This window comes from Eleutherodactylus coqui, chromosome 2 (assembly GCF_035609145.1).
Source record: "Eleutherodactylus coqui strain aEleCoq1 chromosome 2, aEleCoq1.hap1, whole genome shotgun sequence".
Classification (NCBI taxonomy): Eukaryota; Metazoa; Chordata; class Amphibia; order Anura; family Eleutherodactylidae; genus Eleutherodactylus; species Eleutherodactylus coqui.
In genome coordinates, this window is record NC_089838.1 from 70,285,162 (window position 1) to 70,357,250 (window position 72,089).

General features: G+C 43.6%; 2 protein-coding genes and 1 long non-coding RNA gene across 3 annotated transcripts in view; all 3 read right to left on the reverse strand.

The window, feature by feature from the left end:
* LOC136611464 (colipase-like) overlaps positions 1-9,952 on the reverse strand; it is a 17,567-nt gene extending 7,615 nt beyond the window's left edge. Inside the window, exons 1-2 of the mRNA XM_066591103.1 lie at positions 9,815-9,952; positions 5,155-5,277 (exon numbers count right to left, since the gene is read on the reverse strand). Of these exons, the coding sequence (XP_066447200.1) occupies positions 5,155-5,277; positions 9,815-9,904 (213 nt within the window). The 5' untranslated portion in view covers positions 9,905-9,952. The remainder of the gene's footprint in view (positions 1-5,154; positions 5,278-9,814) is intronic.
* A 19,224-nt stretch (positions 9,953-29,176) lies between these two features.
* LOC136610574 (uncharacterized) lies at positions 29,177-34,333 on the reverse strand. Its single transcript, XR_010790108.1, has 2 exons — positions 34,216-34,333; positions 29,177-29,314 (listed from the first exon to the last, which is right to left on the reverse strand). It is a non-coding gene; the product is annotated as an uncharacterized lncRNA (long non-coding RNA).
* Positions 34,334-45,902: 11,569 nt separating this feature from the next.
* LOC136609989 (kinesin-like protein KIF3A) lies at positions 45,903-54,377 on the reverse strand. Its single transcript, XM_066589263.1, has 6 exons — positions 54,338-54,377; positions 53,218-53,309; positions 50,836-50,889; positions 50,686-50,754; positions 47,597-47,721; positions 45,903-46,158 (listed from the first exon to the last, which is right to left on the reverse strand). The coding sequence occupies exons 1-6, from the start codon at positions 54,375-54,377 to the stop codon at positions 46,110-46,112; spliced, it is 429 nt and encodes a 142-aa protein (XP_066445360.1). The 3' UTR covers positions 45,903-46,109.
* Between the last annotated feature and the right edge of the window lie 17,712 nt (positions 54,378-72,089).

Here is a 72,089-nt window from a genome sequence, read left to right on the forward strand (position 1 = left end):
TACTCGCCTCAGTGAGGGCCTTCAGTTCCGCTTCTTGCACTGAGACATGCGTAGGCAGAGCTTCTGTTTTTAGGACATCTTGTTGTGTGACCTCTGCATATCCGGTTTGGAGTCATCAATCCTCACCCTGATATCATCTACAAAAAGAAAACTCAAAATATGCATTATTAACAGTGGGTTCCAATAACAGTTTTTATCAGAATCTTGTTGCAAAGAATTTAAAAATAGCTGATCTGCAATACCTAGATCACCTATGCCTCCCCCTCCACCTCCCCCATTTGAACCGGGATACCCGATTGAAAGAAGAGTAGCCGGGTTCAAGGTAGTACAACATTGGAAAGAAATATTAGGGGAGGCATGAAAAGAGCACATTGTAGCCGGATCTGACAGGCCAGAGATAAGTGCTTGGGTTGCACTTGCATGAGTATGCTCTGGACGTCATGGGGGGTGTGGACCACTAGGGGGTAGTCCAATACCAACTCAGAAGATTTGTCAACCATTGTCTGTACTGCTGCCACCGCACAAACACATAAGGGAGCCCCTCAAGTCACTGGCTCCAACCTCATGGAGTAGTATCCAAGTGGCCGTGGTTGTCCTCCGTGCTTTTGTGTCAATACTGTCGTCACATGGCCAGAAAGTTCAGTACAGTCTAACAATTTAAACCAAGTCTCACACTTAGCCCTTTCACCCCTTTTTTTTGCGAAACTTAGGGGTGTGTATCCTGGTTTCCGATATACCATCATAGGGGGTACATTCAATTTCCCTAAGTCTGTCTTGTAGGTGGCCCATAATTTGTCAGGAACCGTGGAAAGCTGAGTTTCCGCAGCAGCTATCAGGCCAAACATAAGCCAGCTCCACCAAACGAGCAGTTAATTTACAAAAATTCTTCTGAAATGGCACCGATCCATTTGGATGGATGCAGACAAGGTTTGTAAGACATCAGTGCCAATAAAAGAGACATGAATTATATCAGGACAGAATAATCCACAAACATCTATCCATATTAGAAATGTGATATCCTTTAAGTGAATTCATTATTAATCGAATCCTGCCTGCAATGTCTCATCAAATTTGAGACAGGAAAACAAAAAAATAAAACAAAACTTTTCCTGGCTGCCCAAGATTCTCACCCCTCCTTTGTCGACAAGAGAGGGATGACCCATTACGTATTCTTGCATCATCTAGCTCCACCCCTCTGAACTTGGCTGATCACTTGCTTCCTTATATTTTCATTCAAAGTTTGCAATCCTCGGATACACATCACAACCAAGTAAAGTCTTATGCATGATACAATTTACATTTATCATAGGCCCAACACGGGTCAAGTCTGCCCCGTCCCTACCTGCTTGTTTCCCATTCTTTGGCTTCTCCGCTTAACTTGGATCTATACCTAACTCCCCGTAATTTGTTTAATTTTATACTGTCTGCTAGTTTATCTACCCTGGGACTGCTGGATGCTATAGTACTAATGGTTCTCCCAGCAAGTTCCTCTTTTTAAATCCCCCCCCCCCCATACAGCCCCTCCTTTCTCCCCTGCAGACCACAATGTACATTGACTCTATAACACAGAATGGAAGAGACAAAGAGACAGGAGTATTAGGGAGAACGTGGCTAATTTACTCTTACAACAGTTCTGTCCCAGACTTGTTCCTGGTCGTCCCTCTAGCGTTAGGGCTTTCCCACCGCCCACAAGGCCCTACTCCTAGGGTGAGTGTAATCCTTACCTCACCTCGGAAGGCGGACATAGACGCCCCCGGGCTATGTTTTCAGGTATCCATGTCCTCTATCTGTACAAGTTAACCCCCGCAGAGTGCGCCCTCGCCGGAACCTACGGCCTCCTACACTATCCCTATGCGAATGGGAAATCAACTGACATTTCAAATGGAAGACCGGAGCAGATGCAGTCTTAGATGCCAGGCATTTCCATCTGATTGGTAACGTATTGTAGTTCACATATTGTGGGCCAAAGTTTGGTGAGTGACTGAGATATTATTCTATCTCCTTATTTACTGAACTATTATACAATTAACCTGTTATATTAAACGCTGGTATCTTTGGCATACGTGGGTACTGATGCCATTCCAGCCCGCCTTCTCTTCCTCTGACTGACATTCAGGGAAATTCTAACGTCTAATGTATAACTACTATGTTGTAACTTTACAGTCACAGTTGTGACCACCTAACATTGTATGTGGTTACATTTGAATTTGGGGACTTGGCAAACATAGATGTATTCTCTGGTGGACACGGCGGACTATGCTGTTTGTTACAGTTTGTAACGCAACATTTTCTGCATTCTTTAACCCTTGTATTCTTAAAAGCCCCCTCAGGATGTGAGTGGCATATAACTGGTATACAGAATGCATAACATTTATAAAAACAGGTCCACTGTCCACTACACATGAAATGTATGTCCATTGTCTCGAAAATATAGATATGGCGGATATCCACTACAGTATCACATCTTGTATCCAAGATAGAGGCGGCTCAACAGGGTACTAGAGCCTCCATGCCCACCTGTATCACATCTTGTATCCAAGCTAGAGGTGGTACAGCAGGATACTAGAGCCTCCATGCCTGCCCATATGACATCTTGTATACAAGCTAGAGGTGGTACAACAGGGTACTAGAGCCTCCATGCCTGCCTGTATCACATCTTGTATCCAAGATAGAGGCGGCCCAACAAGGTACTAGAGCCTCCATGCTCACCCGTATCACATCTTGTATCCAAGCTAGAGATGGCCCAGCAGGGTACTAGAGCCTCCATGCCCCCTGTATCACATCTTGCATCCAAGTTTGAGATGGTACAACAGGGTACTAGAGCCTCCATATCCACCCGTATCACATCTTGTATCCAAGCTAGAAGTAGTACAACAGGATACTAGAGCCTCTATGCTCACCCATATCACAGCTTGTATCCAAGCTAGAGATGGCTCAACAGGGTACTAGAGCCTCCATGCCCCCGTATCACATCTTGTATACAAGCTAGAGGTGGTACAGCAGGGTACTAGAGTCTCCATACCTGCCTGTATCACATCTTGTATACAAGCTAGAGGAGGTATAACAGGATACTAGAGCCTCCATGCCCACCTGTATCACATCTTGTATCCAAGCTAGAGGTGGTACAGCAGGGTACTAGAGCCTCCAGGCCTGCCCATATGACATCTTGTATACAAGCTAGAGGTGGTACAACAGGGTACTAGAGCCTCCATGCCTGCCTGTATCACATCTTGTATACAAGCTAGAGGCAGCCCAACGGGGAACTAGAGCCTCCATGCTCACCCGTATCACATCTGTATACAAGCTTAGAGGTGGCCCAACAGGGCACTAGAGACTCCCTTCACAAGTTCAGTTTTCTGCAATAAATTGTTCTTTCGCTCTGATATTGTAATTACATCAACGTTACAATCACACAGAGAAAGTTTCATTCGATTCCAACAACTCCTCTTAGGTGTGGGATCTTTTTTGATAATGAGTTTATTTAGAGAGCAGTATTGCTATTAGGGGGGCACTTGGATGCATTATTATTAAGAGGGCACTATCATCGCTTTGTAAGGATCACAGTAAGAACTGTGGGCATCATTACTATGCAGTATTCCCATCTGTAGGATAATGTGGGGCACTATGTGTTTTGGCACTGTTTTTAGGGGCACTATCTATTACTATTGTTTTTAGAGGTGCTGTCTGTGTGACACTATTTTTGGGGGTTAATTATAGTTATTGCAACTTATCTGAAGTACAGTATTTGTAGGCACTGTGGTAAACAGCAGGCACAATGACTGTGAAGATAAGGCAGCAACGGGCAAATAATTGGGGTAGCAGCAGAGTTGGTTTAGGTCAGTAGAGGGTAAGTGTGGTGATGGAAAAGCAAAGACCCAAAGATGTTTGTGTTGCAAACTTTGCAGAGACAAATCATAAAGGTAAAAAAGGTCGGGCCTGATGGAAAAAAATGGTAAAAATTACCTCCAAAACTAGTATCTATCACTATATGGTCACTGTATTTGTGGAGCTGCCTGCGGATTCCCAGTCAGCTGATTGGCCGGGGTCCCAAGTTGTGGACCCCAGTTGATCAACTATTGATGGCCTATCTGGACGAAAGCTCATCAATAGTATTTTCCCTGGTAAACCCCTGGTAATTGTGTTGTACATTATAGTCAAATAATAATACCAATTTATTGAAATGATACAAGAATTACACTGAATCTCCCTTTTATCAGAGACCCTGGCCTGCTCATGATTGGACTTCCCTGTATGGAAATTAGATCCGTGACCCTGAGTGCAGCATAAAATCAAGTAACAAGTTTTACATGGATCAAGCTAAGTGTTAATCCACATTAGATTGGAAAATCTAGTGATCTAAGTGACTTCCAATGAGGCCTGGTTATTGGTGCTAGACTAGCCAGGGCCAGGATATTACTGTCAACTTTGTGGGGTTTTCTCATGCAGTGGTTTGGATAGTATACTAAAAATGGAGTGCTCAAGAAAAACCATCCAGCAAAAGGGGATCCTGTGGATGTAAACAACTCATCACCAAAAGGGGTCAAAGGAGAATGTCAAGAATTGTTCTGACGAACAGGTGGTGCACAGTTAAAGTAATTACAGCCAAATACAATGCTGGTGCTCCACTTAATATGTCCAAAAAGCACAATTCATCATTTCTTAGCACGGATGGGCTATAACAGCAGATGACCACCACTGTGTCTAAGAGAAATAGAAACAGAAAACTCCAGTGGGCAAAAGAGTTCCAAATTTGTACCAATGTTGGAAAACATCATCCGTTCAGATGAATCCAGATTTCTGTTGCACTGTGCTGATGGGAGGAACAGAATTTGGTGCAAGCAGCATGAATAAATGAACTCTTCCTTATCAGGTATCAGTATTTCAGGCGGAGGTGGAATAATGATGTGGGGAAGGTTTTCTTGGCACACCCTGGGTCTCTGATGTCTGTGGATGGATGCCATGATGAATTACTGCAGTTCTGGAGGCCAAAGGATGTCCCATGTGTTAGTAGATGGGGATCTCTAACAGAGGAACGGCCAATGGAGTGTTTTTATTTTATAGGCAACGCAAGTAGTTAGTAAGACAGACATGTCAGGAAAGCTGCCAGTATGAGTAAAGGAGGAACCAGTCCAACTGCTGCTTGCCGATACTCACCGAAGGAGAACATTCTTTGGATTCTGCTGCTTCTGGTGCACACCTTGCAACTCTCAGGCCGCTCTCTCTCTGGCAACATCTGCTTATACATTGTACACTATTAAGACAACATTCTCCAATGTTCTAAATTTAAAAAATGAAAATAAAACAGTTTAGTTTTTTGGGACTCGCCGGTAGTTTATTTGATGTTTTGAAATTTTATAGAGAAGCCTATGCAGAAAAAAAACACAGAAGTAAACCTACAAAACACATGGTTAAAGATGGGTTCACATACCGTATTGTATCTTCTTCTGAGGAGGAAAGGGATACCACTGTAATTAATAAATTTTTGCCTCAAAAGACACTGTTTTATTTTCGGGGGGGGGGGGGGGGGAGGGGTTCTCTTAAAATACTCACCTAGCAGCCGGTGTTCAGGTCCCTCGCACTGGTCTCTTCATCGCTGTTGCAGGCTTCCATGTCCTCCTGGCTTAAATACACCGCCTCCAGCAAGCTAGGGGCTTATTTACAACAAAATCACTGTAGCAGGACGAACACCTGATGATAAGTTCAAACTATTCACTGTAGGGTTCGAGAAGAAAACTAAAATATAACTTTTAATAAATAATATATTAAAAAGGAACTTGAATCTCAAGTTTCCAAAGGGACACACAAAAAAAACATAAACCAGTTGCTTCTTCAGTAGGTAATCCCCACAAGGCTAGTATAATGAGGGATACCGTATCACCTGAAGAGCAGAAAAGAGGGCTCATATCAAGTAAAAGACCATTTTACGGCTTGGACGATAGTTAGAGGCTACCCTGTAATGAATATAGTGTAACCACTGCCGTTTACTGAAAGGGTCAACCCCACTTATATATTCAAAATTTAGTCAGAGGTTTCCTTGGTCTACTGATGGAGATTTTGATCATGAGTGTGCTTGGGAAGAAAAAAGTTTCACCTCACTAGCACATTTTTTAGAGACCAAACGGAAATTAATCCTAAGAGGAATAACAGCCTAGCAGGAGAAAGTGCCTGGGATGTAAATAAATCCCCGTATTGCACACAATCTAACCAACCAAAAAAGAAAATTAGGGTGGATTCCTTTCAAAAAAGGATGGTATCGGCAGACCAATACTAGCAAAAAAACAGCCTGGGGCTGTAAATAGAGGATAAAGACGTAGCTTTTTTTCAGTAAATTGCGCAGTTCAACGCGTTTAGCACAGCGTCTAATAGAGTAGTAGAAATATCCTCACTTGCTAGATAGTAGCGCTAGCTAAACTATAGCAAAGGATAGCGATAGGAGAGATAGATGATGCTATCACTAAGAAGGATTCAATATTCCCCCAAAGATTCCCCTTTAAAATAAAAAAGATCAGAGTGGTAGCAGCACCAGCTCTTGTGGTAGTTTCAAGTTTCAAGTTTCAAGTTCCTTTTTAATATATTATTTATTAAAAGTTATATTTTAGTTTTCTTCTCGAACCCTACAGTGAATAGGGGCTTATTTACACAACCATATATCAGCTGGTGTTTTCACAGCCGGATGATAAATGCTTCCATCTGAGCAGTCTCCCTCCTCTCGCCTCACCTGCTCTCTCCTCCACTCCGGCATTTGCAATGGGATGGGGAGGGGTATGGGTGGAGCTAAGCTATCCTCTGTCTTGCCCACTCCCATTGCTGGCTATTGACAAGGGCGGGGAGGGGGCCTGAGCTTAACTCCGCCCCTGTCCCTATCCTGCCCACTGCCATTACAAACCGCTCGGAGGGGAGGAGAAAAGCCGAGAGCAGCTGCGGGGGAGGGAAGGGGGGGACTGCTCAGATGGAAGTATATATTGGACTGCTGATATGTTTTTTTACATGTAATGTGGCTAAGGCTTATTTTGGGGGGAAACTTATATTTCAGCCCCCCCCCCCCCATCCCCACAAATCAGGGTGGGATTTCTTATTGGGGAAGCAGGGTAGCTATTTACTAAGAAGAAAGATATTATATATATATATATATATATATATATATACACTACCGTTCAAAAGTTTGGGGTCACATTGAAATGTCCTTATTTTTGAAGGAAAAGCACTGTACTTTTCAATGAAGATAACTTTAAACTAGTCCTAACTTTAAACAAATGCACTCTATACATTGCTAATGTGGTAAATGACTATTCTAGCTGCAAATGTCTGGTTTTTTGTGCAATATCTACAAAGGTGAAAGGAGGCCCATTTCCAGCAACTATCACTCCAGTGTTCTAATGGTACAATGTGTTTGCTCATTGGCTCAGAAGGTTAATTGATGATTAGAAAACCCTTGTGCAATCATGTTCACACATCTGAAAACAGTCTAGCTCGTTACAGAAGCTACAAAACTGACCTTCCTGTGAGCAGATTGAGTTTCTGGAGCATCACATTTGTGGGGTCAATTAAACGCTCAAAATGGCCAGAAAAAGAGAACTCTCATCTGAAACTCGACAGTCTATTCTTGTTCTTGGAAATGAAGGCTATTCCATGCGAGAAATTGCTAAGAAATTGAAGATTTCCTACAACGGTGTGTACTACTCCCTTCAGAGGACAGCACAAACAGGCTCTAACCAGAGTAGAAAAAGAAGTGGGAGGCCGCGTTGCACAACTAAGCAAGAAGATAAGCACATTAGAGTCTCTAGTTTGAAAAACAGACGCCTCACAGGTACCCAACTGGCATCTTCATTAAATAGTACCCGCAAAACACCAGTGTCAACATCTACAGTGAAGAGGCGGCTGCGGGATTTTGGGCTTCAGGGCAGAGTGGCAAAGAAAAAGCCATATCTGAGACTGGCCAATAAAAGAAAAAGATTAAGATGGGCAAAAGAACACAGACATTGGACAGAGGAAGACTAAAAAAAAGTGTGGACGGATGAATCCAAGTTTGAGGTGTTTGGATCACAAAGAAGAACGTTTGTGAGACGCAGAACAAATGAAAAGATGCTGGAAGAATGCCTGACGCCATCTGTTAAGCATGGTGGAGGTAATGTGATGGTCTGGGGTTGCTTTGGTGCTGGTAAGGTGGGAGATTTGTACAGGGTAAAAGGGAATTCTGAATAAGGAAGGCTATCACTCCATTTTGCAACGCCATGCCATACCCAGTGGACAGCGCTTGATTGGAACCAATTTCATCCTACAACAGGACAATGACCCTAAACACACCTCCAAATTGTGCAAGAACTATTTACAGCAGAAGCAGGCAGCTGGTATTCTATCGGTAATGGAGTGGCCAGCGCAGTCACCAGATCTGAACCCCATTGAGCTGTTGTGGGAGCAGCTTGACCGTATGGTACGCCAGAAGTGCCCATCCAACCAATCCAACTTGTGGGAGATGCTTCTAGAAGCGTGGGGTGCAATTTCTCAAGCTTACCTCAACAAATTAACAGCTAGAATGTCAAAGGTGTGCAATGCTGTAATTGCTGCAAAAGGAGGATTCTTTGACGAAAGCAAAGTTTGATGTAAAAACAATGTTATTTCAAATACAAATCATTATTTCTAACCTTGTCAATGTCTTGACTCTATTTTCTATTCATTTCACAACGCATGGTGGTGAATAAGTGTGACTTTTCATGGAAAACACAAAATTGTTTGGGTGACCCCAAACTTTTGAACGGTAGTGTACATACGCACTTTTGCCTAGCCTGATGTGAGAAACATAGACAAGATATATATACAATAGAATATATATATTATAACTATAGCAAAGTGAGCAATTTCTCGCTCAGTGCCGTGTTAGCGGTTTGCTGTATACAGCATGATTATCGCCTAAATTAACCCTATATTGCAAAGTTCCCCTTAGATATACTTCTAGGTGATAGTAGTGTTATACAGGGACTTTATGGCTCTTAAACCATGTTAAAAAGCAGTTTATGGGGTACTGGTGAAGTTCCAGTTTGGTTTGACCTACTGTGGACTGACCTGGTCTGGTCCCTGGCCAAACAGATCCATTATATGATGGAAGCAAATGGACCCCATTGGCTATAATGGGGTCCATTTGGTCTCTGTTCAGCCTGTTGTAGTTTACCAGAGGAAAACGTCATTCATGCAGAACTTGTTCTTCCAGGATTTTATACCGGATCTACAGTGGAGCCTGCGAGGCTCTGAGCACAGATGTAAACAGAGTCTAAGAGCTGTTTGTAACATATAAAATGTTGTTACTACTTTTCTTAATACATTTGGTGCCCTCTACTCCAGGGCATATAACATGCAGGTCTAAGGAAGTTTTCCCCCTTGCGTTTTGCCAGAAGAAGCAAAAGTCAAGCCAGGCCATGAGCTATACCATCATTGGTGCCCACCTGGTTTTATATTTCATGCCCTTTTAGATGTTTTGTGAGTACAATAAGTCTGCTTCCTCCGCCACCTCCATTCTTATTAGACATTAGAGTGCTAGCAACTGTATGAAAAATCTAAATACAGCACTTTTCGTTTTGCAATTAATAATCGAGCCCCCCAGCTGGAGCTTTCATTTTTGCCCTCTGCTCCCTTGATGTTTCCTAGTAGGATCATATTTGCTAACGATAGAAAAGTTCCACACAACTATAAAAATCTGGCCTGTTTTGTAGTGCTTCAAAAGGTTTACTAGATAGATAGATAGATAGATTCAAAATATAAGGGCCTGAGATAGCTAAATGAATGCATAAAAGTACAAAATCTTGAATAGAATTTACTTTACCAGATCAAGGATAAGTTCGGGCTGAGCCACCTCGAAAGAGGACAGCAGAGACACTAACATCAAGACGGTCCTAATCCTCTTGTGTGCCATTTCTATAAAGTTGCGTCCAGAGTGACCCAGTCCTCTGCCGATCCTCCTAAATATAACTTAGCCCACAATAATGTGACCTGCTAAAAAGCATTACATTTCCCAGCATGCCTCAGTTTTGTGAACGCAATAAACCTGCCTGCAGCCTGTTCTTCAAGTTTTATCAATGTGGAAATGTGTGCTGTGTTGTTTGCCGACAAGAAGATAACCGGCCAACTTGCTGGGTTCCAGTTTAGTGGCACAAAATCTGGATATTATAGAGCTTGTTTTAGATTTACCAGCAGCAAACCTTGGAAAGCAATCAGGATTCTCATTTTCAATCATGTGATTGACACCGTACTCGGAGCAGGAAGCAGATAGCGCCATGCACATTGCAGCAGCCTTGGCTGCTAATGCAGGAACAGCTCCCATTGAATTGAATACCTGCAGTACCAACCTGGGCCCTGCTACCTGCTAGCTTGTTCCGTACATGCCATTAGAGGCCCCGAGAACAGCTGATTGGCAGGACGCAAAGCAGTGGACCTTCACCAATCAACTATTGATGTCCTATCTTGAGGATAGGTCATCAATACTCTAATAGTGGACAATTTCTTTAATTTACACCTCGTGCCCTAGTATCACCATATTTTAATATGCAAGTGAGATGTGAACCACCTGGTTCTGGCCCTCCCCCCCTCATTTCACCTAAACCCTGCCCTCTGCCTACTGATTGACATCTCTAGCTCTCTTGAGCTTAGGACACTGTGTCCCATATATGGAGGTGTCAATAACTAGACTGAGGTGGGGTTTAGGCCAAATGAGGGGAAAGAGCTTAGAATAATTAGGGTCCAATGTGGCCCCCACCTATGTTAACATCTTTATGGGGGAATTTGAGGATGGCTTTATACCTCTTCTTACTGACGTGAGGTCAGAACCTGGCGGTGATATATAGATAACATCTTCATTATATGGGAGGGCTCGCAGGTGTAGCTTTTGGCATTCCAGGCAGAACTTGGTGGGATTTACCCGGAGTTAAAATTTACATCATCCTTCTGTACAGAAAGCATCCAATTTTTGGACGTTTTGGTCTCTAGACAAGGTGATGGCTTAAATACAGATCTGTTTGTTAAATCTACTGAGAGGAATGATCTTTTGATATATCAGAGTTGTTACCCCTAGACTATTTTGGACTCACTTCCTTGGAGTCAGATGCTTCGGGTGAGACATCGTAAATCATCAAGTTATTGACAAACGCTTGGAAGAGATGTGCTCAAAGTTTCTGACTAAAGGATTTCCACAAGGATTGATCCAGGAATTTTCAAGTAGAGCTAGATTGGTTGGACGGAATGAGTTACTTGTATCTAAAGTAAAGGCACAGAACGTTCATAGAATCATAGAATGGTACAGTTAGAAGGGACCTCCAGGGTCATGGGGTCCAACCCCCTGCTTAATGCAGGATTCACTAAATCATCCCAGGCAGATATTTGTCTAGTCTTTGTTTGTACACTTCCATTGAAGGACAATTCGCCACCTCCCGTGGTAACCTGTTGCACTCATTGATCACCCTCAATGTCAGATAGTTTTTTCTAATATCTAATCTGTGTCACCTCCCTTTCACTTTCATCCCATTGCTTCTAGTCTTTCCTTGTACAAATGAGAATAGGGCTGATCCCTCTGCACTGTGATAGCCCTTCAGATATTTGTAGACCGCTATTAAGTCTCCTCTCAGCCTTCTTTTTTGGAAGCTAAACATTCGCAGATCTTTTAACCGTTCCTCATAGGACATGATTTGCAGACCGCTCACTATCTTGGTAACTCTTTTCTGAACTTGCTCCAGTTTGTATATGTGTTTTTTTAAAGTGGGGTGCCCAGAACTGGACACAGTATTCCAGATGAGGTCTGGCTAAGGAAGAGTATAGGGGGATAATGACCCCACGTGTTCTAGACTCTATGCTTCTCCTAATACATACCAGAATTGTTTTTTCCTGTTTGGCTGTTGCATCACATTGCTCACTCATGTTCAGTCTATGATCTATTAGTATACCCGAGTCTTTTTCACATGTGCTGCTTAGCCCAATTCCTCCCATTCTGTATGTGGTTTCTTTATTTTTCTTGCCTAGATGTAGGACTTTGCATTTCTCCTTTTACATATGTTAGTCACTGCCCACTGTGCAAGCTTTTCTAGATCTTTTTGAATACTCTTTTTCTTTTCTCTAGTGTTAGCTATCTCTCCTAGCTTTGTGTCGTCGGCAAATTTGATCAGTTTCCCATCAATTCCCTCCTCCAGATCATTTATAAAAATGTTGTTCAACACTGGGTGTAGGACAGAGCCTTGTGGTACCCCACTTGATACATTCTTCTACTTGGATGTGCAGCCATTTATGACCACTCTTTGAGTACAATTACTCAGCCAGTTGTGAATCCACCTAACAATTGCCTTGTCAATCTCATATTTGGTCATTTTTTCAACAAGTATAGTATAGTAAGGGCAAGATAAACTATATCTACCACATTTCCCTGATCAACCCAGTCGGTGATACTATCAGAGAAGGAACTTGGATTCGTCTGGCATGACTTGTTTGTTACAAACCCATGCTGGCTCTGGTTAATTACTCCATTTTCATCCAAGTACTTGCATACATGCTGTTTAATAATGTGTTCAAAGATCTTTCCCGGTATAGAAGTCAGGCTCACAGGCCTGTAGTTTTCTGGATCCACCGTCTTTCCTTTTTTGAAGATAGGGACAACATTTGCCCTTTTCCAATCTTCTGGCACTTCTTCTATTCTCCAGGAATTTTCAAAGATTTTGGCGAGCGGTTCAGCAGTTACCTCCGCTGCTTCCTTTAGTATCATAGGATGTAATTCATTTGGGCCTTGAGACTTGAGTTCATTTAAAGGGTTGTCTCACGGCAGCAAGTGGGGTTATACACTTCTGTATGGCCATATTAATGCACTTTGTAATGTACATCGTACATTAAATATTGGCCATACAGAAGTTATTCACTTACCTGCTCCCTTGCTAGCGTCCCCGTTGCCATGGATCCGTCTAATTCTGATGTCTTCTTGCTTTTTTAGACGCGCATGCGCTGTGCGGTCTTCTCCCCTTCTGCTCGGTCCAGGCACGAGTGGCGTTCTGGCTCCACCCCCTTCTACGCATCATCGTATAGCTCCGCCCCATCACGTGTGCCGATTCCAGCCAATCAGGAGGCTGGAATCGGCAATGGAACGCACAGAGCCCCTGGTGCACCATGGGAGAATACCCGCGGTGCACCATGGGAGAAAACCGCAGTGCATCCCTGGGAAAGGACCGGCGGCCATCTTGGGAGAAGATTTTTTTAAGTCCTTATTTCGTCGGATCGGTAAGTAGCAAGCGGCTTAAAAACCGCTTTACTTTGCTATTTTATGCCAGGGGGCTGACAGGGGGAATGGGGTAAGATAAAATTTTGAGGTTTGCCGCGAGACAACCCCTTTAAGTTAGCTAAGTGTTCCCTCACCATCTCTCTGCTTACAGATAGGCTGCATTCCTTTATTCCCCCAATAGCACAGGGAAGATCAGCTGATGTTCCATCCATCTGACTTTTCTTTTGCTTTTGACATACCTTTTTTTATTGCTTTTGGCCTCAATTCATTATTAGCTTTAGCTTTTCTGACACTTACTCTAAAGTTTCTACAGACCGCATTATATTTTTCTTTAGATATTCCCTCCCTCTTTCCATTTGATAAACATGTTTTTCTTCCTTTTTTTAGCATGTGTGCAAGTTCTGTGTTCATCCATCCTGGTTTATTTAAATGCTTCCCAATCTTCCTTCCTTTAGGGATTGTTAACGATTGTGCTTTGAGAATCTCATTTTGCAATATTTCCCAACATTCTTACACATTTCTGTCCTTAAGTACATTCAGCCATTGGATTCCTCCTACCCTCTTTCTAAGGTTATTGAAATCTGCCTTTCTGAAATCCAACCTTGAGTTCTAAGTTTTCTCAGGTCTTCCTCCCCTTTTTATCCAAAATTCCAGGATAGCACTGCACACCAAAGCAGAACTGCACTCCAGGGTCCTCAAAGTCCCGAACAAGGAGACGCAACACAGGAGGAGTGGCTGCTCCTGCTTCCCGGTTGTCTCTGTGGATAGTGACATGTAAGGTCAGTTGCGCCCACTCTGTGGAACCTCTACGAGTTGCTCTGGCAGCTGCTCCTCCCCCAAGGAAATAGATATTGGAGGAGATCTCTTCCTTGCCGGCACCAGGTTTTTGGGCCGGATAGAGTCCCATCTTGAAGGCTCTTCCTGGTGCTTCTCCGGTGGTGGGGAAGTGGTTGTAGCTGGTGGGGAGGCGGGTATCAGTAACAGCATTACCAACTCCTGAAGTTCTGGCTCGTTGCCACAATAGAAGCGGGGTTGAGTGGGAGGATAACCGGCAGGAGCTCCACGCACAATTCTGGTGGCCATCTCTTCCTGATGAGTGCTCGTGCTGATCTGAAAAGAAAGATCCAGTGGCTCACTCACCAATGACAAAGTCTCCTCCTCTGGGCAGTCCTCTGTCTCTGATTGCTGTCCCATGGTGGGAGTAACCCCCCCCCCCCCCTACTTATTTCTTAGCCATGGTGGAAACTTTGTGGTGTGAATCTTTCATGGGCTTTACAGCACAGGTTGAGGGAGAAGGCTGGGCGCCATCTTGTGGGTCCAAGTCTAACTCTTCTGCAACAGTTAGAACATGCAAACTAGGCAACACAACGGGGTCCAACAACTCCACACATCCCCATCTCAGGGTATAGCACATCTTGGCAACATAGGAATGGGACTCAGGTGGGGGATTTTCCTTACTCTACATTACTTTTTGTAGGAACTCAGTCTTGTCTCTCCGGTAGATCCACAGAAGGCTCAGCAGACTGGCAAATTAGGGATTTTGTGGACACTCCAGACACGGGTGCAAACTTTTTCTTATCCGGTCTGGGAAATGACAGGAGAGCCACTTTTCTCTCCATCTTGGGAAACGGGCACAAAGTGATTATACTGTTCGTGGCACCAAGAAAGCTCCACCCTGCAGCATCAGAGGAGCGGGCCCTCAGCCTAGGAGACAGCACGGTAGAGTTTGGGCCTTGTCACAGGGCTCTACCATCTCCCACCCTGAGGGTAGCATGGGGACCCATCCAAGGAACCGAGGACAGGTGATTAAAAGGGGTAACCCAACTGGGGTTTACCTTCAGTAAATGTGACATCACCATTCTGTCCGCTGCGGTGAATCCCGAAGATGTCAATAGAATCCACACACACAGAGTTAATGTTTCAAGGCTGCACCGGGAACGGTCAGTAAAGCCTGTTTACTTGAAGAACAACTTGAAAACAGTTCACAACAATTAGCATTTACCGTCAGGACACTAGTGCAGGAGAATTAGTGGTGTGACAGAGAGAAATCATGGGATGACAGATGAATCCACAGACCAAGTTATCTGTGGGGTTCTGTTCCTGGCCACTCTCCTTCTCTCTCTCCAACTCTATACCGGTACACACTCACGCTCAAAGATAAGCACACAGCGCTGCACGGTGGGGCTCTTGCATACTTGCAGTTCTCCAAGTCTTTAGCATAGAGGCCTAGGTAGATTGGCATTCACTCTGCCTCTTCCATCTTCACTGCAACCAGACTGAAGGTATCTAAGTGCAGGCAGACTCTTCTCTTGCCCTCCAAGAACAAGACTCTCAGACAGACAGACAGCAAAAGCAAAAAAGCCTCTCTCATGCATCTTGCAAACACATATATAAAACAGGGTCACCTGACACACAGCCAGATACATTTTCCGGCCATAACCCAGACAGTAACCCATTCAGTGCTGCAGCTATGCAATGCCCATCAAATTCACTCACATAGGGAACACTGACAACACATAGGCAAAATATATATTCATAGATCATTCAGAAATGTCTAGAAACTTCTGTACACTGCAAAATTGTGTATAAAATGAATATACCAAAGCATAGCAACAAGGAACCTTTGATCTAAAATATATGGATAGATATTATATACTAAATTTAATCCCTTCAGGGACATGCTGTCACGAAGAAAGATCCATCTTAGTTCCTTTCTCTTGTGAGCCCTAATGCGGTCATCACCTCTAATGGAAGGAGGTACATGATCTATAACACAGAAACGTAACCGATTCACTGAGTGCCCTTTATCAGTGAAATATCACTGTAGAAAAGTAGATACACAGCAGCAAATGAAGGCAAAAATTGTCCTCTGGTGCTCTAAAACCTTTTTTAGGCGAGGAGGGAAATGCAAAAACCAGAACCTGTCAGCATCAAGACCCTCATCACATTCAGCAAAAATACATATTTCCAGCAGCATAAGATGTATTAAAAAGTTACTCTTTAATCCTCTGTAATAAAACAGCTGGTGACGTTTCGACTTATGTAAACAGGTCTTTATCAAGCTCGAGTGGTCTTATCCTTAAAGGGGTTGTCTCGCGGCAGCAAGTGGGGTTATACACTTCTGTATGGCCATATTAATGCACTTTGTAATATACATCGTGCATTAAATATGAGCCATACAGAAGTTATTCACTTACCTGCTCCGTTGCTAGCGTCCCCGTCGCCATGGATCCGTCTAATTCTGATGTCTTCTTGCTTTTTTAGACGCGCTTGCGCTGTGCGGTCTTCTTCCTGGTGAATGGGGCCGCTCGTGCCGGAGAGCTGGTCCTCGTAGCTCCGCCCCGTCACGTGTGCCGATTCCAGCCAATCAGGAGGCTGGAATCGGCAATGGACCGCACAGAGCCCACGGTGCACCATGGGAGAAGACCCGCGGTGCATCGTGGGTGAAGATCCCGGCGCCCATCTTGGTGAAGGAAGAAGAAGGAAGAAGGAAGACGTCGCAGAGCGGGGATTCAGGTAAGTAATAAAATGTTGTTTTTTTTTAACACATCCTTTGGGGTTGTCCAGCGCCGAACGGGGGGGGCCTATGGAAAAAAAAAAACGTTTCGGCGCAAGACAACCCCTTTAACGATCCTGGAGCGCACTTCCATCATTGTTTCTTCCCCCAGATAATCGTTTGAAGTCCTCTCCATTTCCCTAATTAGCTAAAGTAAATGCTGTACATGTTGTTTTGCTCAGATGTGTGGGTGTTTTTGTGAGGAATTTCTAGCCTGCAGGTTTTTAATTAGTGTGAAGATAAGCCATTGTCTTCTGCCAGCATGAGTAAACAAGTAGTCATTGTGTGTAGCTTGGCAAACAATCACCCGTCCCCACCAATCTTGTTGTCTTTCAAATGACTTAGTAAATTGCTTTTGCATTTAAATAACAACAAATTAATGACTATTTTTATGCGGGCTGAAACTCAGGGATAAATGACAAATGAACGAATTGTGCACGATGGCTTTGCATTTACACGTGACAATTACTGCTCAAATTTGTTCGTTTGAACAAATTTTGAGGGATAACTGTTGCGTGTAAATGGGCCTTGACGTGACGTAACATCTTTGCATAGTTCAAGGCTCCAGTGGCTTTGTCTTAGCAAGCATACCGATTATTACATAGAATTGCTACATATCTTAAAAGTAGGTCATCAATAGTTGATGTGATAGTCCTCCCTTCAGGATCCTCACTGATTGGCTTATCCTTCAGCCCACTGTTTGTGCAGAGGGGCTGGATTTCATTGCCATCAGTGGTCAGGAGGGAAGTAAAGTAGACTGCTTCTCACATTAATTTCAATGGGAGTAAAGTCGTCTATTACACTATTGGGTATATCTGCTGATGATGATGTCCAGCTCGCAGCACTGACATAGGGCCGCAAGATCAGTTGATTGTCCGGGATCCTGAGCAGTGAAACCCAGCCGATCAACAACTGATGACCTATCCTGAAAGTAGATCATCAATAGCAATACCCCTTTAACCCTCATGGCCATAAGGCCTGTTACCTGTTGTATGCAACGTCTGAAGTGAATGCACCATCCCATGGTGTGAGAATATGTACAATAAAGTTGAACTGCTGTAAAGGACTTGACATGTTTCTGCTGCCATATTCCTGCACCGTCCTCACTTTGCAAATTTCTGAGTAGAATTATGGTATTTCTCTACTTTGTGTGCACAGACCTCAATCTAGCCCTGTCTTATAGTAAAAGCAGCTTCAGATTAGTGTATGCGCCAATATGCTCGCCTCAGTATCGACACATAGTATTGTACTTTTTTCAGAACGCAGGACTTGTTCACATATTCGCGGACACCACACCTGCACACTATTTAGCCTAATGTGGTCCTCTTTATCACAGAACTGTGCAGCATATTGTGCATTTGTGCATCTCCCACAGACTTCTATGGGGCCCTGGGTGTGCATACCCTATTTTTTTTGTAAGCACAATAAAAAAGGTTGGTGGCGAACATCCGATTTAATGTACAGTACTGCGCAAAAGTTTTAAGCAGGTGGGGGGAAAAATGCTGCAAAGTCAATTTGTCAATTACCAAACTGCATGAAAAAAAGAGAACTGTAAATCATTTAAATATTTAATTATGTAAATATTTGGTGTGACTACCATTTGCTTTAAAAAAAACATCAATTCTTCTAGGTACACTTGCACCCAGTTTTTGATGGAGCTCGGCAGGGCTGTTTTTTTAGAAAAAAACTTGGAGAACTAAACACAGATCTTCTGTGAATGTAGGCTTGCTCAAATCCTTCTGCCTTCTCATGTAATCCCAGACAGACTCGATGATGTTAAGATCAGAAGGGCCATATCATCACTTCCAGGACCCATGGTCGGATTAATAATAGTGCTAATGGAGCACTGGCTTCAGGCCCCGCGTTCCCCTGTGCTCAGGGCAGTCCCGGTGATGAACTTGCCTTGCACAGCACTCCCCCATGCCAGTCCATACCGCTCTTCATCCTCTGCCTTTTTCCCATGTGCTGTGTGCTGTGAGACATAACTAGCACTGACCAGAGAATGGCTAGCACTAGCACTGGGCATGTATTACAAAGGAAGCAGAAAAGTTGTCACTCTTCCATATGGGGGTAGAAGTGATGGCTTTATCTATTAATGGGACAGAAAGAGGGGCATTATTTATTACAGGAGCAGAAGAGGGGCAGTATTATCGTAATTACGGGGCAGCAAATATGGCATTATTAATTCTGAGGGTAGAAAGGGAACGTTATTACTCATGGGGCAGAAAAGGGGCATTTTTATTTATTGGAACAGAAAATGCATCATTATTACTGATGGGAGCAGAAAGTGGGGCACTTTTACTGTGTTGAGGGCACTAAAAGCAGCACTTGAAGTGTGGGGCCTAATTACTATCCAGGGCACTATGGATTGTGTAGAGGTGTGGAAAATGTTGGGAGGGTAATGGAAAAGCAAGGAGGCAAAGATTTCTGTGTCAAATTCTGCAGAGACAAGCTGCAGCTGGGAGGAGTCATTGTGGTGGTCTGGGAACAGATAGAGAAGAAAAGAGAGAGAATGACACCAATCAGAGATGACGCCACCTGTGATCACTTGAAGTAACTGCACTGTAATCAGTATAACCTTATAGAGCTGGTAACTATTATTTAGAGATATACTATGAAGGGGTCAGTAGTGAGCACTATTACTGTGAGGGTCTACAAAGGTCATGAGTTACTGTAAAAGGGACGTGGCCTAAACATTTGGCGCAGCACCACACTATCAACCATTACCATGGGGGAGGGGAGTGGAGGAGAAGGCAGCATAGTAAACTGCTCCATACATTGGGCAACTTTCATCTGGCCCTGACAGGACCCCCTGTTCTTCATTACACTGAAGATAGTTCCTAATGACCTTGGCTGTATGTTTGAGGTCGTTGTTCTGCTGCAGAATATAATTTGTAGTCAGTCGCCTTCACTTTCTGAAATCATTCTTAATGCTCTTCTACACAGAAAAGCGTTGTTCAAACAAACTAAAATGAATGATAATCGTTCAGTGTAAACACATAAAAATCATTCGCTCTTTGTTAAAGGGGTTGTCCTGCGGCAGCAAGTGGGTCTATACACTTCTGTATGGCCATATTAATGCACTTTGTAATGTACATTGTGCATTAATTATGAGCCATACAGAAGTTATAAGAAGTTTTTCACTTACCTGTTCCGTTGCTAGCGTCCTCGTTTCCATGGAGCCCGCCTAATTTTCGGCGTCTAATGGCCAAATTAGCCGCGCTTGCGCAGTCCGGGTCTTCTTCTTTTCTCAATGGGGCCGCTCGTGCAGGATGCCGACTCCGTGTAGCTCCGCCCCGTCACGTGCCGATTCCAGCCAATCAGGAGGCTGGAATCGGCAATGGACCGCACAGAAGCCCTGCGGTCCACCGAGGGAGAAGATCCCGGCGGCCATCTTCAGCCGGTAAGTAAGAAGTCACCGGAGCGCGGGGATTCAGGTAAGCGAGGTGCGGATTTTTCTTTAGGTCCCTGCATCAGGGTTGTCTCGCGCCGAACGGGGGTGGGGGGGGGTTGAAAAAAAACAAAACCAGTTTCGGCGCGGGACAACCCCTTTAATCATTCACTTTCTGCAGTCATAAAAATCATCGTTGACTCGTTCACTAATCGTTCAGTATAGATAGCGCTCGTTCAGTCATTCTCACTTATATAGTGAATGAACAACTGAATGAGTTCTCGGGCCAACGATGTATCTGCTGTATAAGCAGGCTGCCCGAGTGAACTCTGACATCATCGCTCATTCACATGAAGTCAGCAGGTCTAAACGGACCCTTACTTTACAGAATGTGTACTGTTCAATGATTTTTATTGAAGACTAGCTTACCCGTCACGCGTTGCTGCGAAGACAGACATACATACATTCGTTTTTATATATATAGATAACAACCTATCACAGCGCAGCTTTCATATTACCTCAGTGGTATAATATATAACAACCAATCGCAGTGCAGCTTACAAGTTACCTCAGCTTTATAATATATAACAACCAATCACAATGCAGCTTTCATGTTACCTTAGCAGTATAATATATAACAACCAATCACAACGCAGCATTCATTTTACCTCAGTGGTATAATATATAGCAACCAATCACAGCACAGCTTTCATGTTACCTTAGCAGTATAAGAAATAGCAACCAATGACAGCACAGCTTTCATTTTACCTCAGCATTCTCAATATCCAGCAATTGTCTAGCGAAACGTTCGGCGGATGCATCATTTTGTAGTAGAACACGCATCCCGTTGCTCGTAATGCCTTTTGCTTTTGTGCTTGAGATGGAAATCAAACGATCTTTGTCTGGGGGGCATAACTGTCGACGATGCTCACACGCACACCACCTATCGTAGGATAGATGTACTATGCCAGTAATCTTCCCAGGAGTGTACTCAACAACTTCCCAAAGTTTCATGGTGATTGGATGAATGGTGTAGTAGCGCAAAAAGGACAGACAGACAGACATACATTCCTTTTTATATATATAGAGGACATCAGGAAGTGAGAGAATTAGATTCCATACGTAAAATTTGGACGCTAATTCTTTTGCGCTTAGAATTGAATAATCGAGTTGGGACCTATTAACTTTTCCTATTTATGACATAATCAATGCTCGTGCTAAATTTCAAGTTTCTATGACATTGGGAAGTGAGAGAATTAGATTCCGTACGTAAAATTTGGACGCTAATTCTTTGGCGCTTAGAATTGAATAATTGAGTTGGGACCCATTAGCTTTTCCTATTTATGACATAATCAATGCTTCTGCCAAATTACATTGGTAAGTGAAAAAATTTGATTCCGTACGTGAAATTTGGATGGTAATTCTTTTGCGCTTAGAATTGAATAATCGAGTTGGGACCCATTAGCTTTTCCTATTTATGACATAATCAATGCTCATGCCAAATTTCAAGTTTCTATGACATTGGGAAGTGAGAAAACTAGACTCCGTACGTAAAATTTGGACGCTAATTGTTTGGCGCTTAGAATTGAGTAATCGAGTTGGGACCCATTAGCTTTTCCTATTTATGACATAATCAATGCTCATGCCAAATTTCAAGTTTCTATGACATTGGGAAGTGAGAAAATTAGACTCCGTACGTAAAATTTGGACGCTAATTGTTTGGTGCTTAGAATTGAATAATCGAGTTGGGACCCAATAGCTTTTCCTATTTATGACATAATCAATGCTCCTGCCAAATTTCAAGTTTCTATGACATTGGGAAGCGAGAAAATTAGATTCCGTACGTAAAATTTGGACGCCAATTCTTTGGCGCTTAAAATTGAATAATCGAGTTGGGACGCATTAGCTTTTCCTATTTATGACATAATCAATGCTTCTGCAAATTACATTGGTAAGTGAAAAAATTTGATTCCGTACGTGAAAGTTGGACGGTAATTCTTTTGCGCTTAGAATTGAATAATCGAGTTGGGACCCATTAACTTTTCCTATTTATGACATAATCAATGCTCGTGCCAAATTTTACGTTTCTACAACATCGGGAAGTGAGAGAATTAGTGGCAATGATGGAAATCGAACGATCTACGTGTGGGGGGGGGGTGGGCGTAACTGTCGGCGACGCTCGCGCGCGCCATTTATCATAGAATATTTGTACTATGCCTATAATCTTCCCAGGAGTGTACTCAACAACTTCCCAAAGTTTCATGGCGATCGGATGAATGGTGTAGTAGCGCATAAAGGACAAACAGACAGACACACACACACACAGACAGACATACATTCAATTTTATATATATATAGATAGTAATAAAACATTAACGTACAAATCTCACAGCAGTCGTTATACAACAAATATGTTACTTAATAACAGATTGCTGACCCCTGACTTGCTTCCCTCCGCCATTTAATAATTATCAGAAACATCAACATTTGAACCAATAATAGTAAAATGTGAAGCAAAGATTTCTTAGGCTGGGTTCACACAGGGCGGATTTGTTGCGGTTTTGCTGCGCTTTTTCTGTTGCTGCTTTGCCGCAGAAGAACTGCTTCTGCGGCAAAACCACTTCAAAGGTTATTTTTGTCTTGCGGAAAAATCCGCAAGCGTTTTTTTTGCAGCGCTTTTTTACTTTTGCTGTGTATTTTAGTGCGGATTTTGCTCCGTCCATAGAGGTTTACGGACAAAAAAGCGCTGCGTAAAAGTCAAATAATGGGCATGCTGCGTCTTGAAAAACCGCGCCACAGTTACATTTCCGCACTGCGGCTGTGCAGAAAAAATCCGTCCGGTGAGAACAGCTTTTTACCCAAACACATTTGTGCTGCATTGCACTGCAAACGCAGCGGTTTTGCCGCAGTGCGGATATGCAACGGCAAACCACGGCAAAACCGCAGCAAATCTGCCCTTGTGTGAACCCAGCCTTAGGGAAACTGGATTTAAAATTTAACTGGTGGGGAGAGAAAAGGAGGGGGTGGAGGAGGAAGGCGGGATGGGGGGGGGGGGGGGGGGGGGGGTAGATCCATTCCTTCCTATTGTCAAAACAATCCCACAACTGATAAGCTCTTACTGCGACATATTATCGTTATACCAGGAGGCACCAGAGTCTTCTGTCTGTTCACACCTTAAAGCCTCTACCTCCTCGCAGGATTGGTCAGCTCCCCCAATAGCCTGCATGCCTCTTCTGGCTGAGTATGATTTAACCATGGCTGCCATACATCCAGGAAACGTTTTATTTTCTCATCCCTATAAGCGTAGAGTTGGATTGACTGAAGGACTTTTTACCTCTTTCTGTTACAAAGTATTCTTTTTGTCTGCTTGATGTCTGATTGTATTTAGGGCTCTGGTCTGGGGTCTGAATTAATTTAGTGTTCTGGTCTGGGGAGGCCACCTATTTGACACCCTGCATTGCCGCATGCTGTTTGATGTGATGATGTAATCGTGCCAGTCAGTATGAGCCTAGTTTCACACGGGGAATTGCGATTTTTGCCGTGAGAAAATCGCGGCAAAATCACGTCTTTATTCCTCCAATTTTTGGGCGATGTTTTTTTTAAAATTAGAATAATCTCGCATCGCATTGCGGCCGCCCGCGTTAAAAATCGCAATTTTTAATGCAAAAATCAATAGGACTTTCTAATGTTAAAATCACAACGCAACGAATGCGATAAAACGCAGGCTCCATAGGGAAACATGAGAGATTTAAAAAACGCACATCGCAGAAAGATAGAGCATGCCACGATTTTTTGTTCTCTCAACATTGCATGAGTGAAAACATCGCAGATGGGAAGGAAACCCTTGTACATCATTGGTTTCATATTCAGCTTTTTTACTGACTCGCCATTTCTTGCCCATGTTAAACCTCCCTGAGGCTGATGACTATCGGGCGGGGGGTGGTCTAGAAGCAGAGTTAAACTCCAAATAGGAATAGGTAAAAATAGTAAACTGGTCAGTATATATTGGGGCACAATTTTCTATAGGACTCATCCATAGGGCACTTTGTAATGTAGGAGCAGGGGCTCCTACAATGGAAGCCGTCCGATCCGCAGCCCATCTGCAATTGACACTGTGGATAGGTTGTGGACACCAGCAGCATCGACTAGCGACAGCACGGGGAAAATAGAAAAAAATCTATAGTGTGCATGACCGACGGTGAGTGTCCACGGTCATCCGCAATACAGAATTTAACGGGTACGCAGGGTCGCCAGCCGCGGTCGGAGATGGATTCCACTTCTGGCTCTCGCATGCGTAATCCAACCCGTTTGTGCGCTGCCGGCCTAAGGGGTCCTTCACACTGGAGATTGCGATATCGTCCCTAGAAAATCACAGTGAAAACACAATTTTGCCCATGAGATGTCTGAGCGTCAGCTATGCTTTTTCTTGCTATCACTTGCGATTTTCTCGCGCCTTTTTATCGTGATAGACAATAAGAGTTTCTAATGGTAAAAATGCATTGCACAAAAATTGCTAATTCGTGCTTTGCTATTCTGAGGAGGTTCCATAGGGAAAGATGGGGGATAAAAAGAAGCAAAACGCAGAGTGATAGGACATGCTGCGATTAATTTATTTTTTTTAACTCCAGATTGCATGAGTGAAAACATCGCAAATGGGAATGAAACCATTGAAAATCATTGGTTTCACAATTCTGCATTTTCACTCACATTGCTCAAAAATTTAGTGATTTTCTACCAAGTCTGAAGGCAACCGAAGGGCTTTTACCCACTAACGTTTTTTTCTAACGCTGTGATACCGCTGCATTTTTTTTTTTATGCAAATGCCAATGGGACTTTCTTATGTTAAAATCGCATTGCACAAAAATTGCAGAGGCACAAACTTGCGATTTTTGTGTGATGAGATTTTAACATTAGAAAGTCCCATTGAAAAGAAAACAAAATGCAACGATATCGCAGCATTAAAAAGACGCTAGTGGGTAGGGCTTATTCAGACGACCGTATATCGGCTGGGTATTCACGCCGGCCGATATACGGTGTCCCTCTGTGCAGGGGGAGGGGGCTGGAAGAGTCGGGAGCAGGAACTGAGCTCTGCCCCCTCTCCACTCCTCAGCACTAAGCTTCGGGATTTAGCTCCGCCCCATTCGGCCCCTTCCCATTGCAAATAGTGGCAGGGGGCGAAGAGGGAGTGGGAGCTCAGTGCACATCTCCCAGCTCTTCCAGCCTCCTCCCCCTGCAGAGGGACACCATATATCTGCTGGGCGTAAAAACCCATCCATTTATTAATGCGAATGTCAAAAGGACTTTCTAATGTTAAAAACGCATCGCACAAATATTGTAAGTTTGTGCTTTGCGATTTTTGTGCGATGCGTTTTTAACATTAGGAAGTCCCATTGACAGTCCCGTTAAAAAAAGGCAGCAGCCATATAGCAATTGCAAGTGTGAAGTCACCCTTGAGGGTTATTCAATGTAGATATTTCAAAGGCTGTGAGGAAGGGGGGGGGGGCACATTACACATTGAGGGATTTCTGACAGACAACACCTTAGGGACCTTCTGCAGTGACAGGAAGAAGGTTGTCTGCATTTGCAAGTTGATGTGAGTCTTCCACACAGGGACCTGCAGTCCATGGAAGCTTGTATGTCATTGTTTATTACATTCACTGCAAGTCATAAGATGTAATCTATATATATAAAATTGAATGTATGTCTGTCTGTGTGTCTGTCTGTCTGTCTGTTTGTCCTTTATGCGCTACTACACCATTCATCCGATCGCCATGAAACTTTGGGAAGTTGTTGAGTACACTCCTGGGAAGATTACAGGCATAGTACATTTATGCTACGATAAATGGCGCGCCTGCGAGCGTCATCGACAGTTACGCCCCCCCCACGTAGATCGTTCGATTTCCATCATTGCCACTAATTCTCTCACTTCCTGATGTTGTAGAAACATGAAATTTGGCAGCAGCATTGATTATGTCATAAATAGGAAAAGCTAATGGGTCCTAACTCGATTATTCAATTGTAAGCGCCAAAGAATTAGCATCCAAATTTTACATACGGAATCTAATTTTCTCGCTTCCCAATGTCATAGAAACTTGAAATTTGGCACGAGCATTGATTATGTCATAAGTAGGAAAAGTTAATGGGTCCCAACTCGATTATTCAAATCTAAGCGCCAAAGAATTAGCGTCCAAATTTTACGTACGGAATCTAATTCTCTCACTTCCCAATTTAATAGAAACTTGAAATTTGGCACGAGCATTGATTATGTCAAAAATAGGAAAAGCTAATAGGTCCCAGCTCGATTATTCAATTATAAGCGCCAAAAAATTAGCGTCCAAATTTTACATATTTTACGTACGGAATCTAATTCTCTCACTTCCTGATATATATAAATGAATGTATGTCTGTCTGTCTGTCCTTTTGGCGCTACTACACCATTCATCTAATCACCATGAAACTTTGGGAAGTTGTTGAGTACACTCCTGGGAAGATTATAGGCATAGTACATTTATGCTATGATAAATGGCGCGCGTGCGAGCATCGTCGACAGTTATGCCCCCCAGACAACGATCGTTTGATTTCCATCTCAAGCACAAAAGCAAAAGGCATTACGAGCAAGCGTGTTCAACTACAAAATGATGCATCCGCCGAACGTTTCGCAAGACAATTGCTGGATATTGAGAATGCTGAGGTAAAATGAAAGCTGTGCTGTCATTGATTGCTATTTCTTATACTGCTGAGGTAAAATGAAAGCTGTGCTGTGATTGGTTGCTATTTCTTATACTGCTGAGGTAACATGAAAGCTGTGCTGTGATTGGTTGCTATATATTATACTGCTGAGGTAACATGAAAGCTGCTGTGCTGTGATTGGTTGTTATATATTATACCGCTGAGGTAACTTGAAAGCTGCGCTGTGATTGGTTGTTATCTAGATATATAAAAACGAATGTATGTATGTATGTCTGTCTTCGCAGCAACGTGCGACGGGTTAGAAACATGAAATTTGGCACGAGCATTGATTATGTCATAAATAGGAAAAGTTAATAGGTCCCAACTCAATTATTCAATTCTATGCGCAAAAGAATTAACGTCCAAATTTTACGTACGGAATCTAATTTTCTCGCTTCCCAATGTCATGGAAACTTGAAATTTGGCACGAACATTGATTATGTCATAAATAGGAAACGTTAATGGGTCCCAACTCGATTATTCAATTGTAAGCGCCAAAGAATAAGCGTCCAAATTTTACGTACGGAATCTAATTTTCTCGCTTCCCAATGTCATAGAAACTTGAAATTTGGCACGGGCATTGATTATGTCATAAATAGGAAAAGCTAATGGGTCCCAACTCGATTATTCAATTGTATGCGCAAAACAATTAGCGGCCAAATTTTACGTACGGAATGTAATTTTCTCACATAGAAACTTGAAATTTGGCACGGGCATTGATTATGTCATAAATAGGAAACGCTAATGTGTCCCAAGTCAATTATTCAATTCTAAGCGCAAAACAATTAGCGTCCAAATTTTACGTTCGGAATCTAATTCTCTCACTTCCTGATATATATAAATGAATGTATGTCTGTCTGTCTGTCCTTTATGCATTACTACACCATTCATCCAATTGCCATGAGACTTTGGGAAGTTGTTGAGTACACTCCTGGGAAGATTACTGGCATAGTACATCTATCCTACGATAGGTGGCGCGCGTGCGAGCATCGTCGACAGTTATGCCCCCCCAGACAAAGATTGTTTGATTTCCATCTCAAGCACAAAAGCAAAAGGCATTACGAGCAACGGGATGCGTGTTCTACTACAAAATGATGCATCCGCCGAACGTTTCGCAAGACAATTGCTGGATATTGAGAATGCTGAGGTAAAATGAAAGCTGTGCTGTGATTGGTTGCTATTTCTTATACTGCTAAGGTAACATGAAAGCTGCGCTATGATTGATGGCTACTTCTTATACTACTGAGGTTGCATGGAAGCTGTGCTGCGATTCGTTGTTATATATTATACCACTGAGGTAACATGAAAGCTGCGTTGTGATTGGTTGCTATATATAATACCGCAGAGGTAACATGAAAGCTGCGCTGTGATTGGTTGCTATTTTTTATATTGCTGAGGCAGAATAAAAGTTGCGCTGTGATTGGTTGTTATTTCTCTTACTGCTGAGGTAACATGAAAGCTGCGCTGTGATTGGTTGTTATATATTATACCACTGAGGTAACATGAAAGCTGCGCTGTGATTGGTTGTTATATATTATACCACTGAGGTAACATGAAAGCTGCGCTGTAATTGGTTGTTATATATTATACCACTGAGGTAACATGAAAGCTGCGCTGTGATTGGTTGTTATCTAGATATATAAAAACGAATGAATGTATGTCTGTCTGTCTTCGCAGCAACGCGCGATGGGTAAGCTAGTAGAGAATAAAAAAAACCCTGCAATACGTCTGGACTGAAGCTTAGCAATATTAGTGGTTAGAGGGGCCCGTGGGCTACCCTAACCTATGTGCCCAGGTGCAATTATAGCCTCTGCAACCACTATTGCTATGCCACTGTGTAGGAGACTTGCAGGGGCGCTGTCTGCACAGCACCCCTTACTGTGAAGCAATGTCCTTTAGTGCAGTACAGCTGACATACTTTTAGGGGGGAAGAGGTGTGTGAATGGACTGGTAGTCGGAACCCCCATTCTACTGAACTCTGAGGCCCACAGAGGTCTCCTGGATAAGTGCTAGATGTATATGGGGGCAACATGCACTTAGGATGCTCTCACATGTGACAAAAGAATCCACCACAGAGACATCTGCACTAAAAGTGTCCTATGAATGTTTTTGGATTTACTGAAGGAATCAGAGATTCTGAAAAATTGAAGATCATGAAGAACTGAAAGACAAAACATACTGCTATTAGAAGTAGTATAACTTCTCACATATGTGATGAAAACCTTTATATACAGAACAGAAGTCTGGAAACCCCAATACATTGTTAGCTGTTGGGTTCATTTTATTTAGCTTTGTTTGGGTCTTTGCAAATTCTGAAATCTGAGTTTGTGTTGCTCCCATCTACTTCACAAACAAGCCCTCTTTCACATGGGCATTCATCGTAGATGGCAATAAAAACCTAAAGAAAAAAATGATATGGTTAATGGAGATACTTATTGTGTACAAGATAACATGAGGAAAAACATAATAGCGTCATTACAGAGACACGAGCCGCTAACCCCATTTCTAGCTCAGATATGCGATTGACAGTGAGAAATACAACATGATATTGGGTGGTCCAGTTGCAGAGAATCCCCTGCAGCCGCACACAGTCTTACCCAGAATTACACCAGTTACTGGCCACACAACTTGTATAAATGAAACCAGGGGTGGGCTGGCCATTGGAGGCAGATGCTCCCCGGGTTGGGCCCCCTGTAGGTGTTTGAAGCTACTTGGCATCCTGGTCTGTGGTGCTGTCACTTCCGTCTACCGGCATCCTGCTACCTACAGGAGCTGAGCCTGAGGCTGCGATTTTCAGCATTCCGACGATGACATCACTCTATTGCACCACCTATGCTGGGCCAGAAAAGGACTCTGCACCGTCATGATTAGCTAAGTGTAGTTTTATTTTTTGGCATTTCGGGGACACAATTACTATTGAAGGATCACCTGTGGGGCACAATTATTACTGGGGACAACTTGGGGGCACAAAAGCTACTAAACGGAGCCTTGGGGAGCATAATTTCTATTTTGGGTATATTGTTAAAATTAAAGAGGCACTTGAGGGTACAATTATTATTAAGGTGCATAATTACTACACGTTGTAAAAAACAAATTAAGCCCCTAGAAGGAGTTGTCGTTTTGCTGCAAAACCTGGCATGCAATTACATCTCAGGCGGATGTGTAAATGATTAGAGTTGTGGCGTGATTAGATGAACAAGATTAGTCTTGCCACCTGAGACCCTTAGGGTGAAGTCACACGAACGTATATCGGCTCGGTTTTCATGCCGAGCCGATATATGTCCTCCTCGTGTGCAGGGGGGGAGGATGGAAGAGCGCAGGAGCAGGAACTGAGCTCCCGCCCCCTCTCTGTCTCCTCTCTGCCCCTCTGCATTATTTGCAATGGGGAGAGGCGGGACAGGGGCGGGGCAAATTCCCGGACTTTAGCCCCACCCCCGTTCCGCCTCCTCTCATTGCAAATAGTGCAGAGGGGTGGAGAGGAGGCAGAGAGGGGGCGGGAGCCTCAGTTCCTGCTTCTGGCTCTTCCATCCTCCCCCCCTGCACCCGAGGACAACGTATATCGGCTCGGCGTGAAAACCGAGCCGATATACGTTCGTGTGACTTCACCCTTAAAGTGATTCCACCCTTGGCCTATAAAAGGCTCTCAGAGGCTCCTTGTGTGTAGTGACCTCTTTTTCCACTTGTGTATAGCTTGTTGACCACTAGATACCTCTATGATGCAATTTGGGAGGGGCGCAATATTACAATGCAAGAAACTGGATGGTCGTATTGATGAATTGCCCGCCACTGGGCCATTCTGACAAGACTGTTAGTTGGTGCTAGGACCAGTGGATGTGTGAGGGCTCACAAGGCGACCAGGCTCAGGATGCTCAGACCACCAGTAGAGAGGATTGTCTGACAAACTTGAGCCGTTCTAAATGTTTTGTTGTCCGCCATCCAGAGACAGGTAGCACATTGTTACTGGCCCCTGTGTCTGTCAGAACCATTTTCTTGACTGAAGGATATTTGGTCTCATGATGCACATTACATGTAATGCGTTTGACATTAACCCACTGTTGCCTCTGTTTTCAGCGGTATTGTGAATGTGTGGAACCGGATTGTCTTCAGCAACAAATCCAGGTGTACTTTGGGCAGTGACAATGTCTGTGTTCATGTCTGGAGACCTAGGGGTAAGCCCATCAATCATGCCTTTACTGTTGTACAGCACATTGCCCCCTGCTGGTGTGATGTTCTGTGAGGCCATCACATATGACATTCGGTACCCCCTAGTATTGGCACGAGGGACAATGACAGCTCAACAATATGTTCATGATATCATGCAGCCACATGTGTTGCCTCTCATGTCAGGCTTCCGTGGCTGCCCAGTCACCCAATTAATCACCAATAGAACATGTATGGGACCATATGTGACGCCAACTTCGACAAACTACCTGTTTGCATGATCTAGAAGCTCAGTTATAGCAAATGTGGACCGTTATGCAGTAGGATACCATATGGAACCTGTATGCTTCCTTACCCACCCATATCACATCTTATATCCAAGCTAGAGGCGGCCCAATAGGGTACAAGAGCCTACATGCCCATCCATATCACATCTTACATCGAAGCTAGAGATGGCCCAGTAGGGTACAAGAGCCTCCATGCCCCCCGTATCACATCTTGCATTCAGGCTAGAGGTGATACAACAGGGTTCTAGAGGCTCCCTTCACAAGTTCAGTTTTCTGCAATAAATGATCTTTTTGCTCTGATATTGTAATTACATCAACGTTACAATCACACAGCAAAAGTTTCATTCAATTCCAACAACTCCTCCTAGGTGTGGGATTTTTTTTGGCAGTGAGTTTATTTAGAGAGCACTATTGCTATTAAGGAGGCACTTGGAGGCATTATTATTAAGAGGGCACTATCATTGCTTTGTAAGGATCACAGTAAGTACTGTGGGCATTATTACTATGTGAGAGCACAAAAGGGGTAATATAACTATGTAGGGGCACAAAAGGGTAAATATTATTGTATGGGACACTAAGAGGAGTGCTGCTAATGTGTGGAATATAAGAGGTGGCACTTTTACAGTGTGATGCACTATTCCCATCCGTAGGATGATGTGGGGCACTATGTGTTTTGGCACTGTTCTAAGGGGCACTATCTATTACTATTGTTTTTAGAGGTGCTGTCTGTGTGGCACTATTTTGGGAGGTTAATTATAGTTATGGCAACATTTCTGAAGTACAGTATTTGTAGGCACTGTGGCACACAGCAGGTGTGATTGTGAAGATAAGGCAGCAATGGGCACATAATTGGGGTAGTAGCAGCGTTCGTGTAGGTCAGTAGAGGGTTAGTGAGGTGCTGGAAAAGCAAAGACCCAAAGATGTTTGTGTTGCAAACTTTGCAGAGACAAATCGTAAAGGTAAGAAATCTCTATGCAGGTCGGGCCTGATGGAAAAAATGGTGGAAAATTAACTCCAAAGAGAATGTTACCTGTAAGTCACTAAATATAACTGTACTCTAATCACTTCTACAGTCTGCAGTGCACCTGTATAGAACTGGTATCTGTCACTATATTTGTGGAGCAGCCCGTGGGTTCCCAGTCAGCTGATTGGCCGGGGTTCCAAGTTGTGGACCCCAGCTAATCAACTATTGATGGCCTATCCTGAGGAAAGATCATCAATAGTATTTTCCCTGGTAAACCCCTTTGATCGTGTTATGCATTATAGTCAAATAATACTGGTTTAGTGAAATAATACAAGAATTACTTTGAATCGCCTCTTTATCAGAGACCCTGGCCATCTCATGATTGGACTTCCCTGTATGAAAATTAGACCTGTGACCCTAAGTGCAGCATAAAATCAAGTAAAGGCCCATTTAGACAATGATTATCGCTCAAAAAATGTCTTTTGAGCAATAATCGTTGTGTCATTTACATCGCAAGATGATCGCTCAAACGTTGACGAATCACTTTGTGCCCCTGGAGGATGCAGAGAACAAGCGCCCACCAGCCCCCCCCCCCCCCCCCCCCCGCGTGTTCTCTGCATCCAGCTGTTCCCCGCTGGGAGCGCCCGGCTGTCACACAGCCGAGCACTTCGAGCGGAGGATGCAGAAGACAAGCGGGGTGGCCCTGCTTGTCTTGTGCATCCAACTGTTCTCTCCATGGCTGTTATACAGCCGAGCACTCCGTGCGGGGTATGGCGAATGCAGCTGGAAAGCTGCGTTCTTTATACTCCGCCTGTCATCGGGGAGCGGGATACAGCTAAATCAATAGTATCAGCTGTATCCCGCTGTGAATCCCTGCTAAGACTCATCATTGTCTTTCAGCACGCTGAAAGACAACAATGAGCGATGGTTTAACGAAAACTGCAAGATGTCAGTACAGTTACACACAACGATGATCGCTCAAAAGACGGCTTTGAGTGATTTTGAGCGATAATCGTTGTATCTAAATGGGCCTTAACAAGTTTTCCATGGATCAGGCTCAGTGTTAGATCACTAGATTTTCCAATCTAATGTGGATTGAGTGACTTCCATCGCCTGGTTATTGGTGCTAGTCTATCCGGGGCCAGAATCTCACTGCCAACCTTGTGGGATTTTCTCATGCAGTGGTTTGGATAGTATACTAAGAATAGAGTGAGCAAGGAAAACCATCCAGTAAAAGGAGATCCCGTGGATGTAAACAACTCATCACCAAAAGGGGTCAGAGGAGAATGTCAAGAATTGTTCTGATGAACAGGCGATTACAGCCAATTACAGCCTTATACAATGCTTGTGCTCCACTTAATATGTCCAAAAAGCACAATTCATCATTTCTTAGCACGGATGGGCTATAACAGCAGATGACCACCACTGTGTCTAAGGGAAATAGGAACACAAAACTCCAGTGGGCAAAAGAGTTCAAAATGTGTATCAATTAATAGTGGAAAACATCATCTGTTCAGATGAATCCAGATTTCTGTTGCACCGTGCTGAGGGGAGGATCAGAATTTGGCGCAAGCAGCATGAATAAATGAACTCTTCCTATCAGGTATCAGTATTTCAGGCGGAGGTGGAATAATGATGTGGGGAAGGTTTTCTTGGCACACCCTGGATCTCTGATGTCTGTGGATGGACGCCATGATGAATTACTGCAGTTCTGAAGGCCAAAGGATGTCCAATGTGTTAGTAGTTGGGGATCTCTAACAGAGGAACGGCCAATTGAGTGTTTTTATTTTATAGGCAACATAAGTAGTTACTAAGACAGACATGTCAGGAAAGCTGCCAGTATGAGTAAAGGAGGAACCAGTCCAACTGCTGCTTGCCGATACTCACCGAAGGAGAACATTCAGAAAATTCTATTCCTTTTGGTGCACACCTTGCACGGCTCTGGCCGCTCCTTCTCTGGCAACATTTGCTTATACATTCTATACTAGCAAGACATAATTTTCCATTCTCCTAAATTTAAAAAAATTGTGACTCGCCAGTAGTTTATTTGATATTTTTGAAATTTTATAGAGAAGCCTATTCAGAAAAAAAACGCAGAAATACACCACTAAAACACATGGTTAAAAATGGGTTCACACACCGTGTTTTGTCTTCTTCTTCTGAGGAGAAAGACACCACTGAAGCTTTTTGTGCAGTTTTTTGAGCCAAAGTCAGAAGTGGATTCAATAGGAATGGGAAATATAAAAGATGGACTTCTACTTTTCTTCCCTAGTGGATCCAGTTTTGGCTTTGGCTCTGGCATGTGCATTACCTTGCTTAAAAATAACGTAATGCGTAATTATGCCATAAAATACCAACTGCCACTCTATTAACCTCTAAAGGCCATTTTACATGGAAGGTGTATCATTCAAATGAGCGAAATTGAACGATAATCACAGCCAACAATGGAACGACGAGCGATAAATCATTTGCCTTTTGTTCATTAATCATTATATGCAGGCATAATAATCATCATTGGCTCGTTCACTGATCGTTCGGCTTAAATACCGATCCTTCAGTCGTTCACTGCTACAGTGAATGTGAACAACTGAATGATTTCTTAAACCAATATCTATCTGCCGGTATAAACAGTTTGCACAAGTGAATGAGCGAACTCTAACACCGTTTCTGGTTCAAAGATAAATCATTTGGTGTAAACGGACTCTTATTACTAAGCTCATTATCACCTTGTTTACCTACCTATCTGTACTCCATATTTAAGTTCATTCATGAATCCTTCAAACATCGATCAGGATCCTTTATCTATAACCTCTTCTGGCTTAATGGTCAGACCCTCCATGGTCTGTTCCCTCCCTATCTGTGACTACAACTAGGGCTATTTTAATGTTTCAGTAGGTCTGATGTAGGGATGTCATAAGTAGTCCCTCCCCTTTGACTCCACCCCTAGATTTCTCCTCCTGCCCTCTCCGTCCCCAAACTTTTTTTGCCTAAAAAAGTAATAAAAACTTATACACTTGCAAAAGTACGGTTTGGTGCTAGCCCAAAACTCTCTACAATTTTCTTCTTCTTCTTTTTCCTACTTTTAAAAAGAAGTGAAAAAGATGAAAAGGAGAAAAAAAGAAAGTGGAGAAAAAAGAAAGACGAAAGAGGAGGAGGAGGAGGAAAAAAGAAGGAGGTAGCAGAAGAGGAAAAAGGGGGAGGAGGAAGGAAGAAGGAAATCTGCTTTCTTGTTTTCCTTCCTTTTGCTCCTTACTAAAGGTCCCTCTACAAAGGAAGACTGTAGAGCATATAAGTCATTTAAGTGAATAGAAGTGGAGTGGGCCAGGATTGTTCTCGCCTACCTGCCTCCAATCACAGTAAGGGCTTAAATACATGGGTGTGTTTGTGGACCATTATGTGGCCATCAGAATCACAGATGCAAAACGGGACAAAACCATTTATTTTATTGGTTTCGTTTTAACTATTGGGATTCATGTTCGTTAATACTACGCAAGAGAAAATATAGGACTTGCCCTATCTTTCTCTCACATAGCTTTTCTATTTACAAGAAAAGATAGGGCAAGACCTATCTTTCCACTTATTTATTTAAACTCGTGCGCAATAGCGCAGAGTTTGAATAGTTAAAATAAAAAACAGTTCATATGCTAATATACTTCGTAGCTGTGAGCGTATTAGTGCACGCACCCATCTGTTTAAGCCCTAAACAAAAGTCTCTCAAACATTGAGCGGCTCTCGTTTATATGGGTTAATAGTTGTTTGGTTATTAGTTTTGCTAAAAACTAAGCAACTTTAACAAGTTGTAATGGGAATAAATCATATCCCATTGACTTCACTGTCTGCCCCAAATTGATTATAATCAGAAGTGCATGCATGCAAAGTAACAGACAGTGACATAATGCTGGTCAATCATCAGTACACTTCTGATTTATTAATAGCATCACTTTACGAATCTATATACCAAATGACGTAGTAAATAGAAGTACATGCCCCCAAAATCATAACAACTCATTATTGGCTCAGTTTGTAATGACTGACACAAGTTAACGCCTTAAGGCCGCATTCACACGAACGTATATCGGCTCGGTTTTCACGCCGAGCCGATATACGTCGTCCTCATCTGCAGGAGGGGGGATGGAAGAGCCAGGAGCAGGAATTAAGCTCCCGCCTCCTCTCCACCCCCTCTCCGCCCCCCTGCACTATTTGCAATGAAAGGAGGTGGGGCAGGGTGGGGCTAAGTGGGGCGAATTAGTCCCGCCCCTGTCCCGCCTCTCCTCATTGCAAATAGCGCAGAGGGGTGGAGAGGAGGAAGAGAGGGGGCGGGAGCTCAGTTCCTGCTCCTGGCTCTTCCATCTCCCCCCCCCCTGCAGAGAGAACTGTGTGTAGGAGTGACAGCATAAGAATCTAATACATTTCAGTGTATAACATGAACAAGTTATCCACTTAGCTGCTAGTTATTTACTATGAAGGAAGATATACGTATATATATATATATATATATATATATATATATATATATATATATATATATATATGTTTGCCTAGGCTGATGTGAGAAACATATAATAATAATCTTTATTTGTATAGCGCCAATACATTACGCAGCACTTACAAAGACAGGGGGAATACAGAAAGACAAAAGTACAAAAATTACAGAGCCACGGTTACATAGTAATCAGTTATTGGAAACAGTAGGGGTGCGGGTCCTGCTCCAAAGACCTTACATACCACAAATAATAGGGTGATACAGAAGGTAAAGGACCTGGAGATGTGCGCGGTATGGTGAGGTGGAGAGTGAGGGATGCTATACACATAAACAATTGTCAGACATTCAGCCGTGTGATGGCAGAATCGTTATTACTGTAGGGGCAGTTGGTGGCTGGCAAGGATTGCAGTCAGTAGGTCAGGGAGCATGTTATCAGGTAGAGTACAGAGGGGTTTGGTTTAGGTGATACAGTATGGTTCCCTGAAGAGGTACGTTTTTAGAGCATGCCTGAAGTTTTGTGAGTCCTGAATTGCCCAAATACCCTGTGGTAGTGCATTCCAGAGGACTGGTGCTGCACCGCAGAAGTCTTAGAGGCAGGAATGAGAAGTTCGAATTAGAGGGGTGCGCAGTCTAGTTTCGTTAGCAGAGAGGAGAGCTGGGGCTGGGTGATGGATTGAGATGAGGGAGGCAATGTAACATGACGCTGCGCTGTGGAGGGCTTTATGGATGAAGATAGTGAGTTTAAATTGAATTCTGTATTCGACAGGCAGCCAGTGCAGTGACAAGCACAGGGCAGAGGCATCCGAGTAGCGGCTAGACAGGAAGATGAGCCTGGCTGCTGCATTCAGGATGGATTTGAGAGGGTAGAGTCTGGCATGGGGGAGGCCAATCAGCAAAGAGTTGCAATAATTGAGGCGGGAGTGGATGAGGGCAGCAGTGAGCATTTTTAGGATGTCGACGGTGAAAATAGAGCGGATTCTTGCGATGTCCTTGAGGTGCAGGTGAAATGTTTGGGCCAGAGATTGGATATAGGGGGTAAAGGTGAGATTGCATCGAATATGACCCCAAGGTAGCGGGCGTGCTGTCCGGGAGGTATGGTGGTACCACACACTGAGATGGAAATACCAGTAGGTCAGCTTTAGAGAGGTTTATATAACAAGATATATATATATATATATATATATATATATAATAGAATACATATATTATTACTATAGCAAAGTGATTTCTCGGTCAGTGCCGTGTCAGCGGTCAGGTGTATACAGCATGATTATTGCCTAAATTCACCCTATAGTGTAATGTACCCTTTAGATATACTCCTAGGTGATAATAGTGTTATACAGGGACTTTATGGCTCTTAGACCATGTTAAAAAGCAGTTTTAAGGGTACTGGTGAATTTCCAGTTTGATTTGACCTACTGTGAACTGACGTGGTCTGGCCCCTGGCCAAACAGATCCATTATATGATGGAAGCAAATGGACCCCATTGACTATAATGGGGTCCATGTGGTCTCTGTCCAGCCCGGTAGTGTTTACCAGTGGAAAAAGTCATTCATGCAGGACTTGTTCTTCCAGGATTTTATGCCGGATCTACAGTGGAGCCTGCCAGGCTCTGAGCACAGATGTAAACAGAGTCTAATAGCTGTTTGTAACATATATAATGTTAGCACTTAATAGTGAATATGACATAAAAAATATCAAATTCTATTATAAACAGTTATGTTTATGTTTCCTTTTCATCGCATTAACCCCTTTTAGACCTTAAGACACAATGGTGGAAATTTAACAACTCCCATACGCCAGCTTTCTGGACTATAACATTTATGCCAGCTCATAGTTGGTGTAGATTTGACAGTCTGGTGCACAGACAGACATGCACAAAATCTTGTTTAAGGAATCGCGGTAAATTGCGATTTTGCGAGATCGCGATTTTAACATTACAAGTCCCATAGACCCCTGCAGAAAAAAAATGCTGCGAATTTCGCAGGGAAAAAAAAACGCCAGTGGGTGGGCGCCCTAAAAGGGTTTCAACAAGGATTGTTCCAGGAATTTTCAAGAAGAGCTAGATTGGTTGAACGGAATGAGTTACTTGTATCTAAAGTAAAGGCACAGAAGGTTGGTCGTATTTCACTTGTTTCTACCTTTAGTTCCATCAGTGGAAGAATCTCTAATATTGTGAAGAAACACTGGTCCCTACTTGATAAGGGATGAGCGAATGTCGAGGAATTTACAGTCTCCCCTATTATGGATTACAGATGTGCTTCCAATTTAAAGGATAAACTGGTGTGGTCCACACATAGGGTGATAGGCACATCTAAACATTCTTTTTTTGTTCCCACCTAGAGTTGGTGACTTTCCCTGCCTCAACAGTTCATGCTGTAATAACCTCCGGAGAGGCCATAAATTCAATCACCCATTCACAGGCAAAATGTTTAATATCTAGAGTTGGTATACCTGTACTTCTTCCTATATAGTATATATCACATGCCCCTGTGGGCTTCTATATGGGTGTGTGGGGGGATGATGATGAAAGTGCGTTCCAGGATCGTTAAGTATAAGAGCATTATACATACAGGTGTTAATGACTTGCCAATCCCGAGACACTACACTGATGAAGGGGACTCAGTGAATCAATTATGTTTCCGTGCATTAGATCATGTACCTCCTTCAACTAGAGGTGGTGACAACAGTAATGTCCATGGGCAGGTTTGAATTGTGGAATCCGCGTGGGGCACCTGCATGGACGATCCACAATTCAAGCCGCCCAAGGGAGACATGGGCGTTTGTAGTTTAATTAAAGCATACAGATTTGTTTTGCGGACTTTCTAGTCCGTAAACAAATCACAGTATGCTCCATTTTGTAGTGGATCCCACATGGACAGCTTCCATTGAAGTCAATGAAAGGCGTTCGGACCATGGCCCACCAGCAGCTAAAACTATGGACAGGCAGCGGATCCTATGGGAAAACAGGAGATTTTTTTTAAAAATGCCCGCACACATTTGCAGAGGAGAAAATGAGTAGAGAATCCACAGTATCCTCTTCCACAGGCAGGGTTGGATTCCGCTGTAGGTTCCTGCATGCGAAATCCCATCCGCCCATGGACATGATGCCTAGGGTTCACAAGAGTAAGGAACTAAGATGGATCTTTCTTCTTGACAGATCGAGGGTTACTTGTTGCTATGATTTGGTATATTGAGCTTATACATAATTTTAATTATTTTTGCATTTTTTCTAGACATCATGGTGGATGTTCTGTGGCGCGTGTGCACTGTCTGGCTACCAGCCTGATATAGTCTTCCGATTTTTACTCTGCTAGTGCTGATGTATTGGTATACATATGAAAAAATCATTATTGTACCTACATTGAGTGAGTCCCATATATTATATCTCAGCTTTGCTGGTTATCTGTATGTACATAAAGAGATTTTTTGTGAATGTTTGACTGATCGATTGGTTCTAGTGGCGTCACCCACCAGCGATCAGGTAGGTTTTGATTCGCCTGTATGTCGCTCAGGTGAACATTATTGAGATGATTTTTACTTTATGTGCTGTCTAGCCATATTCTCGCGAGACTTATTTCTTGCCAACACATATGCGCCCGTGAGATTAGGCAGCCAATTTGCACGTTTGCACCCTGGAATTTGGTGGCGTTGTTTGCTCACAATCTTGCAAGGTTCGATAATTCTTGCACCTGCATGCTTAAAAATGAGGAATGCTAATTAATGCTAAGTGGTGCCATGATGGAGCTAGATGCTGCTACAGAGGAGTTTCTACCATGATGCACGCTGCTTTGTCCTGATGGTTCAGCCTAAATGGGTTTTGCTGGTTTATCACTGCTATATACATTTAAACATGTCTATCTCCTTGACAAAGGCTGCTTAGCCGAAATGTTGCTGGTTTGTATGGAGGAGTAAAGAACGTTTGTACTTTTTGCTCCACATATGCTGTCACACCTTTCTTTATTCTTACGCCGAATTACGTGACTGTCGGTGTTAATTTAAATAGTGTCCAAACCTGCCAGCGGTATAAAGTCATTGTGTAGATGAAGGTGCGTTGGCTTGGAAAATTGTGGTCAGGGGATGTAGAAACATGAGCCGTGTTTCACATAACCTAGCAATAACTAATGTTCTATAACATGGTAACCGTTATATCTGTGTGTAACATGATAATCACTGCTGCAAGGATGTAACGTGCCCACAGGATACATTACACTCCAACACAACATCGAAAGGGTAGAAACCCTAAATGGTCACATCAGATTGGAGCATTGCTTCATGAAAACTCTAAAAATCAAAGGGGTTCAAAGCCCTCCCCCTGTTGATATGGAAACGTCCATATGTCCTTGTTACTACAGAAGTTCTTTACCTAAAGACAGAGAGTGGAGTGCAGAGAAGCTGGAAGGGAGACCTCTAGTGGCAGCCACTTCAAAAGTGACTTACAGTGCTAAAGCAACAACATTTTTAAAGGAAGTATATTACAGAAACGATAAGACTAACACGAGCTAGTAGATGAGCATAAGTTGTCTGAAATGGTTAGTGCCCCTTAACTTATGGGACTCAAAGGAGCTGACAGATTTCCTATAAGATGAATTTACAAGGATCAATTCTCATGAACATGGCTTCCACGGTAAGCGGTTCATCTGAATGTGCAAACAGTCAGTTAATGAACTAGCAAATGTTTTTCGGCTGATCTGTTTGTTTATGTAAACATAAAACATGCTTACTGGTTGGCTGCACTTCTCCCCATGTAAACAGGCAGATGTGTAGCCGACCAATGACAGATGTGGCAGAATGACCGTATTAATGATGAAGTGTCCCCATAAATCCAATCATCTGCTATATATAAATGGCAGCGAAGGAATGCTTTGTCAATCAGCGCTTGTTATAGTGGACCAATTCTCAACCCAAGTAAATGGGTCCCTAGGGCGTATGTGTCCCGCGTATTAAGAGCATTTTTTTCATGCATGTAAATACGCAGTACACAGCAAATACACATTTACATGTTAGAACCCAATAGCCTACAAAGTAATATGTAACCAAGGGGCTTCTTCACAGGGACATGTGGTTACAGTGTAGTACGCTCCCAGGATTCCTATAGAACCAATAGGACCGTCTCCCCAATATATCGGAATAACGAACCATCCCAATAGTCCCCCGCGCACAAGTTTCAAATACAAGTAGAATTTATTTCAACGCAAGTGAGACTCACACAGAGAGAAGAAAGTGATAAAGTAGGTAAACCAATTAAAATGTACAGTATAACAACGTGAAATGTAACAATGATGTGGAGCAAATGGTTTGATGGCAGATGAAACAAAACATCTATGGAAACAGTAATCTGAGCAAAATACAAGATCTCAGCAGTCACATTAGCCTGTACCGCCATACAATGATGGGTAGCTGTATATTCACACACTTCACTTGTCCTCTACCTCTCTGGTCTAACTCGTTCATACCTGGAGCTGCGGAGTCGTAAGCCAAACGTCCGACTCCTTCATAAGGAGCTCATGTAGAAGAATTAGAATACATTTGCTGTAGTAAGATGGTGACATCGGGCTTTATGGAATATTTTCATTTTACACCGGAGTTGGAATCTGTACAACAGGACACAAAGTATCCACACAATATACATTAAAGAGGACTTATGCTGCCAAGTCAGCGGGGTTGGCTGCATAGTGCTGGGAGACGGAACGAAGAAGAGCCCGTATGGCTGAATGGGGGTAAGTATAAAAGAAAAACGGCAACAGAGTCAGCGGGACAGCGGCGGCGGAGCGGTACAGACACTTCCACTGACTTCACAACATGACAGATCCTCTGTAAATAAATATGACGTACAAGATAATGAAGCTCTGTGAATACCATTGTATGAGTGATACCCTATAGACTGGGACGTGGGCACATTGTGGCTGTACATAGGATGACATTACCACGGTAAGAGGTTTCTCTGAATGATAGAACAACTTACCACTTTTTAGGGCCGTGCTACCATGCGGTGCATCACTGCAAGGAGTAACATGCTGGGCTAGCTAAACACAAACCTGTAAGAATATTTTGCATTAAGTTCTTTTAAGCTTATTTCTCAGAAGAGGAGAACTGTTAAATGGAAGATCCAGCACCTTGTAGGGAATGTAGACATAATTAAAATCACAGTGAAATATTTTCCTTCTGGTGTGACTTTTTCATTCTATTGTCTGTACATAATCAGCCATCATCAGTTAGCAGCATTTAGAGATGCTTTACAGCAGCCTCACAGGCAATAGCCACAATGGACAAGTCTTAACCCATTGACATTTATGGGAGGCTGCTCTAGGCATTCTCTGTGACATGTGCAGGGAGAGGGAAGAGGTGAGCTGTGATTATGGGTTAATTCACACTTGTACGGTTTTGATTCTGTTGTTTAGCTGTGTCCTCAAATCTGAGCAATGGTAAAACAGAAGTGCTGTATGTGATTCATACTGGACCCCACTGACAATCATGTGGTCTGTCCGGATTCGGTTATGTCCTCCTCTACATTTCAGGACACAATAGCGCTGCATGCAATGCTCTTTAGTCCTGGATTTTAATGGAATTCTTAGACAGAACCTCAAACACAGTTACCTATTGTGAATAGTGAATCCTGTGTTCTCTATATATGTGTTGTTTTTTATTGTTAGGGTATTTTATCACGGGGCAGCTGTTGGGTGCTTAAAGGGCTTGTCTCGCGAAAGCAAGTGGGGTTATACACTTCTGTATGGCCATATTAATGCACTTTGTAATATACATCGTGCATTAAATATGAGCCATACAGAAGTTATTCACTTACCTGCTCCGTTGCTGGCGTCTCCGTCTCCATGGCTCCATCTAATTTCGGTGTCTTCTTGCTTTTTTAGACGCGCTTGCGCAGATGGGTCTTCTCCCTTCGGCTCCGCTCGGCAGCATCGGCGTTTTGGCTCCGCCCCCTTGTACACGTCATCGCGTACACGTCATCGCGTACAGAAGTACTTAACCCCACTTGCTTTCGCGAGACAACCCCTTTAACCCATTCCCGCTGCAGGGCGTAAGTTTACGTCCTGGCAGCCTGGTACTTCCCGCAACAGGGCGTAAACTTACGTCCTGGAGATAGCGCGGGATCACATATGATCCAGCGCTATCCTGCAGCGGGAGCCGGCTGTCAGTCACAGCCGGCGTCTCGCTGCAACAGCGGGGGGGCATCAGAGATGCGCCTGCCACTGTTAACCCCTTCCCTGCCGCGATCTAAGTAGATCGCGGCAGGGAAAGAGTTCACAGCGGGAGCGCGGCTCCCTCTGTGTCTCCGGCCGGAACTCGCGATGTCATCGCGAGAGCCCGGCCTGTCACCATGGCAACAGGACGCCAGACACTGGCGTCCTGTATTGCCTATGCCTCAGATCGCTGTATGAGCGATAAGGCATGGGAGAGCAGTAGCTCTGCCATGCCTTATGACAGCGATCATCAGGGCAGTGGTTAAAGTCCCTCAGAGGGACACAAACAGTGTAAAAAAAAGAAAGATTTAAAAAATGAATTTAAAAAAATGTAAAAAAAAGAGTAAAAAAACCCCATTTTTTATGCTTTTTCTCAGATTAGCATAAAAAAAGGTAAAAAAATAAATAAAACCCCACATATTTGGTATTGTCGCGTCCGTAACGATGCGTACATAAGTTGACTGTGCACGGAAAAAACGCTAAAAAAAAAGCTAAAAAACTGAGGCAAAATGCTCATTGTTAGCATTTTGCCTCACTAAAAACGCAATAAAAGTGATCAAAAAAGCCGTATGTACGCCAAAATGGTACCAATAAAATCTACAGCTCGTCTCGCAAAAAATAAGCCCTCATAGAGCTCTGTACATCAAAAAATAAAAAAGTTACGTGACTTTGAATGCAGCAATTTAGAATAGAAAAAAGATTTCCAAAAAAAAGGGTTTTTACTGCAGAAAAGTGGGAAAACCTAAAAAAAATGTTAGAATTTTGGTATCGTTGTAACCGTACCGGTCTGCAGAAAAAAATGGAAAGTCTCATTTATGCTGCATGATTAACGGTGTAAAAAAAAAATAAAAAAATCTATGGCAGAATTGATGCGTTTTCTCTCTCTGCTATCATTAAAAAAAAAAAAAAAATTTACAATATAGTCTATGTACCCAAAATTGGCATCGATAAAAACTACAGTTCGCCACGCAAAAAACAAGCCCTCATACGGCCGCGTCGACGGAAAAATAAAAAAGTTATGGCTTTTGATAAACGGAGAAGAAAATCCGCCAAAAATTGTTGCGTCCTTAAGCCCAAAATAGGCCATGTCATGAAGGGGTTAAGCACTCGCCCGCTGCCCCAATGATTTTCTATTCTGCGTTTTTACACAGCAGCGATGACCGCTCACAGAATGGAGGCAGAGAGCGCCGAAGATCTCTTTCGGCCACCTGCCGGCATTCAGAATAAATGAATGACTGCCTGTTTAAACAGGCCAACAGTTTCTCAGTTTTCAGATGAGCTACATACTAAGCGACTCAGATTAATGATTGTCACTCACTTGCCCTGTCGGTTTACATGTAACCACAGTCTCCCTACCGCTGGAAGAAGATAATGATCCCTCATTAAGAATTAGCTCCATTTATAATATTCCTCTTCAGGAGACGCTCAGCGAGGAAACCAGACTTACTGCAGGCACAAAAACTTCTTGTAAACTTGTAAGGATTGAGGCAAAGTGAATGTGTATTTCATGTGTTTTCCAGATGCAGTGGGACTACAAACCTCAGCATATTTTGCCCATGTCCATTTTGAATATCGCAAACAAAACTGAAATGAAATGAACATAGGGGTAGACCGGTCTTGGCGTATCCTGTCCATACATGTACGCTTCCACGGATAACTCAAGGCCAAATCTAGAACATTCTAACTCTGCAGAATGCTATATGTCTTGGAAGTATAAGGGAGTGTCTTACATTGTGCCCATTACCCAGGATGAAATGTTAAAGGGCTAATCCCATGTGTAAATATGCCATAAAAGTCTGAAAGGATCAATTCCCAGAGGTGGGAGCCCATTAATCAGACATTTATGGCATATACTGTGGATTTAAGCTGGGAATACCCCTTTAATAAAATGTCAGCAAATGAAACTTATAATGCCATGAATCTATGATAACGAGGCCTGTCACAATATGAGGAGACGCAGGTTTACAGGGATAATCATACAAAGCCTACACACGGTATCTATTATAATCCGCCTCCTGCAGTTTACATCGCACGGAGGTCAACAACCATCTCAGACCGCCGTTCTGGCGGTGCACGGCGCCCCTCGCAGTCCAATGCAGCTACTGTAGCAATGAGTCAATCACTGCTTCTGGCTTTGCTGAACGCTTCCTACAGGGAAGGAATGGGGAGATACTGCAATTAATACCGCTGAAATCTGATACAAGCAATATAATTAGATTGATATTACATCATGTGATGTACTTGTCATTATGCTCTAGTATCATTTTAGGAGCACTCAATGGTGTAGCCTCTGGTTTGGGGCTCATAGCAGCAGGAAATCAGATCACCGCAGAATAGATAATACAGCACTTACCAATCGGTAACAGCCAGACCAAGAGCTCATCTTTACGGATGTAAATATGTACTGTTATGCACTTATTCTTTACACACGTAATATGGAGTGACTAGAACCCACTGACTTTAATCGATTCAATTGCATTTTTCACACAATTTTCGGTCATATGGAAAACCACAGCATGGCCCATTTTGGTCAGTATTATGGACCATAATAGGCCATAGAAGTGAGTGGGACTGCACAAATACGCAGTGAATGCGCATGGCACATATGTATTCACTGCATAGTCACACCAAAAAATCATTGGTCCCTTCTTGCATTTTTTGACCGTATGAACACACAGTGCTTCTGTGTGCAAAAACACTCATAAGAGGGCTGAACTATGCCCTGAATAGGCAAGTTTTGGTCTGTGACTACGCTTGTATAAAGGAGGACTGCTGGAGATATCCATGCACTTGTACTGGACCATCTCTGGTAGTTCCATAAAGGTGAATGGAGCGGCAGTGCGTATGCTTGAATGTTGCTATATTCAAACTCTCCCTCACTACAGAGTGTACAGTGAGGAGGACAGGGGGACACAAGACCCCTGTTCTTGCGGTCTGTTGGATAGATGATTAAGTCAATTCTGCCGCATCACATTTAAGGTGGACCTGTCAGATGGAATAAGGGTACATGGGCACTGCCACTGCAGTATAGCACTGTGGTATAGGATAAGGACGCACTACTGTAAAACTCATTATAATCTCAGTAATCAAGATATCACATGCCTCGATGGGAGATTGGAGTGCTCTGCTTGGATAAATCTGTCATCAGGTGTGATCTACTGTATATTAATATCCCTGTGTCTCCTCTGTACTTGGATAACTGGGATCGAAACCAATGGTATAAATCAGTGCTTCTGAAACTGGGGGGCAGGCGTCACTGGGGACCACCGACTGTTGGCAAGGTGCAGCTATGTAGTCAGTTTTGACAGAAATGATCATATGCTAAACAGGTCTTTGTCTTGCTGAAAAAAATCTCCAATTTAGTAATATTTATTCCTCCTGTGCTTATTTTAAAAGTCATACAGGCGACCAAAGACAAATTTCCATTTTCGCATAGTCTGTGGCCATTAGTGAGGCCCAGGCATTATCACCATGTTCCAGCTATGAGGCTTCAGGGAGATAAAAAAAAAAGATTGAAATCTCCTGGTTTAAACGAACCGATCTAATATCATCGGCTCTGTGCCTTAAGCATGAAGCGAACACATACCTCCGACCTGTTTTGGGTCTTGTTTTTCCTTTTGATGTTCTAGGCCTTTCTAGCTTCATTAAGGACTGACGAAGGCTCTCCTCGGTGTAAGCCAAATATACATGGGACAAATCCACTTCAAAAGGCTGAGGGAACATTAAGCAAACTAACTTCAGTCACCTCTAAGGAGGAGGTCTATGTAAGATATACACAGACAGACACAATTAATCCACTAGCAACTGGTCAACAATAAACAGTTTTCAGAAGTTTGGTATTTTGTTTTCTTTCTTTGCTCTACGGGAATGCATCATCCTTTCTTAGGTTTCCTTTACATGATTGTGGAGTTTCTATAGGAAAGTGTCTGCCTTCAGAAAATGTATAGGCATGGAGACAGAATACTATTTGTTTTTATTTCAAAACTCAGGTTTGTGTATGTCCTGGCCGCAAAACAAATAAAGTAGATAATCTGCCACAATGTTTATTGGCTGAACTAATGGTAAGTTAAAAAGGAATTAAAACAATGTATTTCTGCCCAACATCATAGTGTAAGAGATGGAAATATACTGGTTCCAGTTTGGTAAGACAGCCATAATGAAAACCAGTGCAGAACTGTACATAGACGTGCTGTGTGCTGGAAGACTTCGGTCATACCGTGGATCCTTCACCTAATGACGGTTTTATCTCCTGATCACGAGCCCCATAATACACCGCTGGCACGGTTTTATTTCTCCTGTTTTGTCTAGAGCCTGCTGACCCTACACTACCATAGAGCAGCTTCTACGCTCACCCACTGTCACGTTCCCTTGTAGATTGTAAGCCCCCAGTAACAGCGCACTGATGTACTCATGTGTATTCTTGTATTTATTGTTATGTACTGAAAATGTTTTTAAATGTCTATCGAAATGTTCCCAGCAAGAGAAACCAAGTGATCGTGTAGATGTGACACCTTTTTATGTCTACAAGATTACTTGGTTTCTCTTACAGAGAACAATCACATTTTGCTTTACTGGGTAACACGGTACCAAACCTTTTTCATTGTACAGTGGTACCTTGGGTTGCGAGTGCCTCAGCTTGCGAGCTTCTTGACTTGCGAGCAGGCTTTCTCCCGAATTTTTGCTCTGATTTAAGAGCAAAAACTTGGGTTACGAGTCTGCTTCGCATTCCACGCAGGAAGTTCCCTCATCACTGAACACTGTCACAGTGCTCAGTGACAAGGGGACTCCCTGCGGGGAGTAAGGAATTCCCTGCCACAGCTGTGACAGAGGATCGCACAGCTCTCCCATTGATTTCAATGGGGCTGCGGCTGCTGGCAGCCCTATTGACAGCAGTAGGATGCCGGCACCCCGACAGTGATTTTAATATAAACCCTTTCCTGAAAAGCACCCTTAGCTGTAGTAAAAAATATATATAGTATATACTCACCTCTCTGCCGCTGTCGGAATTCAATGAATGGCCGAGCGCTGCCTGTGATTGGCTGAGCGCTGTGACCAATCACAGGCAGCACTCAGCTGTCATCCATTAAATGGCTGAGCGAAGCCTGTGATAGAACTTCTGATAAAAGAACTTCAGAACAGTGCAGGGAGAAGACGTGGCTACATGCGGCTGAGCCCCGGCAGTGGCGGAGAGGCGAGGAAATATATTTTTCATTTTTTACACATTTTACTACTATTTAAAGCCCTTCTCCGAAAATCACTGCGGGATTGCCGGCAGCCCATTACATTCAATGGGGCCACCGGCAACCCCATTTAAAGGAATGGCAAAATGGATTAATGCAGTTTCCATTCATTTCAATGGGGAAACTAGTTTTGACATACGAGTGTTTTGAGTTAAGAGCTTCGCCACGGAACAAATTAAACTGTTAACCCAAGGCACCACTATACCTAAATGTCTAGTGTCCTGGAATAAGTGGCACTTCTAGAAATAATGTTTTATTTAACTATTTTATGATGAATTGCTCATGGATTTAACTTCATTTTATTTAATAAGATTCATTTTGTTGTTGCAGGCATTAGTATTTTAACCCATATACGATAAAGACCCCCCGTGTATAGTGTATTTGGGGCCGTGTGCTGCCCATGTACTGTGCGCGGCCTCATTATACCTTATAAGACTATTATAGATAATAAGACATGTCAATTAATGTTTTTTCACACAGAACAATGGTCCGTGTGAAAAACTTGTCCCGCATCCTATTCCTGTCCGTTTCATGGATGAGAAATAGGACATGCCAATGCGTGCCAATGTGCTGCATCCATGTAAATCGGACAGCATGTGGACTAGTGCCCGTGTGCTGTCCGATGCGAGTTGTGCACAAACCTCTCGGCCACAACTCCCATTCATAGCTCGTGTTCACCTAGCCATAGTTACATTTTTGATTTAGGTGTGATTTTCTGTCATAGTGTATATGTATCTCCCTCAACTTTAGATTCAGCCTCTATACATGGGCGATAATCAGCAAGGTGCAGAAATGTTTAATGAACGCACAAAAGCAGATAAGAGCTGGGGTAAAACAATCAAAAGTTAGTGGCTAGGGTTAAATAAACTATAAAGTTATGGACTTGCAGGAATTGGGACGCTGAGACCAGGAGTGTCACTGTCATCTTACTCATCATTCTCCCACTGTTCACCGTAGGTCCTCTGTTCATTGTATCCCGCAGACTATTTATGTGTGCATTATGGGTACACGTGGAAGTATTCTGTGACGGCTTTGCGGATGGACAGAGGGGGTACAGCAAGATAGATAAGTATGTGAGTGGCACCTTCAGACTCAGCGCCCAAGATCCTATGAGCCCATAACTTTAGCTTATGGGGCTTATAAGAGCTGATAAATATCTGAGGACCTGACGCCCCTGCAAAACGCTTATTGTTTAAGTTCATTCTATTTACTTCTTACTACAGGACACAGGTTAGCATGGAACGTATGGTGTGTTCCCTTCCCATTTACACATCACTGGTACCACTGGAACACTGTTCTCAGCGATCTGTATACACATACATGCAGAAGACGCAGGTCACATCATTGTATACCCCGAGACTCCTCCGCACAGGGAACACGCCATGTCATAAAATACATAGGACACGTTACTCTACTATGGTGGGATGCATCTTACGTCTTTTTCTTTCTTGTCCGGTACCGCAGTCTGCTTCCTCATATTGTTTCCAGTGTATGCAACGCATTTCTTACAAAGATACAAATATACACGTTAGATGTTCTTGGAGGATCAGAAGACACATTACTGTAAACTAAGGAGTCTGCTTACCAGCTGCCACTCTCCAATATCTTCATTCCAGTGGACGGAGTTTTCAATCATGTCCTGAACACAAAGAGCATTATAGATATATTTAGCATGAATACGTTTTGAAGGTTTTGATGGCTTTTCGTACATAAGTGGACCGATACATATTAGATCCTCATTATAACAGTATACAAACATAGAGGTGGTGTAAGGATGGGTCTGCAATAGCTTCCTAAGGAAAACCCTCTTAATAAATTGTTTGAAAAGTCGATTCATCAATGTTATTTCCTCCGATCCAAGAGCAGAGATGTAGATGTATACAGTTTAATAATAATAATCATTTACATCCTTCCTCACTATTTCATGCAACGGCGGGTCTCCAGCAAAGCATTCCTGCGCTGTCTCATGGCCCTTTTAGATGGAACGATTATCGCTCCGTTTCTCGCCGGATCGCAGGAATCTGAATGACAATCGTTCGGTGTAAAGACTGCCAGCAACTGAACAAGGAACGATAATTCCTCCAATTATCGCTGATTGTTCAATTTCTGCAGGCATAAAAATCAAACGATGATCAACCTGAGTAAACAGGCAGTCATTCATCTGTGAATGACTGCCTGTTTACTGTGAATGGAGGCGGGCGGCCAGAACGATCTCCTGCCCGCTCCACCTCCATTCACTGAGTGACCATCACTGGGACAGCTAGAGCCCGACAATCGTCAAGTGTAAAAGAACGCCCAGCCCTACCAATTTTTCAACTCCACACAATATGACACATAAGACTAGTCGTCTGAGAACATTCCCAAATACATGCGTATATACAAAAGTACCACTGAAATTAATATCAGTGCAGTGTGAGAACCGTGCCGGAGATTGCCAGTGATGTCAATAGCCAACTAGTTTATAAACTACTTGCAGGAATGTAGGGAACACATGGGGATTTTACATTACATAAACACCCCACCCAATTATGGAAGCCCATGTGCTTATATATGAAACAAACCGGATCTCATTTTTTAGTATAAGAAGCGGCTTTGACAAAAGGGAAGGTGCAATTTATAGACAGACACATCGCACTGAACTACATCTGCGGACCAGGATGTTAGAGGTTGTCTGAGCTGTATGTTCTCTGTAAACCCTCGTTCCCCATGTACTAGAATAACAAATCGGCATATACTCCCCACTGTATCCGCTGCCGCGGCTCGGAGTCTCCCCTCTGAGGTCATATTCACAGGATTTCCCAGCCCTTCTTCGGGACGTCACAGGAGCTGCAGCCAATGAAAGAGCTCTGCAATCAAGTCATCGGGCATCAGCGCTGCGGGGATACTGACAGCTCATCACAGGGGTACCAGTGTTTGAAGGAGGGCATTACATGGCACTGTCAGCTGATCCTCACCCTTTTAATGCCACCCTATGAGGAGGTGGGCTAAGGGCTCTGTAACACGGCGTATGCACGATTGTACGCAACGTATTTGCACTACGACTAAAGCTTTTTTGCGCACGTATCGGCGTATTTTCCTGTACATTTTGCACACAACCACGCCCTGATTTAAATGGCGGTGTAGCCTGGTGACTTACTGACGGGTTGTTCTTCTCGCACAGTTCTGTAATGTTTTGCGCACACATTTGCGCTCCCCCACATAACGCTGCATTTTTCTCCGCGTGCACAAAAAAAAGAAACCGTAAACGAACCGATTGAAATTAATATGTTCTATACTGTGCGGATGCAGAACCGCGCACGAATGCGTCCGTGCGAAGGAGCCCTCAGGGTTTGTTCCCCGGGGTTGGAAAAACGATGGAATATTGCAGAGAGGATTCTTTCCCTTCTCTAGTGCCGCTCCTCCACGCAAACGACTTGTTTGTTGTAGCGACCAATCACAGCGCAGCTCTCTGCTCTTGAAAATTGAGCACTTTTTTATGTTTGGTTGCTACGGGCAACAGGAGTTTCTTTTAGGCAGTTTTATAAGTCTTCTTTTACCCACAACTAAACGGCCGCCATAACAGCTTCCCCGCTATTAAAGTCACGCCCAATAAGGTTTCATTAAAGGGGTTGTCCAGTTGTGAACTATTGATGGGCGTACCTCCAGGAAGGAGATAAGTGCAGAATACTACAGATGAATTGTTTTTTTTTCTTTCTTAGACCCTCTTAAAAATGTTCATGAAAGTCAATCAGCGCGTCCCAAAAATGGTGTCAGTGAGAAACACAAAGCGTCCCGCCTCACGCTACACGGGCGGACAAGGAAAATCCTGACAATTAAAGCCCAAACAGTACTGGCTACTGAGGGGTTAAGGGTCACTGTCCCTTTAATGTAACCCCACGAGCACCGACTGCCATGAGGAGCCCGAGGAGCCAGCAGGCTGCAGCACAGAACAGGATAAGTAATGCCGGGACGACATCTCGGCCCTCACCTTGTCTCTCTGCGTCTCAATGCCAAGCTCAGGACACACGGCGACTTTCGGGTGAAGGGAAAAGCTGCAAGCAAGCGCCACCTGCTGGCAGCCTACACGCGTATACCGGTGTACAGTTTCATAAGTGCGTGGGCGCCCTCTGGTGTCGAGTATGGAGATAGCAGCAGATTGTAGTCATGACTCATTTGCACTACAGATTTGTCACATAAACCCCTGAACGTCAGCTGGGTTATTAACATGTATGAGAAGTGCTGCCCTGTGTGTTGTAGGAGGTGTCAGGAGGGATGTACAGTCCGTGATAGGAACTAGTACAAACTTGTAGAAGTTGGTTACCATAATGTCAGAGGAAAAAGAATTCAAAAATAATATATATAAATATATATATAATATCATAGTATGTGAGGATAAAAAAGACATGTCCAACCAGTTCAGCCTATTACACCCACTGTGGATCCAGAGGAAGGGAGCCCCTTCGGCCCCCTCTCAACCTCCAATGAGGTAGAAGCCAATTTTCCTCATTTTAGGGCCCCAATCTGGCAATCAGAATTAATGGCTTTTTAATGACTTATCAATCGGAGGTGCCATTAGGGTACTGTGGGCATGAGTTGCAGTAAGTGGGCACAGAGTACCGCTCATTTGCTGTGCGTCACTATAACCAGGGCAAGCACAGGGGAATAATGGCAAGCAGTGGTTACTGCTGCCTGGCCGCAGCTTGTATGGGCACTCTTTGAGTATATGCGCAAAAAAGCCGGCCACAGCACGTTTTTGCGCCGTGAACAAGCTTGGAGGAAGTAGATTTGCGCCTGTATCAGCACATAGTACGGTACTTTTTGCGCACACAGGGCTACCTCACACAAGCGCGGCACGCCCTGTCTGTGGATTAAAAGGCGAATGAGGTCCAGATGTGTTCTTTTCCCCACAGTTTTGCGGGGTGTTTCATGTATCTCCTTGTGTATTTGCACCCCCCCCCCCCTCCGTAGACTTCTATTGAGCCTTTGGTGCACAAATAGAGCATGCTGCATTCTTTTCCGTGCGTGGGAAGTGCGCGCACAAAACATGCTCATAAGACTGAACCCACTGAAAACCCAATGATTTCCATGGGAGCCATGTCTGCAGTTACCTGTGCCGGTCACTACACAGAGGTCGGCCCAGAACACCATCCTGGTCCCCTCCAGAAATGTCATACATGTCTGTCCTATGTAGATGCACTGTGCAAAGCCTGTCCTGTCATATCCAGTGTGTGTGCTGCACAGCTGCAGCGCTTAATAGGTTAACAGTAATAAAACCATTGCCTGCATGTAGATGTATCAGTTCGCCATGTCATGTGGTGTGTGAGAAGGAAAATGGGAGTGCTTGAGAGCCCGAAAAGAGTCCACCTTGTGAGAGGAGACCATATAGATGGCTGCTGTTTATGGTATAGGTAGGTGCGTTCTCAGTTTATATACATTATCATTATAGTTATCTATAGGTGCTATAAGGCCACTCCCACACAGGCGCTTGTTACAGCGTTTTAGCGGGTGTTTGAAACGCTGTACTGAGTCTCCATTGATATCAATGGGGCTTCATAGCGGTATGTTCTATTTCAGTGCGTTGCAGCGCTTTTTAGCGCACCACATCACCCATTGCAATGATGGGGTGCGGTAAAAACGCTGTCAACCGCGTTTACCAGCGCCGTTCTAAAACGCTGTGAAATGCCTGCGTGAGACTGGCCTAAGGACAATGCTGCATTACTATATAAACTTTGTGCCCTGCAATGTATGTCACAAGGTGCTAATTACTAGTTTCCAGCACCTTATGGATGGCGACAAGGTTACAAAATGAAAGCTGAATTCTGATTGGTGGCTATGGACAAGGTCAGTTTTGGTTTTAGACTGCTTTGATCAATTGAACTGCCCCAAAATGTACATTTCTTCACATTTAGGAAACGTAATGGCCTGCTCTGAGAGCGCTCTAAGTGATGAACTGTTCCTGCTCAGCTCTACTACTCTCAGGCTTCTCCCTTCAGTTGGTGGATGAATCACTGACTAACATGTTACAGGAATGACACCTGGTATGAGTATTATTTTAATGCAATTAATGAAGGTTATGTTTTAAACCTGTGTTAATTAGTGAATTAGATCATTTATATATAGTGGGCCCTACTAGTGATATCTGGTGTACAGTGAAGTGTGTTTCCCTTCAGTCGGTGACATCATAGGGTTCTGTTTAATGACATCACAGGTGGCTCATTTGTGACAGCGGTCTACATTCCATCAGATAACTCTCAGCCCACAAGACCAGCATCTTCTCACTATACGCCATGGAAGAGCTTCAAGCGGTGATCCCGGATGGCTCTGCCGGAAAAGCGCCCCCTGCGTGGCACGTAAGGATCATTTCAGTGTTGTATGCTCCTCTGTACGGCCCCATTCACATCTGCGTTGGAGGCTTCATTAGGAATCTCCGGCGCAGATCCAGCAGAAAAACCCTGATGAAATATTGAAGCTACACTGGGAAATACCAGAAGCAGGATGGCCCCCATTATAGTCAATGGGTTCTGTTTGGTACTATTTGGGGGCTATACAGATAGTTCCCGACTTGCGAACATTCGAGTTACGAATTTCGCTAGATACGAACTATCTGTCCTGCACAGTATGATGTGATGCTATGGCATTACATCATACTGTGCAGGGATCGGACAGGCTTCTATCAAGCCTGATAGAAGCCTGTCCGGTCAGATTGCAACTGCTAGGCAGCTGGGGGCCTTCTGAAAGGCCCTAGGGCTGTCTATGCAGAGCGCCTATCAAGCCGTGCGCTTGATGGGCACTCTGCATAGGCAGCCCTGGGGCCTTTCAGGAGGTCCCCGGCTGCCTAGGAACCACACAGCGTCCCGCAATCTCATCGTGGGACGCTGTACGGGCCCCGTGAACGTTGGGTGCAGGCTGTTTCTTACAGCGGGCACCCGGCGGCAGCAGTTCCGATGAGCCGCTCGTCAGAACTGTTAACACTTTCAATACTGCTGTCATAGCGATATTTAAAGTGTTAACAGTTCAGACGAGCGGCGCGGCTCGTCGGAACTGCTGCCGCCGGGTGCCCGCTGTAAGAACAGCCGACACCCGACATTGTATGGAGCGGGATCCACCCGCGATCCCCTCCATACAAGCATTTGTTCGACTTGCGAACAGGCTCCTGGAACGGAACCTGTTCGCAAGTCGGGGACCATCTGTACTGTATATTTATATATGTTATATTTATTATATGTTATATAAAAACGCACTGCCCCATATGGGGTGTAACGATACTGGTCCCGCACCTTCAGCCAATAGCTACATAGCGCTATACAGATGGACTAATAAAATATGATATTCTGGGAATACCCCTTTAAATAACACATTGGGCTCTGCTTTATCTGTCTATGTAGTGCACTACAGTGGGATTTGGCTGAGCAGGGGTTAATGTTACATTATCTATATATATAAAATTGAATGTATGTCTGTCTGCGTGCGTGCGTGTCTGCGTGCGTGCGTGTCTGTTTGTCCTTTATGCGCTACTACACCATTCATCCGATCGCCATGAAACTTTGGGAAGTTGTTAAGTACACTCCTGGGAAGATTATAGGCATAGTACAAATATCCTACGATAAATGGCGCGCGAGCGTCGTCGAAAGTTACGCCCCCCCCCACGTAGATCGAATAAGTAAGCCACCTGCTATTGTGATGTCATCACTGATGTCATCAACATCGGACGCCCTTGAACATGCCCCAACATGTTCTATAAAGCTGCATTGTGATGTCATTAAGGCTGTATTATGACACGTACAGCTTGGAACCACTAGAGCACGCCAGCCAATTACCATTGGAGTTGGAAGTGGGTAAACAAGTACTAGGATATCTTCCTAAGAAGCCACAGCAGCCGGATAAATTGTATGTTCCACCCAACGGCTATTTTATTCAGCCCGCAAGGGGGAAGCAGCGGCCTACAAAATCTCATTCAGGTAGGTAGGTTCAGTTCTTGGAGGTTGGGGAATGCTTATGGGCAAGGCCTTATGTCTCATCCCAACTCGATTATTCAATTCTAAGCGCAAAAGAATTAGCGTCCAAATTTTATGTACGGAATTTAATTCTCTCACTTCCCAATGTCATAGAAACTTGAAATTTGGCACGAGCATTGATTATGTCATAAATAGGAAAAGTTAATGGGTCCCAACTCGATTATTCAATTCAAAGCGCCAAAGAATTAGCGTTCAAATTTTATGTACGGAATCTAATTCTCTCATTTCCGGATGTCATAGATAGATAGATAGATAGATAGATAGATAGATAGATAGATAGATAGATAGACTGTATGCAATAACCTAGATAGATAGATAGATAGATAGATAGATAGATAGATAGATAGATAGATAGATAGATAGACTGTATGCAATGACACGTACAGCTTGAAACCATAAATACTAGAGCACGCCAGCCATTTACAGTCAGTCTCCATTGGAGTTGGAAGTGGGCAAACATGTACTAGGCTATCTTCCCAAGAAGCCACAGCACCCGGATAAATTGGATGTTCCACACAATGGCTATTTTATTCAGCCTGCAAGGGGGAAGCAGCGGCCTACAAAACCTCAGTGGTCGCTGCTGCCGTCATCTAGATATATAAAAACGAATGTATGTATGTATGTCTGTCTTCGCAGCAACGCGCGACGGGTACGCTAGTCTATATATATAAAATTGAATGTATGTCTGTCTGTGTCTGTCTGTCTGTCTGTCTGTTTGTCCTTTATGCGCTACTACACCATTCATCCGATCGCCATGAAACTTTGGGAAGTTGTTGAGTACACTCCTGGGAAGATTATAGGCATAGTACATTTATGCTATGATAAATGGCGCGCGTGCGAGCGTCATCGACAGTTACACCCCCCCCCACGTAGATCGTTCGATTTCCATCATTGCCACTAATTCTCTCACTTCCCGATGTTGTAGAAACACGAAATTTGGCACGAGCATTGATTATGTCATAAATAGGAAAAGTTAATGGGAAGTTGCTGAGTACACTCCTGGGAAGACTACTGGCATAGTACATCTATCCTACGATAGGTGGCGCGCGTGCGAGCGTCGTCGACAGTTATGCCCCCCCAGACAAAGATCGTTTGATTTCCATCTCAAGCACAAAAGCAAAAGGCATTACGAGCAACGGGATGCGTGTTCAACTACAAAATGATGCATCTGCTAAACGTTTCGCAAGACAATAGCTGGATATTGAGAATGCTGAGGTAAAATAAAAGCTGTGCTGTGATTGGTTGCTATATATTATACCGCTGAGGTAAAATGAATGCTGCGCTGTGATTCGTTGCTATTTTTTATATTGCTGAGGCAGAATAAAAGTTGCGCTGTGATTGGTTGTTATATTTTATACTGCTGAGGTAACATATAAGCTGCGCTGTGATTGGGTGTTATATATTATAAAGCTGAGGTAACATGAAAGCTGCGCTGTGATTGGTTGTTATATATTATACCACTGAGGTAACCTTAAAAAGCTGCGCTGTGATTGGTTGTTATCTAGATATATAAAAACGAATGTATGTCTGTCTTTGCAGCAACGCGCGACGGGTAAGCTAGTAATGAATAAATCTATAAGAGAATTATTTGGGTTGGTGAGTTATTGCGGGTTACTGTATGGCGGCAGGATGGGCGACGCTCCTGAGAATACATGGTATATACAAGCATTACATAACATGGCAGACATGCTTGTGGCTACTTGCTCCACTGAGCTTCCTTTTCCAGGGACTGTAATTCCTGAGAAATTATTGATAATCAACAAAAATATGGTGAATATTTAAGAAACCTCAGTTATCAGAACAAAAAAAGCAGGCCTGGTCGCCCATGGCAACCAATCAGAGCGCAGCTTACATTTCTGAAGCTGCTGTGGAGAAATGCGAGCTGCTCTGTGATTGGTTGCTATGGGTGACGGGGCCTGCTGTGTAAATATGTCACCTGGTAACGACAACATGATTAGATGGGCTGTGTATTAGCCGCATGAGGGTGGCCGTATATTCCTATCCAGGCGACAGAATGTAAGTAGTTCCCAGAAGGTGAGCGTTATAGCGGGGATTTGTGTTATAATGGCCAATTTGGCAGTTAAAGTCAGATTGGACAAGATGGCTGCCGGACAGAGATAGCGGTGACCATCCTGGCTTATATATGGTTTTCTTTTAAGATAAAAGATGTTAATGTATGCGTTGTTTTTTCTGAACTACAACCCCAGTATTTAGGGAGGGGGGAGGCAAACTGGGCAGTTGCTCAGGGCCCCCACCCCAAGATCACCCCACTATAGCACTGCTGTTCGGCAGCCCAACTGTGAAAACGAGCGGAGGGCCAACCGAACAGCAGTGATGGCGGTCATGTATTTAATGACTTTCAGGTCCCGCTGAGCCACTGTCACCGCACGGCGGTTTTTATTCACATGCCAGCTCCTCCTCCTGCTATCCGTCCATTGCTTCAGAGCAGAAAGCAGAGTCGGGTATGGGGAAGCACATTGTCCGCTGGGACAGTCGCTCAGCGATAGAGATTTCTGTGACTCTATAGCGTTTTTGGAGCAGAGAAATGGAATTACATGTTTATATTTTTGCTCCATTCATTTCAATGGGTTTTATTAATAATGTTTTCTTTTGCTTCCGTTTAGTTTCCATTTCTTAAACAGAACAAATAGCGCCGCAGACCGCACTGTTTGTTCTGTTTAAAAAACGAAAATTGAACGTAAACAAACAGAAACATTTCCGTTAATTGAAAACCCAGAGAAAGAATGAAATGTTTAATTCCATTTTAATTTAATTTCCCTGTTCCAAAAACAGAGAAAATCGCTAATGGGTGCTAACACTGGTGTGAACGGCCATTACTTTGTACAGATACACACAAAGGGCACTATTACTTTGTGGCGCCATAGAGGGTATTACCTATGGAGGCATGCACAGCGGGCACTATTACTTTGTGAGGGCGCAGGGCACACTGAGACACTATAACTTTGTGGGAGCACAGAAGAGTACAGTGACTTTGTGGGAGCACAGGGGGCACTATTACTTTGTGGAGGCGCACACAGGGCACTTACTTTAGTGGACATAGAAGGTGTATCATTTTCAGGGTTATTATGGGACTCTCATTACCTTTTAGGGGGAAAAGAGGGATGATTATGGCACAGAGTAGGGCACTATTAGTCTTGTAGTGGGCACTATTACTATGTGAGGCACCGAGTAAAGCAGCAGAAGCTGAGTTCTGATTGGTGACTATGGACAAGGTCAGTTTTGGTTTTAGACTGTTTTGATCAATTGAACTGCCCCAAAATGTACATTTCTTCACATTTAGATAACGTAATGGCCTGCTCTGAGAGCGCTCTAAGTAATGAACTGTTCCTGCTCAGCTCTACTACTCTCAGGCTTCTCCCTTCAGTTGGCGGATGAATCACTGACTAACATGTTACAAGAATGACCAGCATCTTCTCACTATACGCCATGGAAGAGCTTCAAGCGGTGATCCTAAAAGGCTCTGCAGGAAAATCGCCCCCTGCGTGGCACGTAAGGATCATTTCAGTGTTGTATGCTCCTCTGTACGGCCCCATTCACATCTGCGTTGGAGGCTTCATTAGGAATCTCCAGCGCAGATCCAGCAGAAAAACCCTGATGAAATATTGAAGCTACACTGTATAAGTGCTGATCAGAATACCAGAAGCAGGATGGCCCCCATTATAGTCAATGGGCTCTGTTTGGTGCTATTTGGGGGCTATACTGTATATTTGGCTTATGTTATATAAAAACGCACTGCCCCATATGGGGTGTAACGATACTGGTCCCGCACCTTCAGCCAATAGCTACATAGCACTATACAGATGGACTAATAAAATATGATATTCTGGGAATACCCCTTTAAATAACACATTGGGCTCTGCTTTATCTGTCTATGTAGTGCACTACAGTGGGATTTGGCTGAGCAGGGGTTAATGTTACATTATAATGAATAAATCTATAAGAGAAATATTTGGGTTGGTGAGTTATTGCGGGTTACTGTATGGCGGCAGGATGGGCGACGCTCCTGAGAATACATGGTATATACAAGCATTACATAACATGGCAGCCATGCTTGTGGCTACTTGCTCCACTGAGCTTCCTTTTCCAGGGACTGTAATTCCTGAGAAATTATTGATAATCAACAAAAATATGGTGAATATTAAAGAAACCTTAGTTATCAGAACAAAAAAGCAGGCCTGGTCGCCCATGGCAACCAATCAGAGCTCAGCTTACATTTCTGAAGCTGCTGTGAAGAAATGCGAGCTGCTCTGTGATTGGTTGCTATGGGTGACGGGGCCTGCTGTGTGATTATGTCACCTGGCAACGACAACATGATTAGATGGGCTTTGTATTAGCCGCATGAGGGTGGCCGTATATTCCTATCCAGGCGACAGAATGTAAGTAGTTCCCAGAAGGTGAGCGTTATAGCGGGGATTTGTGTTATAATGGCCAATTTGGCAGTTAAAGTCAGATTGGACAAGATGGCTGCCGGACAGAGATAGCGGTGACCATCCTGGCTTATATATGGTTTTCTTTTAAGATAAAAGATGTTAATGTATGCGTTGTTTTTTCTGAACTACAACCCCAGTATTTAGGGAGGGGGCAGGCAAACTGGGCAGTTGCTCAGGGCCCCCACCCCAAGATGACCCCACTATAGCACTGCTGTTCGGCAGCCCAACTGTGAAAACGAGCGGAGGACCAACCGAACAGCAGTGATGGCGGTCATGTATTTAATGACTTTCAGGTCCCACTGAGCCGCTGTCACCGCGCGGCAGTTTTTTTTCACATGCCAGCTCCTCCTCCGGCTCTTCGTCCATTGCTTCAGAGCAGAAAGCGGAGTCGGGTATGGGGAAGCACATTGTCCGCTGGGACAGTCGCTCAGCGATAGAGATTTCTGTTCCTCTATAGCGTTTTTGGAGCAGAGAAATGGAATTACATGTTTATATTTTTCCCCATTCATTTCAATGGGTTTTATTAATAATGTTTCCCTTTTGCTTCTGTTTAGTTTCCATTTCTTAAACAGAACAAATAGCGCCGCAGACCGCACTGTTTGTTCTGTTTAAAAAACAAAAATTGAACGTAAACAAACAGAAACATTTCCGTTAATTGAAAACCCAGAGAAAGAATGAAATGTTTAATTCCATTTTAATTTAATTTCCCTGTTCCAAAAACAGAGAAAATCGCTAATGGGTGCTAACGCTGGTGTGAACGGCCATTACTTTGTACAGATACACACAAAGGGCACTATTACTTTGTGGCGCCATAGAGGGTATTACCTATGGAGGCATGCACAGCGGGCACTATTACTTTGTGAGGACGCAGGGCACACTGGGACACTATAACTTTGTGGGAGCACAGAAGAGTACAGTGACTTTGTGGGAGCACAGAGGGCACTATTACTTTGTGGAGGCGCACACAGGGCACTTACTTTAGTGGACATAGAAGGTGTATCATTTTCAGGGTTATTATGGGACTTTCATTACCTTTTAGGGGGAAAAGAGGCATGATTATGGCACAGAGTAGGGCACTATTAGTCTTGTGGTGGGCACTATTACTATGTGAGGCAGTGAGTAGAGCAGCAGAAGCTGAATTCTGATTGGTGGCTATGGACGAGAAGGTCAGTTTTGGTTTTAGACTGTTTTGATCAATTGAACTGCCCCAAAATGTACATTTCTTCACATTTAGATAACGTAATGGCCTGCTCTGAGAGCGCTCTAAATGATGAACTGTTCCTGCTCAGCTCTACTACTCTCAGGCTTCTCCCTTCAGTTGGCGGATGAATCACTGACTAACATGTTACAAGAATGACCAGCATCTTCTCACTATACGCCATGGAAGAGCTTCAAGCGGTGATCCTAAAAGGCTCTGCAGGAAAATCGCCCCCTGCGTGGCACGTAAGGATCATTTCAGTGTTGTATGCTCCTCTGTACGGCCCCATTCACATCTGCGTTGGAGGCTTCATTAGGAATCTCCGGCGCAGATCCAGCAGAAAAACCCTGATGAAATATTGAAGCTACACTGTATAAGTGCTGATCAGAATACCAGAAGCAGGATGGCCCCCATTATAGTCAATGGGCTCTGTTTAGTGCCATTTGGGGGCTATACTGTATATTTGACTTATGTTATATAAAAACGCACTGCCCCATATGGGGTGTAACGATACTGGCCCCACACCTTCAGCCAATAGCTACATAGCACTATACAGATGGACTAATAAAATATGATATTCTGGGAATACCCCTTTAAATAACACATTGGGCTCTGCTTTATCTGTCTATGCAGTGCACTACAGTGGGATTTGGCTGAGCAGGGGTTAATGTTACATTATAATGAATAAATCTATAAGAGAATTATTTGGGTTGGTGAGTTATTGCGGGTTACTGTATGGCGGCAGGATGGGCGACGCTCTTGAGAATACATGGTATATACAAGCATTACATAACATGGCAGCCATGCTTGTGGCTACTTGCTCCACTGAGCTTCCTTTTCCAGGGACTGTAATTCCTGAGAAATTATTGATAATCAACAAAAATATGGTGAATATTTAAGAAACCTCAGTTATCAGAACAAAAAAAGCAGGCCTGGTCGCCCATGGCAACCAATCAGAGCTCAGCTTACATTTCTGAAGCTGCTGTGGAGAAATGCGAACTGCTCTGTGATTGGTTGCTATGGGTGACGGGGCCTGCTGTGTGATTATGTCACCTGGCAACGACAACATGATTAGATGGGCTTTGTATTAGCCGCATGAGGGTGGCCGTATATTCCTATCCAGGCGACAGAATGTAAGTAGTTCCCAGAAGGCGAGCGTTATAGCGAGGATTTGTGTTATAATGGCCAATTTGGCAGTTAAAGTCAGATTGGACAAGATGGCTGCCGGACAGAGATAGCGGTGATCAGCCTGGCTTATATATGGTTTTCTTTTAAGATAAAAGATGTTAATGTTTGCGTTGTTTTTTCTGAACTACAACCCCAGTATTTAGGGAGGGGGGAGGCAAACTGGGCAGTTGCTCAGGGCCCCCACCCCATGATGACCCCACTATAGCACTGCTGTTCGGCAGCCCAACTGTGAAAACGAGCGGAGGGCCAACCGAACAGCAGTGATGGCGGTCATGTATTTAATGACTTTCAGGTCCCACTGAGCCGCTGTCACCGTACGGCGGTTTTTATTCACATGCCAGCTCCTCCTCCTGCTCTCCGTCCATTGCTTCAGAGCAGAAAGCGGAGTCGGGTATGGGGAAGCACATTGTCCGCTGGGAGAGTCGCTCAGCGATAGAGATTTCTGTGACTCTATAGCGTTTTTGGAGCAGAGAAATGGAATTACATGTTTATATTTTTCCCCATTCATTTCAATGGGTTTTATTAATAATGTTTTCTTTTGCTTCCGTTTAGTTTCCATTTCTTAAACAGAACAAATAGCGCCGCAGACCGCACTGTTTGTTCTGTTTAAAAAACGAAAATTGAACGTAAACAAACAGAAACATTTCCGTTAATTGAAAACCCAGAGAAAAAATGAAATGTTTAATTCCATTTTAATTTAATTTCCCTGTTCCAAAAACAGAGAAAATCGCTAATGGGTGCTAACGCTGGTGTGAACGGCCATTACTTTGTACAGATACACACAAAGGGCACTATTACTTTGTGGCGCCATAGAGGGCATTACCTATGGAGGCATGCACAGCGGGCACTATTACTTTGTGAGGACGCAGGGCACACTGGGACACTATAACTTTGTGGGAGCACAGAAGAGTACAGTGACTTTGTGGGAGCACAGGGGGCACTATTACTTTGTGGAGGCGCACACAGGGCACTTACTTTAGTGGACATAGAGGGTGTATCATTTCCAGGGTTATTATGGGACTTTCATTACCTTTTAGGGGGAAAAGAGGGATGATTATGGCACAGAGTAGGGCACTATTAGTCTTGTGGTGGGCACTATTACTATGTGAGGCAGTGAGTAGAGCAGCAGAAGCTGAGTTCTGATTGGTGGCTATGGACAAGGTCAGTTTTGGTTTTAGACTGTTTTGATCAATTGAACTGCCCCAAAATGTACATTTCTTCACATTTAGGAAACATAATGGCCTGCTCTGAGAGCGCTCTAAGTGATGAACTGTTCCTGCTCAGCTCTACTACTCTCAGGCTTCTCCCTTCAGTTGGCGGATGAATCACTGACTAACATGTTACAAGAATGACCAGCATCTTCTCACTATACGCCATGGAAGAGCTTCAAGCGGTGATCCTAAAAGGCTCTGCAGGAAAAGCGCCCCCTGCGTGGCACGTAAGGATCATTTCAGTGTTGTATGCTCCTCTGTACGGCCCCATTCACATCTGCGTTGGAGGTTTCATTAGGAATCTCCGGCGCAGATCCAGCAGAAAAACCCTGATGAAATATTGAAGCTACACTGTATAAGTGCTGATCAGAATACCAGAAGCAGGATGGCCCCCATTATAGTCAATGGGCTCTGTTTAGTGCTATTTGGGGGCTATACTGTATATTTGGCTTATGTTATATAAAAACGCACTGCCCCATATGGGGTGTAATGATACTGGTCCGGCACCTTCAGCCAATAGCTACATAGCACGTGGTTCAGCTACTGGCGACCCCCTTGCAGTTTGTATTGTATAGGGGTCTGGAAACTTTGAGAAATTATGCCTTCAGAGACGCACTCATGAAGAAATTGCACATCTACTACATTGTTTTTCTTACATAATCTCTTTTATCTACTTTTATTAAATTTTTTATTGATGACCAAATAATGCGCAGTTCTAGCGTTGTGTTTTTTGTTGTTTTTTTTTTTTTAAACGGATGGCGTTCATTCTGCTGGATAAATAATGATATATTTTAATAAACTGGACTCTCACTGATGCAGCAAAAGCTATTTATTTTTTTATGTGATGACTGGAATTTTTTTTAAAACTGTCATTAATTTTTAATGTACAAATAATTATAGAAAAATGTTATTTATCTTATTTTTAATTCCTTTAGTTCCCGTATGGGACTTAAACTAGTGATTATCAGATCTCATGTACAATATACTGCAATACATCATCATTAAGGATGCATCTACACGGAGAGATGCACAGAAATCACACTGGAAAAAATCCAGGGCGATGTGAGAGAAAAATTGTAGCATGTCATATTTTTAGGTGATTCTGTTGAAGAATCGGCCATTCTTCCCTTTGGGTGCAGAAAAAATAAATAATGTACCTGTGAGTTTCATGCGAGTGGGATGCATTATATTTTTTCTCCCATAGGGAATAATGGGTGATTTTCACCCATATTTTTCACACAATGTGAGTGCCATGTCGGTGGCTGTGTGTACTCGGGCCATCTAGCACTCAGAATCACTGTTTCAAGCAATTACTTGGAAGGTAATTGCCCCGTGTAAAAGTACCTTTACACTAGGAGGTTAGTATAAAACATTTTTGGGAACTTGTCCTATTAGAACCATAACTTAGTTTATAGTGCTTACAGCTGGTGACTAGAGATGAGCGAGCCTACTCGAGTAACTGCTTAGTGATCCGAGCAGGCTCGGATGGGGAAGGAAGAAAGAGTGAGAGAGACCTCTCTCTCTTCCCCCCGCTTCGTCCCCCCCACTTACTCCCACTGCCCACCCGAGCCTGCTCGGATCACTAAGCAGTTACTCGAGAAGAGCGATACTCGCTCGAGTAACTGCCTTACCGAGTAGGCTCGCTCATCTCTACTGGTGACAGATCCCCTTTAAGTAAAAATGTACCTGAATCATGTTTTTTTTTAGGCCACACCGATTTGACAGCTCCCATGTCCCATATGAGGTATGAAGATAGAAAATGGACCGTCATGGGTATGTTACTATTTGATTGGGTTCTTGAGTGGGGCCCCAGTGGAAGTGGATACCACCTGCATCCTGGGTAGAGGGGAAAATTGCCAAAACCTGAGACTATCTAGAAGGTTGGAAGGAATGTATTCACGTTCCTGAGATCTGCAAATAAAAGCACCTTGCACACCGCCATTTTTGGATACAGTTAAACACTACATTGTTTACTATGGTGACAATATATGCCAAATAGCATCAGGCATACCTTGTAGACCAACTCATTTTATGTGGCCCACCAGCTGTGCAGCACGCTAACAAGCCTTCCACTTACCCAACCAACTCTGGTCCAGCAACAGCAGTGTATAGTCTGTGACCGCTGATCTCTCTCTCCGGTGTCTGTGTGCGCCATCCTGCATGCATCACAGGGGAGAGCTCAGCGGTCACAGACACAGAAGAGGCTGATGACGGACAGGAGTTGTAAGCAAAGTGAGTGGATGGAATGGAGGGATGCTGCCTGGCCAGAGGCCATAAGGAGGGGTCTCTATAACTACCGGAGCCAAGGTAGGGGGCACTATTACTGCTGGGACTAATTTGGGGTTCACATATTACTACTGGGGCCAATATAGGGGACACCATTACTACTAAAGCCACTATAGGGGGCACTATTACTACCGTGGACTGGTGGTTGGGGCCCCCTGCTTCAGTGGACATAGAAAGTGTATTATTTTCAGGGTTATTACGAGAGTTTTATTACCATTTGTGGTTGAAAAGGGGGATGATTATGGCACAGAGGAGGGCACTATTACTCTTGTGGTGGGCACTATTACTGTATGAGGCACTGAGAAGGGCAGCAGAAGTAGCAGGAGGATGGGGAGTGTTCAAAGACAATTTGTGGCTAGAAGAAGTTGCCAGGGCAGTCCAATCACAGACAGAGAGAAGAAGAGAAAGTGAAAAACCCCAATCAGAGGAGACGCCCCCTGTCATCACTGGAGGTAACTGCATTGTAATCATTATGACTGGGTAGAGCTGGTATCTGTTATAGGCTGACTGTATTATTTAGAGGTATACTAGACCTGAGCTGATGTGTTTAAGCCCACAATCTTATAAAAATGATAATCATAACCGCTTAACAGGACAAAACAAAACCACTGATTTCAATTGATTTCCGTGGTTTCGTTTTCACTATCAGGATTCTCGCCTGTTAATTGTACGGCTGGGAAGAGATAGGATCTGCCCTATCTTTCCCGCATGTACTATTAACTATGCGTGGAAAAGATCGGGCAAGACCTATCTTCCCACTATTTTTTTAAACTCCTTCGCTATGGCGTGGAGTCTGAACATCTGGTGAAAAACCTTGTTCATGGGCAACTACGCGCTATGCTGGCGAGCGAAATTGTGCTTAGGGTCGTCTGAAACTGCCCTCATACTGATATGTAATAGTATCTTTGTGCATTACTAATACTTATGTTATAAACACTGATGTGTTTGAGAAATATTCTGTTGAGAAGAAATGCCTATATTTTTAGCTCTTGGGCTCTAAGTAGCAGTAAGGCCTCATGTACACGGGTGGGTTGCATTCAGTGCGGACCTCTTTTGTGCTAGGACGTCTGTACTGCGGATGGTCCACACGGCTCGCCGTCGGAAATGCGCAGTACAGATTTTTGCTTTAAAGCTCCTGCTTTCCCGTGGCATCCATGGCCCGTCTGCAGTGTCAGATGCGGGTGTGCTGCAGATCAGACGGCTTCCTTTGACTTCAATGGAAGCTGTCTGTACGGGAACTGCACTGAAATAAAGCATACTGAGATTTGTTTTCCGGATTAAAAGGTCCGCAAAAAAAATCTGCATACTTTAATTCCAGCATGGACGCCCATGCATCCCTATGGGCGGATTAAATTGAGAAACTTCCGCGAGAATTTAATTCCACCCATGCACATTGGGCCTAAGGCCAGCCTCCCATGCCATGACCCTGCGTACGGCTGTGTAATGTACCGTGTATGACCGCATACTCACGCAGGCGGTTAAGTGCAGTACAGCTTTTTGTTTATATTTCCTGCACCATGACTTAGTGATGACATGGATACCCGCAGCGCATACACAAGCTGCGTGTATATCCCAAACCATAGAGAACAATGGGCTCTATTTCGTGGATTCCGCGATAAAATAGAATATGCCGCGTTCAGCAGAGCAATATTTTCAGCGAACAGATTACACAATTCCGACCCGCTAATGTGAGCGCAATTGTGTAATCCAATACATTTGACTGATCTGCATATTACCGCAGATTAAACGCTCACGGAATCCGCAATTCCTATACCCAATTCACAATATAGTGCAGACATTAGAGTTTGTTCTGACGGCCGAATCTAAACCAGATTTATGCAGATGGCTAAACACTGAAATCACCAAAGTTAAAGGGAGTGTACGCTTATAAAGTCACCGAACACCCTAAAACTATAAATGTTATTAAATACAATTAAAACTGAGGTTTAAAACCAAAAAAAAAGGCAAACAGCATATAGCATATTGTGGATGCACTACGAGATCAGACCACTTCATTGTAGTTGTGTAACAAGTACGCCCTCACTCGGTATTAAGGGTAGGCCATCCAAACAATACAGCTCCTTAGATTTGTGCAAGCTAAGTACGTACAGACCTCCGGGGATAAAAGGAGAGTCTAGAATAATTTTTTTTGTGTCACAAAACTACCCTTAAGAGTCCTCACAAAGGGAGGGGAAAAGAAAAAAAATACCAAGGGGGTCCAGATATAGAGTAACCTCAATAGGGTTAGTGAAAAAAAATTAAAAAATGAAATTGTTCTAGACCAGACTCCAAAGAGCAAGGGCCGCTCACAGATAGAATGCGGACTTTCATGTAGGTCAATTCTAATCAAAGAATGCCCAACATAAACTCCTGTTAGCTGCCGCTGTGCTTATATGGTTTACTATCTCAAAGCGCCAGTCCTGCATGGTGATGCATGGGGGTACAAAACTTAAATATATGTCCCTGTATCACCTTAACCACACTTACGAAGGACACACAGAACTAATAGCCCAAATGTGTGAAGTGTAGCAAAGCGGCACACAGTTGGTATAATTGTGCTTAGCTTCATTTCACACAAAAGGAAATAAAAAATGATGCGCAGTCAAAGAAAACATTCCCAATTCGTTTCTCTGGCAAACCACAGCCTGATTATCAGGGGCAAGATCGTGAGAATGGAAAAGGAGAGTGCCAAAAAACAGACTATACAAAAAAAAGAGGTGCAGTACAGTTAAATCACCTCCACTCACAAAAAAATTATGATATGAAGCGATGCGGAGTCGAGAGGGTTAACAGGAGCTAACTGATTCCATGAGAAATCAGATTCAGACCCCAGTGCCCAAAATGCAAACAGAAATCCCCACCAACCTATATATATATATAACTGACTTGGCCTGCAGGACTAGCCTTATACAGAGATAAGAGAAGTGTAGGAGGCAAAGTGCAAGAATAAAATAACGAAGGTCACCAATTAGAGATGTAGACTGGTGGCAACAGATACCAGCAGTATTATTTCTCCTAGATATTCAGCAAAATAAACATTTTTTTCTACCTACCTTTAACCCCTTGAGTGGCAGGTTTCCTACCACCCTGTTGTGCCCACCAGGGCAGGTTTTTTAAAATGGTCTAATCATTGAATTTCAACTAATTTTCCAGTTGCGTCTCAAGAGCCATAACTTTTTCATTTTTCCATTGACATGGCCATATGAGGGCTTGTTTTTTGCGGGACAAGTTGTGATTTTTTAAACAGGGGGGAGGAAAAAAAGAAATGGGGAAAAAAGAAAAAAAGGGGCCATGTCATTAAGGGGTTAAATAATGCATTAACTTCCTTCTCTGGGTCATTACGATGCATGGATACCACATGTGTGATTGTATTTTTGATTTTTTTACAAAGTAAAGGGAGACAAGTGTTTTTATAATTTTTTTTATAATTTTTAAATTTTTTTTTTTTTATTTTCTTTATTTTTTTGTCCCTTTAGGGGACTTCCACAGGGACCCATCAGGACCCCTGATCACATTCCGGGGGTCCGATAGTGACAGCCCTTTACGTGCTGCAGTGACAGCCCTTTACATGCTGCAGTCACATAGACTGCAGCATGTAAAGGGTTAACACAGCAGAGATCGGAGGTTTTCTCTGATCTCTGCTGTAAGAGCTAGTACCTAGCTGTCCTCTCACAGCCAAGCACCAAGCTCTCCCTGCCACAGAGACCATCGGCTTGCTTCTGACAAGCCGATGGTCTCTATGGCAACCTGTAAACAAAGCAGGAGGTTGCCGACATATCGGCAATATCTTCTGCTGGTTTTTCAAAGCCCTTGCACTGCTCTGTGTGGGTCTGTGCAGGCAGAGAACAATGTCACAGCTTGTGGCATTGTGCTCTGCAGCTCCCATAGTGATACATAGCTCGGAAATCTTCCGGGCTATGTTGCTATGAGCAGTGGAGCTCGTCCCGGAAAATTTCCAGGCGTGCCACTCAAGGGGTTAATGGTAGAGAGCACACCGCGTTTGGAGATGGAAAGGTGGGCTAGAGGGGTTATGGAGGAGGCCTATGCGTTTTAATTCTATTTTTTTGCTAAGTGTGCTTTCATCTGTTTGCTGGTAATCTAGGAAAAATAGCTACAAAGGGTAGGGCCAAAGGTGTAACTGTAGTGGGCGGAGAGTATGCTGTCTTACTTGGGCCTTTAGGAGAGGATCGCTCACGCAGGTGGTGGGGCGAGTAGCAAAAAGCAATCTGGAGGCTTCTTCCTCTGTGGTTGGTTCTAGTATAGATAGTGAGTTATGAAGTCATTGCTAGAGATACCGGGATCGGGGCTCCCCGTGCAGTTTTTGGAGATCCGTCACGGGAAGCCTGTTCTTTGGGGCTGAAGAGCGAGTGGAATGTATCGAAAAGTCGTTTGGGTTGTGGGATAGTGAGGAGACTTATGAACAGATTGGCGGTATAGATAGAGAATTATAATTGAAGGCTTTGTCAAAAACTTTGTATAGTTGGCCAGTGGATAAAAGTTATAAGTTTACG

Bases quoted from the DNA above. Each gene is read 5' to 3' on its own strand.
- LOC136609989 (XM_066589263.1), bottom strand. From the start codon at position 54,377: ATGGTGTTCTGGGCCGACCTCTGTGTAGTGACCGGCACAG. The intron at 50,890-53,217 runs GTGAGGGCCGAG...CTTTGTGTTCAG, and splicing joins TTGAGACGCAGAGAGACAAG to GACATGATTGAAAACTCCGT. The intron at 46,159-47,596 runs GTATGTGTTCGC...CCTTCCCTGTAG, and splicing joins AGACCCAAAACAGGTCGGAG to GAAGCGTTCAGCAAAGCCAG.